This window comes from Hordeum vulgare, chromosome 6H (genome assembly GCF_904849725.1).
Source record: "Hordeum vulgare subsp. vulgare chromosome 6H, MorexV3_pseudomolecules_assembly, whole genome shotgun sequence".
In the NCBI taxonomy this organism is placed as follows: domain Eukaryota; kingdom Viridiplantae; phylum Streptophyta; class Magnoliopsida; order Poales; family Poaceae; genus Hordeum; species Hordeum vulgare.
In genome coordinates this window covers 210015734-210087822 of record NC_058523.1, presented here as the reverse complement: position 1 = coordinate 210087822, position 72089 = coordinate 210015734, and positions in this window count along the sequence as shown.

Genomic DNA, 72089 nt, shown 5'->3' with positions numbered 1-72089 from the left:
GGTGTCTTCAACATACTTTCCGGAAGTAATAAATTTGAGGAAATTGTGCACAAGCAAGGAGGACATCGGAAGAAACAAGGTGTTGTCTATTTCAATGTCAACGGAGATGTTTGGGAAGAAAGTCCATATCCCATTCCCAAGTTTGTTCCCCAAGAGGAGAAGTCCACTCCTTCACAAGGAACAATCTCACAATATGGCCTTCTACCACAAGACCACAAAGTCAAGGGAAAGCTTCAAGATGACATTGACCTATTTGAAGAAGAACCCCAAGCCAAGGTCAAGTGGGTTCCCAAGGATACTACTAGCTCTACCTCAACAAGTGCTACAACAACTCCAAGGATTCCCATCAATTTGGTGTGGAATCCCAAGAGGAAGAACTAGAAGTTCTTGAGGGTTGACTTTGCCAATGAAATTCACTCTTATTCATTTTGGCAAGAACTATATGCAATCAACCTCAACCATATGCATTAGTTCAAGGAGTCACACATTCCCTCAAAGGTAAGCAAGGAACTAGGTAATAAATGCATCTTTGGACATCATCCCATTTGTGATTCACTCCATGTCCATAGATATACTTGCATATGTTCCTTTTTTCTTTGGGACTAACCCATGTAGGTGAGAAAAGTATGAAAACAACCAGGATTGCTCCCAACTCAAGATGATCTTCATCAACTTTGAGTATCCACCACTACTTCGCCTACTTGAAGTCTTCGATGACAAAACCCAAGGTTACTTGATCCCTCTTTGTGGGGATATCATATCAAGGTGGAGCTTTATTCTAATACTTGAGTATAAGCATCTCCTAAGAATATGGACACATTAATGCTTATGTAAAATTGGTAACCCCACTAGTGCTTAACGATCAGTATGACCTATGATCAAGTATTCTTACTTGACTCCTAAGTCGATATACTCATATATAGATGACTTTGTCATCGCCCAAGTGCTTGATTGCTGCTAGGATGGTTGTGCATGTTCACCATGTTTGTATCATCATTCTTATTGTGTGTGCATGTTGGTCTACATGATTTTATCATTCAAGGACATCCAATTGTTGTTATATGGCTTTTGTTTTACCTTTTGCCAATTGGATGGACAAGAATGCCTGGGACCCTTCTCTAGCTATCTATGCTATCTCATCTCAAGTTCTATTCATGCTTCGTCACAAAACTTGAACAAGCACTTGTCGATCCCTCTGTGTGAAGGTGCACTCGGAGTTCAGTATCGTCAAAGGCTGCCTTCCAAAACCTCTTTGAAAAACTTGATGTAACCAACTCCACAAGCTCGGAGCCATCGATTTTCCAAAGTTGATCAGGTGTTCTCATCTCGATACCACCGGAATCGCCAACTCGGTTACACCGAATTTCCCTGTCTACTGACAGTTGAGGAACTCAGTGACACCGATTTTGCCATCTCGGTGACACCGACAGCGCACGGGTATATATACCTGCAGACCAGACCTTTTGATTTTACATCTTCAAAACGGTTCGTTCCTCAAACCCTCGCTGCCCCCCCCCCGAGACCCTAGGTCATCGCCCTTACTCCCCGAGCGCCGCCACCACTAGGACTCACCGTCATCGATGAAATCTGCTCCCTCGTTGTCACCGTAGCCGAACCGCCACTGGTCTAGGGTACGGTTCGATCCCCTTTGTGTTCCCCGTTTGATTCACATGCATTGGATCTTTTATTCTTCTTTCCACTTTGTGCAAACCTTCTGTCCACGAGATAAAATCAGTAGATTAGGAGAAGTAGGAAATTTCGGATCTGATCTGCCGCAGAATGCAACTCGGTGACACCGAGTTTGTAAAATCGGTTCCACCGATTCCTGTTTTAGGGTTCCCGGGAAGCAACTCGGTGAGACCGGGCAGCTATTTTTGGTGCCACCAAAAATGACTGCCAAGTCTCTGTTAAGCGAGTCTGTTTTCTCGGTGACTCCAAAAATGCCAACTCGGTGCCACCGATTTACATCCTGCAGAAGATTATACCCTGAGTTTCAGACTTTAAATTTTCAAAAATATTAGAATTTTGTGATGCTCGTTCAGTCTGTCTTTCCTACATTCACTTCACAGGTTCTGCTATTTGTTGTTGTGCTTGTTTGTCAGTATGTCAGGATCAGATGATAGACAGAATGATTTTAGAGAGCGGAGTGTTGACTTGGAAGCTAGCACTAGTCCGGAGAAGACTGCTTCCGACCCAAGTTCTCCCAGTTCCCATGGCTTGCCCAGGGCAGCCAGCAGGCAAAGAAAGAAGCTAAATTCTGATGAGGAGGATTCAAACTTTGTGCTTGAAGAGACTTCAGCTCCTCCTAAGGCTCCTCCAAGGAAAGTTGTCACGAAGATATCTACCGGTGCTGCTGATCTCACAGCACCTGATTATGCCAAGAAGGGCAAAGCAATTGCCAACGAAGCACGTGCAAAGAAGGCTGGTGTGAAGAGGCCCAGGAAGAGAATTATTAATCTTGTTGGAAGAAATACTTCTATGTTTGAAGACCCAGAAGAAGGTGAGGAAGAAGCTCCTAAGGAGATCCCAGTTCCTCCCAAGAAGAAGAAGGTGATGGGTGATGCAATGAAGTCTGCTCCAAAGCCTGTTGCTAAAGCAAAGAAGGTTGTAGCTTCCAGGAAGACCATCAAAGATATACCTGTACCTGCTAAGAGCAAAGGCCCTGCATCCAGTGCCCCTATTGTAGAGGAAGAATAAGATGAGAATGCTCCAGTTCTCAGGAAGCTCAGACCATACGTACCACTCCACAATAATGCCCATCATGTAGCATAAGATATGAAGAAGAGGAAGGATGCCAGATTAAGGAAGTGGAGAGCTGATGATCCATATGAAGTCGAAAGAGGAACTACTGTTGATCCAAGGTTTCAGACCAAGGAACAACAAGATTTTTATGAGACTGTATTGTATGACAAGAGTCCTGCTGTCAGTGATATAAGGTATGTCGACTGGGCATACGTCAAGTAAAATGAGAATTTCTTTCCACATGTTCAAGACAACTTCAGGCTAGTTGACATAGAAGATTTTGTTGGGAAGGAGATGACCCCATGGAATGACGAGATGATCATGCAATTCTATGCAACAATTCACTTTTATGATGACTCTCTAGTCTGGACGAGTGATGGTCACAAGTACGACGCTACAATTGCTGAATGGGCTGATATCATTGGTGCACCCAAGGAGGAAGATTCAGATGTAGATGTGTATGGAGATGCTAAGAAGAATCACAAATCCATGGCCAATATGTACAAGACCATTCCACATCAGTATTTGGCCACTCACAAGTTTGGCTCAGTATATTTTTTGCAAGCTGGTATTCCCACGACAAACACTATACCGCGATACACTCTCATGCCTAAGTCAGGACATGAGAAGAAGATTAGAGGATATTCGATAAACCTGTTGCACCTACTGGATTCCCATACTATATTTAGAGTGATGGACTTGATAGTTGAGACTATATGAAGGACTGCTGCGGATCGGAAGAGAACATGTGGATATGCACCTTATATTCAGATGCTCATCAATGCCAAGCTAGGCAAGCATGCATATCAACTTGATCGTTCCCATCTACCTCTTCAGCCAGAATTTGAAGACAATGAGGTTGTGATGGATGACAATGATCCCATCTTAGCTGCAGCAAGAATGGCAGCAGAGGCGGCAGAGGCTGAAGTTGCTAGAAATAGGCCATCTCTAGTTCCACAGCTCAGAACTCAAACTGAGCAAATGACATTTCTAGTGAGCACTTTCCAAGGCATGGAGAATACAATTCACGAGATTATGCAAAATCAGAAGAGCCTTGAGAGAGTTGTGCAGACAAAATTCCAAAACATGGATATGAAGGTAACTGTGTTGACTACCATTGTCAGACAGCTTCAACATGAAGTTGACTCTCTGGAGATTCCACGCTCAGAGGATGAAGATGAAGATGATGATGATGATGACGAGGAAGAGTCTCCTTCTCCCACTACCACAAGGTTCGGGACCCAGCCTCAGTCTGTTGCTATTCCTGCTCCGGAGACAAGACACACATCTTCAGCACAAGCTTCAGCACCTTCAGCACCAGCTCCAGCTCAAGCTCCTCCAGTATCAACTCCTCCAGCTCCAAGGACTTCAGCAGACGTCTTCGCCGACGCCGTTCTATTGACTTCATCATCAGCTGCCCAGAGATACGAGTAGTTCTATACTTCAGAACTTTTTGGTAACTTGTTGCCAAAGGGGGAGAAATGTATAGATCATAGACTTCGTGTGAGAGAGAGCTTTTGACTTTATTTTCTCACGTTTGGTTATTAAAAACTTTGTTTGTTGGATGACTTTATAATATCTGTGTGTGATCATACGCTTTATCTTGTGTGATGTTATTATATTTTAGCTATCCGTGTGATGATCATTCACTTATCTTGTTGGTGTCATGTGCATTGCAATTCTTTTTACGCACCACCAAGATGTATGTGACATTGAAGAGTAAGCCATGATCCTAATCAATTGTGCATTTGCATTCAAACACAAATTTTAAATAATGCACAAATTTAGGGGGAGCTCTTGCTTTTCACATACTTCTCAAAGCGTCGACGCAAATCATTGATTATATCTTTTGTCGAAGCTTTGATCTATATGTTGTCATCAATTACCAAAAAGGGGGAGATTGAAGGGACAATTACTCCCTAGGGTGGTTTTGATAATTGCTCACAACATATGCATCATTGTACTAATGTGTTTTCCAAGTATATTTCAGAAAAGTTCAAAAGATGCTATGGCTTAAGGTTTATGTGGAGATGCCCCTGGATGCAAGAAAGGAATAACATTGGCTCAAGCTTCAAGCTAGCAGACTCTTCATTTTATATTTGTGAGAAATCACTTTTGAGTCCATAGGAAAGCCAATACTGTTAGAAGGGGGTGAGGTAGTAAAATGAATTGATTGCTCAAATGCTCAAAGTTAGCCACCAAAACACTCAGTCATTTTTTCCCACATATCCACTCTGTCAAGTTCCACATTCAAAAATTCAGTGTCACCAACATTGCCACTTCGGACCCACCGAGTTTAAACCTAAGACAGAACCCTAGCCATTCCCACCAAATCGGTGCAACCAAAACTGCATTAGTGCTACCGAGTTCAGTGTGACCAACATTCTGTTCCCAAGATACATAAAATCGGAATTTCCGAGTTTGAGTATCGGTGCCACCAAGTTTGGCCATCTGACCGTTAGTCACCTTTTCAGTGCCACCGAGTTCTATATATCGGTCTCACTGAGATACAAAAGTTCACCACTTTAGTGCTAATCGGTACCACCGAGTTGTCCACTTTGGTGTCACCGAGTTTGCTCTTTTGTGTGTAACGGTTGGATTTTGGCTGCTGCCTATATATACCCCTTCACCCACCTCTCATTCATGGGAGAAGCACTCAGAACACACACTTCATTTCCAACTCCATTTTCTGAGAGAGAACCACCTACTCATGTGTTGAGACCAAGATATTCCAATCCTATCATTTGAATCTTGACCTCTAGCCTCCTGTAGGGACTAGATTTTCGGGGATTTCAATTTCCTATCAAATGGCCCTTTAAGTATACCAGTCCCAGGAGTACTGTTAGCTGCCACACCTTTCCTTGATACAATTGTCCAAGCAAAAATACACATTGAGGTACATGACCAAAGTGGTCTAATGAGTACATCAAAAGGGTTTCAGTGGTTGATGGCGGAAGTGTTACTGGGATCTCCAACTCCTTTGGGACTCCATTTCCCACAGGAACAGCTGACCGGGTTAACTCCTATCTCGCTCGCTCTTGAAGCCTACGCTTCAAGCTTCTCGTCAAGCACCTCCTCTCAAAGCTTGCAATCTGGCCAAGACAATAGCCAGGGACAATCCAGTGAATACTTTGAATGTACTCGCAAACATCATGAAGCAAACATGTATCTAGCAAGGTTATTCATACACACATAATGATATCGTAATACTGCATCAACTTAATTTACTACTCAAGCATTAGTAGTGAAGCAATAATCATACTGAAGGTTATTAAGCAATCAATAATAATATTAACATAGGAAAACATGCCGCAGTCGGGCGTCTCAGCGACACCACATAGAGGGCTTATACGAATTTAATAGAGAATATCCTGGAGGTAGAACCGTCCCAGGGATACTCACAACAAAAAAGCATAATGGTTAGTTCAAAGAGAATAATGTTTAAATTCATCCACCATATTTCCTGATTAGCCTCATACTTCGTTAACTACCTCCGAACACCGACACTTGACTAGTCAACCCACGTCCTTGACCGTGGACACGGCTACTCGAATAGTTTTGACTCTGCAGAGGGTTTGCTGTTTACCCATAGCCTGCAGTTTTTGATAGTCACTCCGACTAATTCCACGTACGGCATTTTAGAAGTGGACACTTAGAATCATCACACACCCACTTTACCTCCGCGAAGCCCGGATTCACCCGGACTACGCTGCCAAGGTAAAACCATAAGACGGGGAGGCTCCGACCTCCACTAGCATGGGATCAACAATATTTATATCGTGCGCTTACGGGAAGTTCCCTCCCTCACGATCCCAGACCGGAAACACCCATGCCCCCTGACCGTATGACTAGGATTATACCACGGTCGTGGATACCTTCATCTTGGCCCCTCTACTGGTGTGTGAATGATAATAGGTCTGCAACTAACTATACCAAATCCATTATCCAGGAAACTACAGTTGCACGCAAATAAGGAGACATAGTGATAAGACTCGATCTAGGGTCGACTTAGGAGGTTTAAGAATCACGTGCATGATTAGTTCATACCATGCGTAAATGGAGTCACTAACCACCTATCATGCCTCATTGACAACTCTCATCCACGAGGTATCAATCCCATGGTCGTGTCTCCACAAGACACCGACTCTCACCGAATCCCATCCGGTAGACATGTAGGGTAGGAAGAATGACCACTGTCCATGCATCACAATCATACAAACCTTTACTTCCAAAAATCATGAAACTATATGCATGATTTGCTGCATGAAATAACACCACAAATATAGCATAACTCTATGTTACTTTCACCAAGCAACACACATAACCAAGTTAGAAGTAGGTTCAGGATGCTCGCCTTCCAAGTGTAGAGAGGTGGGGTTCACCACAAACTTTAGCAAGTTTTAACTCCACTCTTCAAAGCCTATTTAAAAATATATGCTAATTAACCCACAATTTAAAAATAGCACATAAAATTGTCTTGGAAAATTTCCAAATAAATACTAAAATAAACTAGGCAGAATTTGAAAGAGGTGAGAAAAAGAATCAACTCATTTGGAGTTTTCTACAAAAAGATATAGCCAGTCAAAGTTCTGGTCAAAATCTGTTTTAGAAAATCAAAAGAAAAGAAAACGCTTCGGGTCAAAAGACGCTAGCGCAGGAGGGAAAACGTACTTGGTGAAGTGCACCTCCACTTGCACGGGCTCGGGCTCGGGCAGAGACGCTGACGCGCGGGTCCACGAGCAGGTTTGACTCGGGTCTCCTTCTTCCTCCTCTGGCCGAAGGGATGAGGGACTCCAGCGAGGCTCACCGGCGACAGTAGCCACCATTCGAGGAACGGAGGGTACCGGCGCGCTCAGGGGACCAAGGCGCATCCATTTCACTGCCTTGGGGCTGTGACGGCTGCCGAAATCGAGCAGCCCTTCCTCCAAGACGGAGGGAGTTTCGGCTCCGACGGGGCACTGGCGAGGAGGAGTCCTAGGCGCACGGCGAGGGTTAGGGTAGCTTCGCTAGGTTTAGGGGGTTCGAGCTGAAGGCTCAGATGGAGGAATTTATAGCCTCGGGGGAGAGGCTTTAGTCGATGCATGGCCTCGGGGCTCCTATTTATAGCCTCGGGGTGTCGATGCAATGGCGAGAGGATAAGCTCGGTGGAGACAGGCTCTGGTGAGGGCACAGGGGCGGGGTCGATGCAACAACGGGTCAAGGGGAGGCTCTGGCTCGACCCAGGGGTGGTCCAAGGTGCAGGTGGCGCACTGGGGGTGTTTGGGCGGCGTTGCGACGCTGCGCTGCTACTGCAGCTTGACGATGGCCGACGCGGCTATGGTGATGCAGGCGCGACAGGGGAGGCAGAGGCTATAGGGGCGCACGAGGAGCTCGTGCGAGATAGCACACGCGCAAAGGCCTCTTCGGGCAACGAGGGGGCGGCAGGGGCTGCGACGCGGCGGCTCGATCTGCTGGCTGCAATACGCGTGCTCTAGAGCATGCTCAGGCATGCCTGCCAGGTGCTCGACACAATGCTATGGCTAGCTAGGGACTAGGGCTGGTGGTGAAACGCTCCATATCGACTAAGGGCCTTACTTCGGGTTTGCTAGACATGCTAGTTTGGTCTGGGGCTCAACTCCACGATACAAACAAAATATCATGCCATTTCTGGTCAGGGACACCAGGTGTTTCACAGAATGCCAATGGCATCTAGGGGCACTTGCTAGCCATGGAAATTTCCAGACATAAGTCTCACTGGATGGGCACAAAGATGGCAGGATTAGATTTAGCAACTCAACAACTTCACAATGCAACTCTAGTAAAAATCCATTTCTGGACAGAAACAAAATGGCAATACAACAGGGGTTAAAACAGTTGCAATGGGGTTGACGTTTGGTACTTAAGGGTTTCATTGGATGGACTACAAGCACAAAAATTCTCAAGAGCATTGGGGAAGGAAGAAAGTGGGGTTGTAGTTCAAAAGGCCAATCTGGTCCAGAACACAACACAAGAAGTGGTGCTCAAATATTTCAAAAGACCAACATATATTTTTGCAGAAAACTCATTCCTATAAACCTCTTGACCTCCACATTTTTTTACAAAATTATTAGAGACTTTAATGAAGAGGTTGTAGTGTAAAGCACGTATTTGGACCAGAACAGAAAAGATGGCAAAAAGCAATATTTTACCAAAATACTTAGCTAGGTTTTTGCATAAAACTTATTTGTATGAACCCCTTGGCTACTACAAATATTGGTAGAATTTTTGGAGACTTAATTTAAGGAGTTGTAGTGCAAATCTACAATTGGACCAGACAGTAAGATTAATTAATTTCCTTAATCCTGTCAAAACACTTGGCTATTCTATTATATAAAGTTGATCCAAAAACATACTAGGTAATAGTCAAGCTTATTGTGGAATTTTTAGAAGAGGTTAATAGGTAGTTGTAGTTCAAAACTGTACCCAAAAATAATAAGAAACCAGTTTTGAATAACACAGTTGGGAGATAATATTTAAGAAAAAGACTTTTCTGAAATAATTAGTGGGGAGGGAATATTTGAGTCAATCCTCAAGTCACACAAAGGTTCTCAAAAGTTTTAGCTCATAGAAGAGTTATTCACAAAAATCAAGGATAGGAGTGGTTTTGAAATCAACAGAAAACCCGCAAACAAAAATTTAACAATATACAGGCCAAATTTATTAAATAGAAATCTTGGCAAAAATTTGGGGTGTTACAAACTCTATCCCCCTTAAGAAAAATCTCATCCTCGAGATTTGTTAGAAACCAACCTCAAGTGGTTTTTTAAACAGAAGCGAGGGAATCACAGTAAAAACTATAATTGGTGCTGCTACATTGCGGTACTCGCGATACACGCAAAAGCTAAGATTTTGCAAAACGAGGTGTTGCTACAAATGGCTACAACAACAAAATCGAAAAAGGAAAATACCAAATTTCCGAATTTGCTTGTCGTACCCGAGTGCATAGTGCTCTCTCTCACTGACAATGTGGGTCCAGGACCCACAGTCAGTCTCTTCTTCTTCCTCCGTCTCTCCTCTTTCCTCTCTCTCTCCCGCGCTTTACGCTGCTTTCTCCACGCGTGGCGTGTAGCTCGTAGGCTTCTAGGGTCGTATCGTGCTAGTGCGCGGCACACTAGCTGCCGGCGCAGCGAGCACTCACGTCGCGGGCCAGTGCTTTGTCGGCACTGCTTGCGGATTCGCTTCCGAACACGGGCGATCGACCGACGAGCGGCGTTGGTAGACTGCGTCCATCGTGCACTGACCTCGGGCTATAAAATGGTTGCGTCGTTCTCTCCTATACTTCACTCTCAACATCACTCTTCATATCTCCTCCTCTTCCTCCTTTCTGCTTGTAGGAGCTCGAAGCGAGGCTCCAATGGCGGAGGAGTACCCGGGGTGGTTGATCATCCAGCTGGTCGGAGGGGTGGCGGCGTTGATCGGTTTCTCAACGTTGATGTGCGCGATGATCCAAGATGATCGTCGTGACACTGCTGCTCGAGTGGCGGCTCTCCGCAAGGGCGATGAACATGAATATTAGGCGCGTGCAAAAATTGCGGGGTGGCTGCTGATGTTTGCTGTGTATCCCTTGCAATGGCGCCAGAAATAGTTGTGCCGACGGCACCAGGAATCCTTCAGCTATGGCTACGCCTTAAGGGACTTCCTAGGCAAGTATGCAAAGGATTTCCCCCGTGGCCTTGGAGCCTTGCGTTGGTGTTCCCTCAAAGCGGAAAGGGTGATGTAGCACAGCGACGGTAAGTATTTCCCTCAGTTTGAGAACCAAGGTATCAATCCGGCGGAAGAGTATCTCAAGATCCTGCACAAACACAAAAGCTTGCACCCAATGCTATGAAGGGGTTGTGAATCCCTTATAGATTGTTTGCCAAGTGAGAACTGAAAGCAACAAAGTAACAAAGCAAAGTAAAAGCAAAGATGTAAACGATGGATGTGAATAGACTCGGGGGCCATAGTGTTTACTAGTGGCTTCTCTCATGAAAGAAAGTAGACGGTGGGTGAACAAATTACTGTCGAGCAATTGATAGAACTGTGCAGAGTCGTGACGATATCTATGCAATGATTATTTCTATAGACATCACGTCCGAAACAAGTAGACCGATACTTTCTGCATCTATTACTATTACTCCACACGTCGACCGCTATCCAGCATGCATCTAGTGTATTAAGTCCATAAGAACAAAGTAACGCCTTAAGCAAGATCACATGATGTAGAGGGATAATCTCAAACCAATGATAAAAAACCCCATCTTTTTACCTTGATGGCAACTGCTTGATGTGTGCCTTGCTGCCCCTACTGTCACTGGGCAAGGTCACCACATGGCAGAACCCAAAACCAAGCACTTATCCCATTGCAAGAATCATAGATATTGTTGGCCAAACAAAACCCAAGACTCGGAGAAACTTACAAGGATATCAAATCATGCATATAAAAAATCAGCAAAGACTTAAATATATATCATAGATAATCTGATCACAAGTCCACAATTCATCGGATCTCAACAAACACACTGCCAAAGAAGATTACATCGGATAGATCTCCATGAAGATCATGGAGAACTTTGTATTGAAGATCCAAGAGAGAGAAGAAGCCATCTAGCTACTAACTACGGACCCGTAGGTCTGAAGTGAACTACTCACGAGTCATTGGAGGGGCGATGATGATGATGAAGAAGCCCTCCACCTCCAAAGTCCCCTCCGGCAGGGTGCCTGGAAGGGTCTCCAGATGAGATCTTGCGGAAACGGAAGTTTGCGGCGGCGGAAAAGTATTTTCAAGGCTCTCCTAATTTTTTGCGGAATATTTGGGAATTTATAGGCCGAAGACCTTGGTCAAGGGGCGGCCAGGGAGGCCACAAGCCTGCCCACCACCGCCTCCCCCTGGTGGCGGAGTGGGGGGCTTGTGGGCTCCCTGGAGCCCACCTGGCTTGGCGCAAAAGCCCCCTGGACTTCTTCCATTTGGGAAAAAAATCATTTCGGTGTTTTTCTTCCGTTTGGACTCCGTTCCAAAATCAGATCTGAAAAGAGTCAAAAACACGGAAAAAACAGGAACTGGCACTTGGCACTGAATTAATAAGTTACTCCCAAAAAGATATAAAAAGGTACATCAAACATACAAAGAAGGCAAGATAACAGCGTGAAACCATAAAAAATTATAGATACGTTTGAGACGTATCAAGCATCCCCAAGCTTAACTCCTGCTCGTCCTCGAGTAGGGAAGTGATAAGAATGAATTTTGGATGCTTTCATGCTACCTAGCATAGGTGTCCTTTGTATTTCCTCTTATGTGACGTGAATGTTCAGATCCATTAGATTCAAAACAATAGTTTGCTATTGACGTGGAAACAATAATAATTCAAGCAAACTAGGAAAGTACTCATGAACTTTCAAAATAACAAGGTCAAAAGAAAGTTATCCCTACAAAAGCATATAATCTGGCCATGCTCTATCATCATTGCACAATGAATTTAAATCATGCACAACCCCGGTATTGCCCAAGTAATTGTTTCACACCTTTACTTTCTCAAACATTTTCAACTCTCACGCAATACATGAGCGTGAGCCATGGTTATAGCACTATAGATGGTGTGGAATGTGGTGGGGGTTGCAAGACAAAAAGGAGAAGATAGTCACATTAACTAGGCATATCAATGAGCTGTGGAGATGCTCATCAATATATATCAATGTGAATGAGTAGAGATTTCCATACAAATGATGCACTAGAGCTACAAGTATGTGAAAGCTCTTAAAGAAAACTAGTGGGTGTGCATCCAACTTGCTTGCTCACGAAGAACTAAGGCAATTTCGAGGAAGCCTATCATTGGAATATACAAGCCAAGTTATATAATGAGAATTTCCCACTAGCTATATGGCGGTGACAAAACGAGAGACTCTCAATCATGAAGATCATGGTGCTCAAAATGCACAAGTGTGGAAAAAGTGGTAGCATTGTCCCTTCTCTCTTTTTCTCTCATTTTTTTTGGTGGGCTCTTTGGCCTATTTTTTTATGGGCTTCTTTGGCCTCTTTTATTTCCTCATATGGGACAATGCTCCAATAATGATGATCATCACACTTTCAACTCAAAACTTAGAGCAACTATGACTCTATATGGAATGCCTTCGGTAGTGTACCGTGGCAATGATCTAGCATGGCATAGACATCAATGGAAACATCATGCTAGATATCTTACGATCGTGCAAAGGCAATGTAGACGTGGTGGCACATATCATGGTGGTAGTTTCATGGCAATATATCTCGCAATGACTTTGAAAAAGCCATAGTAGGTAGGTATGGTGGCTGTTTTGAGGGAGTCTAATGGTGGGTTTTGTGCACCGGCGAGAGTTGCGCGGCACTAAGAATATAGTGATGGTGGAAGGTGAAAGTGCATCTAAACCCTGGACTCAACATTAGTCATGAAGAACTCATATACTTGTTGCAAAAGTTTTATTAGTAATCGAAACGAAGCATTCAACGCATACTCCTAGGGGAAGGGTTGGTAGGTATAAACCATCGCGCGATCCCGACCGCCACGCAAAGGATGACAATCAATAGACTAATCATGCTCAGATTTCATCACATAGCGGTTCACCATACGTGCATGCTACGGGAATCACTAACTTCAACACAAGTATTTCTAGACCCACAACACCTTACTAGCATGACTTCAATATTACCATAACCACAACTCAAAACTAATTGAGATGAATCAAACTTCTCTAACTATTCAATGCACATGAAGGTGGAAGTTTTCGTATCCCTTTGGGTAAATACCCCTTTTGAGACTACTTTCAAAGCATAGATCCACTACCAAGCCACGCACCATTGTGCTCTAAAAGATATAAGTGAAGCACATAGAGCAAAAGTATCTAGCTCAAAAGATATAAGTGAAGCACAAGTGAGCTGAATTGTCTATCAAAAGATATAAGTGAAGCTCGACAAAATCACGGTGTGTGCATGTCTCTCTCCCTAGGTGTGCAGCAAGGATTATTGTGACACAACAAAAATAAAAAGACTCCTATGATACAAGACGCTTCAAGCAAAAACACATAACATGTGGTGAATAAAAATATAGCCCCAAGTAACGTTACCGATGGATTGAAGACGAGAGAGGGGATGCCTTCCCGGGGCATCCCAAGCTTAGGCTTTTACGACATCCTTGAATCTCTTGGGGTGCCTTGGGCATCCCCAAGCTTGAGCTCTTTCCACTCTTTTATCTCTTTGTCCATAAGAGCTTCACCCAAAACTTGAAAACTTCACAACACGAAACTTAAACAGAAACTCGTGATAACATTAGTACAAGAAAGCAAACCACCACTTCCTTAGGTACTGTAGCAAACTTGAATTCTACTTGTGCTGATGTTGGGTTACTTTACTTTCAATCTTCCATGGCTAATACCCCAACATACTATACATAGTTTCATCAAAATAAGCAACCAACACAACAAAAACAGAATCTGTTAATAGCAGACCAGTCTGTAGCAATCTGTATATTTCGTATACCTCTGGTACTTCAAAACTTCTGAAAAATTACGACAGTCTGAAGAATTTGCGTATCAATCAGCAGCAAAAAGAATCAACTCAAAATCTCTTACAGAAAAAAACGGAAAATTCTTTTCGTGAGCAGAAAGTTTCTGTCTTTTCCAGCGTGACCAAACGATCATCCCCAAGACTAATCATAACGGTTTTGCTTGGCACAAACTCAAAAAGAAACACAATAACACAATAATAACGGAATTATGGAAGTGTGGAAACACAAAACATAAAGAAAAATGATAGATTCGTTGGGTTGCCTCCCAACAAGCGTTTTTGTTTAACGCCCTTAGCTAGGCGAAAGTGATGGAATCACGTATAGTCATCTTTGGTGCTGAAACCATAGGTAGCCCTCATCATAGATTCATAAGGCAATCTTATTTTATTTCTAGGAAAGTGCTCTGTGCCCTTCTTTAAGGGAAATAGAAATCTAATATTCCCTTCCTTCATATCGATGATAGCACCAATAGTCCTTAGGAAAGGTCTACCAAGAATAATGGGACATGAGGGATTGCAATCTATGTCAAGTACAATGAAATCCACGGGTACATAGTTCTTATTTGCAACAATAAGAAAATCATCGATCCTCCCCATGGGCTTCTTGACGGTAGAATCCGCAAGATGCAAATTAAGAGAACACTCTTCAATCTCATGAAAACCAAGAATATCACATAAAGACTTTGGAATCACGGAAACACTAGCACCCAAATCACACAAAGCAATGCACTCATAATTTTTGATCTTGATTTTGATAGTAGGTTCCCACTCATCATGAAGTTTTCTAGGTATAGAGACTTCTAGTTCGAGCTTCTCTTCAAGAGATTTCATCATAGCATCTACGATATGTGCGATAAAGGCTTTGCTTTGGCTATAAGCATGTGGAGAGTTTGCAATGGATTGCATCAAAGAAATGCATTCAACCAAGGAGCAATTATCATAATTGAATTCCTTGAAATCCAAAGTGGGAGTTTCATTACTACCCAAAATTTTGACTTCTTCTACTCCACTCTCCACACCTTTATCATCAAGATAAGTGGACTCCGAATCATTGGGGTGTTTTTCAACCAAAGTGGATTCGTATCCAGCCCCTCCATAAGTAGGTTTGACATGCGAAAACAAAGATTCAAGAGGAGACACACCAAGCACTTTAAGATCTTCGTGATTTGCATCACTAGAACGCACCCTTTTAAACCATTCATGTCTAGCGCGAATTTGGGCGGTTCTTTCTTTGCTCTCATTCATGGAGATGCGCATAGATTTCAAAGTTTCATCCAAGTTGATCTTGGGAGGAGCGCATCTAACGTTCAAAGCATCAATATCAAAAGACATCCTATCAACGCTCTTAGCCAAATCGTCTATTTTGAGTAGTTTTTCCTCTATGGACGCATTGAAAATCTTTTGAGAGTTGATGAACTCTTTGATATTACTCTCTAGATCAGAGGGTAATTTGTTGTGATTTCCACAAGTGTTGTCGTAGGAATTTCCATAATTGTTAGAGGAGTTACTAGGAAAAGGCCTAGGAACATAGTTTCCTCTAAAAGCATTGTTGTTGCCAAAATTGTTCCTACCAACAAAATTCACGTCCAAACTAGCGTTGCTACTCTCAATCAAAGAAGATAGTGGCATGTCATTAGGATCTACGGTAGCCTTTCTACTAGCAAAAAAATTCATCAACTCGTCCATCTTAGCACTAGGCGACTTAATCTCTTCTATAACGTGCACCTTTTTGCTAGCAGGAGACCTTTCAGTGTGCCACTGAGTGTAGTTGGTCATGATATTGTCTAGGAGTTTTGTAGCGTCTCCTAACATGATTTCCATGAACGTTCCACCTGAGGCGGAGTCCAAGATATTTCGAGAAGCGAAATTCAAGCCAGCGTAAAATATTTGTATAATCATCCACAAACTCAAGCCATGAGCGGGAAAATTTCTAATCATAAGCTTCATCCTCTCCCAAGATTGTGCAACGTGTTCATGATCAAGTTGCTTGAAATTCATGATATCGTTACGTAAGGATATGACCTTAGCCGGCGGAAAATACTTGGATATGTAAGCATGTTTGCATCTATCCCAAGAATCGATACTATTTTTAGGCAAAGAAGAAAACCAAGTTTTTGCGCAATCTCACAACGAGAAAGGAAAAAGTTTCAACTTAATCACGTCATTATCCACATCTCTTTTCTTTTGCAGATCGCAAAGCTCAATGAAGGTATTGAGATGGGATGCGTAATCTTCACTAGGAAGGCCAGAGAATTTCTCTTTCATAGGAAGATTCAGCAAGGCTGCGTTGATTTCATACGATTCCGCACTAGTGGCGGGAGCAATCGGAGTACTAATAAAATCATTATTATTAGTGCTCGAGAAGTCGCAAAGTTTTGTGTTTTCAGACATGATGTCTTCAACAAACAAACAAGCACACAAGCAAGCAAGAAACCAGCAAAGGAAAACGGCAAGGGCAAAAGAAAACAACGAAGGAGAAAGGCGAATGAAAACGGCAAATCTGAACTGGGGGAGAGGAAAACGAGAGTCAACTGGCAACAAAAGTAAATGCAAGAGAAGAGTTTGTGAGACCTACTTGGATAGATCCTGATTTCGCCTCCCCGGCAACGGTGCCAGAAATACTTCTGATGTTTGCTGTGTATCCCTTGCAATGGCGCCAGAAATAGTTGTGTCGACGGCACCAGGAATCCTTCAGCTACGGCTACGCCTTAAGGGACTTCCCAGGAAAGTATGCAAAGGATTTCCCCCGTGGCCTTGGAGCCTTGCGTTGGTGTTCCCTCGAAGCGGAAAGGGTGAGGTAGCACAACGACGGTGCATATTTCCCTCAGTTTGAGAACCAAGGTATCAATCCGGCGGAAGAGTATCTCAAGATCCTGCACAAACACAAAAGCTTGCACCCAACGCTATGAAGGGGTTGTCAATCCCTTATAGATTGTTTGCCAAGTGAGAACTGAAAGCAACAAAGTAACAAAGCAAAGTAAAAAAGCAAAGATGTAAAGAATGGATGTGAATAGACCTGGGGGCCGTAGTGTTTACTAGTGGCTTCTCTCATGAAAGCAAGTAGACGTGGGTGAAAAATTTACTGTCGAGCAATTGATAGAACTGTGCAGAGTCGTGACGATATCTATGCAATGATTATTTCTATAGGCATCAAGTCCGAAACAAGTAGACCGATACTTTATGCATCTACTACTATTACTCCACACGTCGATCGCTATCCAGCATGCATCTAGTGTATTAAGTCCATAAGAACAGAGTAACGCCTTAAGCAAGATGACATGATGTAGAGCGATAATCTCAAACCAATGATAAAAACCCCATCTTTTTACCCTTGATGGCAACTTCTTGATGCGTGCCTTGCTGCCCCTACTGTCACTGGGAAAGGTCACCACATGGCAGAACCCAAAACCAAGCACTTCTCCCATTGCGAGAATCATAGATCTAGTTGGCCAAACAAAACCCAAGACTCGGAGAGACTTACAAGGATATCAAATCATGCATATAAGAAATCAGCAAAGACTCAAATATATATCATAGATAATCTGATCACAAGTCCACAATTCATCGGATCTCGACAAACACACCGCCAAAGAAGATTACATCGGATAGATCTCCATGAACATCATGGAGAACTTTGTATTGAAGATCCAAGAGAGAGAAGAAGCCATCTAGCTACAAACTACGGACCCGTAGGTCTGAAGTGAACTACTCACGAGTCATTGGAGGGGCGATGATGATGATGAAGAAGCCCTCCACCTCCAAAGTCCCCTCCGGTAGGGTGCCGGGAACGGTCTCCACATGAGATCTCGCGGAAACGGAAGCTTGCGGCGGCGGAAAAGTATTTTCGAGGCTCTCCTGATTTTTTCGGAATATTTGGGAATTTATAGGCCGAAGACCTAGGTCAGGGGGCGGCCAGGGAGGCCACAAGCCTGCCCACCGCCGCCTCCCCCTGGTGGCGGAGTGGGGGCTTGCGGGCTCCCTGGAGCCCAGCTGGCTTGGCCCAAAAGCCCCCTGGACTTCTTCCGTTCGGGAAAAAAAATCGGGGTTTTTCTTCCGTTTGGACTCCGTTCCAAAATCAGATCTGAAAAGAGTCAAAAACACGGAAAAAAACAGGAATTGGCACTTGGCACTGAATTAATAAGTTAGTCCCAAAAAGATATAAAAAGGTACATAAAACATACAAAGAAGGCAAGATAACAGCGTGAGACCATCAAAAATTATAGATACGTTTGAGACGTATCAGCTGCCAGAGTATTGGTAGCACCCTCGCGAAAATAAATTACTCACAGTGCATTCCTCTCGGAGGAACTGTGGAGTTAGCGGGGTAGCTAGCTAGGGTCCTCTGTGTGTAGTTCTGCTCTTAGTGCATTGGCAGAGTGGGTCTGATTGTGAGCTACCTGGCATGTGAATAAAATCTCTGTTGAGCGAACTATCTACTGCAGTAGAAAAATCAATCATGCAAAGGTCATTGCAGGGAAACAGTTGAAGACAAAAAATTTATGTGATCACACAAATTAAAACACATGCATGCAGTAATAACAATACAAGGCACAGTTATCACATTACACAAACATGACTATATTGCAAGGTATTTACAGCGCACGCAAAAGAAAGTTCTAAGGGTCATGGGGAAATATTCCTGGCAGGGGAATATCATCTTCGTCTTCGGGGGCGAGGGGTTGGAGGACTCAAAGAACGCGTCCTGCTGGGATTGTCCTCAGGGGTTCGCCAATGGCAATTTGAGGGTTCTGGATGGCGAGGTTCTGGAGAAACTCCATCACGTGATGTGTCAAACGCTCTTGAGACATGACATATTGCACGAGCCTGACCAACATGCGGTCTCTTTCTGAACGGGTCCCCGGAAAAGATGCTGCTCCTCCGGGTTCTGCAAGGCTTGGAAATAACAGTACCCCCTTTCATTGGCATATGGTACTGCATAACGAAGGCGAGTAACCGCTTCTTAGGCAGCAACCTCTATGGCCATTTCTAGGGTAGGCATAAATTTTCCGCTGAAGCAGATTTCCGTGGGGTCTTGGTTCGGGTCTATTGGGAAAATGTGCACGACTGCCCAATATTTCGAGGTAGTGGGAGTGATCCTCAATTTGAACAGCTCGTACCGGGGTGGAATGGAAGAACCCATGGTACTGCGGATAAAATCCGACAATACTTTAACAAAACTGCTTGGAGTTGCATCCGGGGTTCTGAGGTAACTCCCTTGGGGTAGCATGGCAGAAGGCTGTGAAGGATGTGTACAAGGTGAGTGTTGCTGGGAAGAATCAGGGTTGATCCTTATATAGGTGGGGTTGGGACACAATCCGTAGGTTGACTTGGTCTTGGTGGTTGCCTTTGGTCCAGTGGGTTTTGGTCAAGACCACAGTTAAAGGTTCACGAAGCGTGACACTTTACTGTGATATTCTGTCGTGGTCACGTCCAACTATAGCTATGCCGCCTAAAAGCATATACAGGTGATTACCTGTAGTACTTAAAATTAATAAGACAAAAACAGTTGCCCATACTAGCTCATATATTACATCCAAGAGAATTCCACAACAGGGTCAAGGCCTAGTTTACTTCGTTTTCATTTAGGTGAGCACGTCTTGCGAACGTCGAGTCTGCTAGAACTACGGCGTCACGGCTGCTCGGGGAAGGGGTGGAGCTACAAGGTCGAGGAAGCGGGGGTGTCAATTGCGGGATGCTGTAGCTACCATTCCATTGGAGGAAATCCCCAAAATGCGGCGAAGCTCCACGGGGGAGATAGGCGCATGACTTGGGTCGGCAACTGGGACAGACCGCTGGCGCTCAATAGGTCTCCCAAACAGTACTGCAGGGTTGCTTGCTTTGGGCTCCGCTTCTCTCCTCCTCATACGAGCCAGCTCTGCACGAGTTGCAATTAGGTCGAGGGTGACCTGGTCATACAGTGCCTCTTGTGCTCTCACATAGCGCACAAGGTGCAACAAGGCAGGGTCGGTCTCATGGTCTCCGCTGGCGACCTGAATCGGCCTACCATAATCTTCACGGCTAGGGTAGTAGTAGAACGAGCGGCACTTAACTCCTGGCGACAGGTGCCGGAGTTGAAATATTGCCTCTCGAGCTATCAACTGGATGGCTTCGGGCTCATAGGAAGTTGACCTTCCGGTGAATCGGTGGGGACGCTCTTGGGTGAGACTCCTGACGTAGATGTGTAATGTGGCCCAGAAGTGACGAATGTCACCACTTGTGCGCTCTTGGTACACAACATAGTCCGAAGACTCTTCCATCGCAAAGGCACGACGGGTTAGGCTGGCCAGAATGGCTACGAAACCTCCTTGGTCCGTAGCAGTGGTTTCATTGTGGACAATGGGGCCCGTCATCTTGGGGTGGCTGTGGTCGTGCTGTGTTGTGCGGGACAATCACTCCCTTTGTAGAAAAGGCGAACGAAGTCTGCTCTCACAAGATTGCGAGAAGAACAAAAGGGTCGTGGTCACTGGCGTGTGGCCATATGGCTAGTCTGATAGGTTGGGCACCGCCTTGCCTAAAAGTGTTGGCGAACACTATTCGGCTACTGTTTAGGGCAAACTTGACTAGTGGCTATGGCACTGGTTTGATGGGTGGTCTCCTGGTGCTTATTGACCCAGCTAAGATAGGATTAGCCAACGGTCAGCATGGCTCTGATACCAAGGTTGTAGGGACCGGATTTTCGGGGATTTTAATTTCCCTTCAAATGGCCCTTTAAGTATACCGGCCCCAGGAGTACTATTAGTTGGAACACCTTTCCTTGATACAATTGTCCAATTAAAAATACACATTGAGGTACATGACCAAAGTGTTCTAATGAGTACATCAAAAGGGTTTCTAGTGCTTGACGGCGCAAGCGTTACTGGGATCTCCAACTCCTCTAGGACTAAATTTCCCACAGGAACAGCTGACCGGGTTAACTCCTATCTCGCTCGCTCTTGAAGCCTACACTTCAAGCTTCTTGTCATGCACCTCCTCTCCAAGCTTGCAATCTGGCCAAGACAATAGCCAAGGACAAGCCAGTGAGTACTTTGAATATACTCGCAAACATCATGAAGCAAACATGTAACTTGCAAGGTTATTCGTACACACATAATGATATCGTAATACTACATCAACTGAATTTACTACTCAAGCATTAGTAGTGAAGCAATAATCATACTGAAAGTTATTAAGCAATCAATAATAATTCAATCATAGGAAAACATGCCGCAGTCGGGCGTCTCAGCGACACCACATAAAGGGCTTATATGAATTTAATAGAGAATATCGAGGAGGTAGAACCGTCCCAGGGATACTCACAACAAAAAAAGCATAATGGTTAGTTCAAAGAGAATAATGTTTAAATTCATCCACCATATTTCATGATTAGCCTCATACTCCGTTAACTACCTCCGAAGACCGACATTTGACTAGTCAACCCACGTCCTTGACCGTGGACACGACTACTCGAATAGTTTTGACTCTACAGAGGATGTGCTCTTTACCCATAGCCCGCGGTTTTCGATAGTCACTCCGACTAATTCCTCGTACGACATTTTAGAAGTGGACACTTAGAATCCTAACACTGTTGGGTAACGTAGCATAAATTCAAAATTTTGCTACGCCATATTCAGATCTTCCTATGGAGAGACCAACAATGAGAGAGCGGAGAGTGCACTTCATACCTTTGAAGATCGCTAAGCGGAAGCGTTGCTAGAACGAGGTTGATGCAGTCGTACTTGCGCTGTGATTCCCATCTAGTGTCGTACCACGGCACCTCCGCATTCAACACACGTGGAGCCCGATGACATCTCCCACACCTTGATCCAACAAGGAGGTGGGAGAGGTTGGGGAAGATCTCCGGCAGCACGACGGCGTGGTGTCTATGGAGAGACGAGGTCTCCCGGCAGGGCTTCTCCAAGCACCGTGGGAGAGGAGAAAGAAGAAGAGCAGGGCTGCGCCAAGAGAGATGGAAAACCGTGTCTCCAATGGCCAAAAACCCCACTATATACAGGGGGAGGGAGGGTGGCGCCCCCTTTAGTGTTTCCCCCTTGAAGGGGGGTCAGCCCTAGATGGGGGGAGGGGTTGCGGACAGGAGGGGAGGAGGGGGTGGTGCACCCCCTGGTGGGCTTTAGGCCCACCTGCGCTAGGTTCCCCCTTCCCCCTCTTAGGCGCCATGGGTTGGGTGTGGGGGCGCACCAGCACACCCAGCGGCTGGTTCCCTCTCACACTTGGCCCATGTAGCCTTCTGGTGCTGGTCGCCTCTCCCGGTGGGCCTCCGGAACCCTTCCGGTGGTCCCGACACTTTGCCGGTGGTGCCCGAAACATTTCCGGCATCCAAACCCATCTATCCTATATATTAATCTTTACCTCCGGACCATTACGGAGCTCCTCATGACGTCCGGGATCTCATCGGGGACTCCTAATTACCTTCGGTAACCTCGTACAACAATTCCCTATAACCCTAGCGTCATCGAACCTTAAGTGTGTAGACCCTATGGGTTTGGGAGACACACAAATATGACCGAGACATCTCTCCAGCCAATAACCATCAGCGGGTTTGGATATCCATGGTGGCTCCCACATATTCCACGATGATCTTATCGGATGAACCATGATGTCAAGGATTCAATCAATCACGTATACAATTTCGTTTGTCTGTCGGTATAGAACTTGCCCGAGATTCGATCGTCGGTATACCTATACCTTGTTCAATCTCGTTACTGGTAAGTCTCTTTGCTCGTTCCGTAGCACGTCATCTTGTGACTAACTTCTTAGTCACATTGAGCTCATGATGATGTTCTATCGAGTGGGCCTAGAGATACCTCTCCGTCACATGGAGTGACAAATCTCGATCTCAATTCGTACCAACCCAACAGACACTTTCGGAGATACCTGTAGTGCACCTTTATAGTCACCCAGTTACGTTGTGACGTTTGATACACCCAAAGAACTACTACAGTATCCGGGAGTTGCACAATATCACGGTCGAAGGAAAAGACACTTGACATTAGAAAAGCTTTAGCATACGAACAACACGATCTAGTTCTATGCTTAGGATTGGCTCTTGTCCATCACATCATTCTCCTAATGATGTGATCCCGTTATCAATGACATCTAATGTCCATGATCAGGAAACCATGATCATCTATTGATCAACGAGCTAGCCAACTAGAGGCTTGCTAGGGACACATCGTGATCTATTTATTCACACATGTATTAATGTTTCCTGTTATTACAATTATAGCATGAGCAATAGACGATTATCATGAACAAGGAAATATGATAATAACCATTTTATTATTTCCTTTAGGGCATATTTCCAACAGTCTCCCACTTGCACTAGAGTCAATAATCTAGTTACATTGTGATGTATCGAACACCCATAGCATTGTGGTGTTGATCATGTTTTGCTCGAGAGAGAGGTTTAGTCAACGGGTCTGCAATGTTCAGATCCGTGTGTACTTTACAAATATCTATTACTCCTCTCTCGACGTGGTTCTAGATGGAGTTGTAGCGGCGTTGGATGTGCTTCGTCTTCCGGTGAAATCTGGGCTCCTTGGCTATGGCAATGGCTCCAGTGTTATCACACAAGAGTGTCATCGGACCTGACTTGCTTGGAACCACTCCAAGGTCGGTGATGAACTCCTTCATCCAAATCCCTTCATGAGCCGCTTCCGAAGCAGCTATGTACTCCGCTTCACATGTAGATGCTACCACGACGTCTTGCTTGCTGCTACACAAGCTCACTGCCCCACCATTCAAAACATACACGTATCCGGTTTGTGACTTAGAGTCATCCGGATCTGTGTCGAAGCTAGCATCAGCGTAACCCTTTACGACGAGCTCTTCGTCACCTCCATAAACGACAAAAACATCTCCTTAGTCCTTTTCAGGTACTTCGGAATATTCTTGACCGTTGTCCAGTGTTCCATAACGGTATCACTTTGGTACCTCCCTACCAAACTTATGGCAAGTTTTATATCAGGTCTGGTACACAGCATGGCATACATTAGAGAGCCCATGGCTGAAGCGTAGGGGACAGTACTCATCTTCTCTCTATCTGCTGCCGTGGTCGGTGACTAAGTCTTACTCAATCTCATACCTTGCAAAACTGGTAAGAACCCCTTCTTTGAGTTTTCCATATTGAACTTCTTCAATATCTTTTCAAGGTATGTACTTTGTGAAAGACCTATGAGGCGTCTCGATCTATCTCTATAGATCTTGATGCCTAATATGTATGCAGCTTCTCCAAGGTCCTTCATTGAAAAACTTTTGTTCAAGTAGGCCTTTATGCTCTCCAAGAACTCTACATTATTCCCCGTCAATAGTATGTCATCCACATACAGTATGAGGAAAGCTACAAAGCTCCCACTCACTTTCTTGTACAGACAGGCTTCTCCATAAACCTGTATGAACCCAAACGCTTTAATCACCTCATTAAAGTGAATGTTCCAACTCCGAGATGCTTGCACCAGCCCATAGATGGAGCGCTGGAGCTTGCATACCTTGTTAGCACTCTTAGGATCGACAAAACCTTCTAGTTGCATCATATACAACTCTTCCTTAAGATACCCATTAAATAACGCTGTTTTGACGTCCATTTGCCAAATTTCATAATCATGAAAAGCGGCAATTGCTAACATGATTCGGACAGACTTTAGCTTCGCTACGGCAGAGAAAGTCTTATCGTAGTCAACTCCTGGAATTTGTCGAAAACCCTTTGCGACAAGTCGAACTTTGTAAACGGTCACATTACCGTTTGCGTCAGTCTTCTTCTTGAAGATCCATTTATTTTCTATGGCTCGCCGATTATCGGGCAAGTCCACCAAAGTCCTACTTTGTTCTCATACATGGATCCTATCTCGGATTTCATAGACTCAATCCATTTGTTCGAATCCGGGCCCGCCATTGCTTCTTCAGAGTTCGAAGGTTCACCGTTGTCTAACAACATGATTTCCATCACAGGGTTGCCATACCACTCTGGTGCGGAACGTGCCCTTGTGGACCTTCGTGGTTCAATAGCAACTTGATCCGTAGCTTCATGATCATCATCATTAACTTCCGCTCCAGTTGGCGTAGGCACCACAGGAACAATTTCCCGCTCTGCGCTACTCTCCGGTTCTAGAGGGGGTGTAATTACCTCATCAAGTTCTACTTTCCTCCCACTTACTTCTTTCGATAGAAACACTTTCTCTAGAAAGGATCTGTTCTTGGCAACAAAGGTTTTACCTTCGGATCTAAGATAGAAGGTATACCCAATAGTTTCCTTAGGGTATCCTATGAATACGCATTTCTCCGCTTTGGGTTCGAGCTTTTCTGGTTGAAGTTTCTTCACATAAGCATCACAGCCCCAAACTTGTAGAAACGATAGCTTAGGTTTCTTGCCAAACCATACTTCATATGGTGTCGTCTCAACAGATTTAGACGGTGCCCTATTTAAAGTGAATGTTGCAGTTTCCAATGCGTATCCCCAAAATGATAGCGGTAAGTCGGTAAGAGACATCATAGATCGTACCATATCTAATAAAGTGAGATTACGATGTTCATACACTCCGTTACATTGCGGTGTGCTAGGCGGCTCCAGTTGTGAAACAATTCCACACTTCCTTAGGTGTGTGCCAAACTCGTGACTCAAATATTCTCCTCCACGATCATATCGTAGACACTTTATTTTTTTGTCACGTTGATTCTCAACCTCATTCTGAAATTCCTTGAACTTTTCAAGTGTTTCAGATTTGTGCTTCATCAAGTAGATATACCCATACCTACTCAAATCATCGGTGAGAGTGAGAACATAACGATATCCACCGCGACCTTCAACGTTCATTGGACCACACACATTAGTATGTATTATTTCCATTGTTCAAGAAATCGGTAACTGGTAGCTGCTCGGTCAGCTTGGGAGTAGCGATTAATCGGTGAATCGGCCTATTAACTCGATTAATCGGTCGACCATTAATCGGTAGATTAAACAGAAAGTTGCCAACTTATATCTAATTTTTTTATGTATCATAGCATAATTCCATGCACCTACCTATGTAATATACCAAAATATTCTATTGTAGGCATATAAAAATAGATAAGAGGTAAAATTAATAATCGTTATACATCTAAATATATAAAATCTCAAATTTTAAATTGAGCAATTAAACATTTAAACTTATCCATATACTTTCTAACATACATCACATAATATACTACAAATAACAGCCAAAACCAACAGTTCCATCCATCCATCTACAAAATTGTAATTCATAATCTACTAATATATGAATGCTGGATTCTCAAGTAAGGTATGGGGGGGGAGATGGTAGTACCTTGCCTGCTGGTGACGCCATTTAGGAAGAGATTGGGGAGCATCCCATGGGAGAGGATGGGGATTGTCCAAGGGGGTCGGGTCGAGGCAAGCGACCAAAATGGCAAAGCAACTAGATCTTCCAGGTGTAGTGTGGAGACTGGCACTGGTGAGAACACGACTAGCCACCAGCCAGGTTAGGAGGGGATGAAAGGAGCATGAGGAAGCGCGAGGAGGGCCAAACCCTAGGTAATAGTAGAAAGAGGGGGTGGGAGGCATTATGTGCCAAAATTTTGGGATTCGTTTGTCCACCAGTTAATAGACCAGTAGTGATTAATCGGTCTGGCAACTAATTAATCGGTATGACAACTCATTAATCGGTCTAACTGGCCAATTAATCGGCATGGAAAGTTAACACGATGAATAGGTGTTATTCGATTCGGTGACCCTAAGAGTAGCGATTAACTGGCAAGTTAACTGGTTAATCGGACGAATTCTTGAACAATGATTATTTCCAATAAGTCAGTTACTCTCTCCATTATTCCCGAAAATGGAGTCTTAGTCATCTTGCCCATGAGGCACGGCTCGCATGTGTCAAATGATTCAAAGTCAAGAGACTCTAACAGTCCATCAGTATGGAGCTTTTTCATGCGCTTAACGGCAATATGACCAAGGAGGCAGTGCCACAAGTATGTGGGACTATCATTATCAACTGTGCATCTTTTGGTATTCACACTATGAATATGTGTAACATCGATCGAGATTCATCAAGAATAAACCATTCACCAACGAAGCATGACCATAAAACATATCACTCATATAAGTAGAACAACCATTATTCTCCGACTTATATGAGTAGCCTTCTCACATTAAGCAAGACCTTGATACAATGTTCATGCTCAAAGCTGGAACTAAATAACAATTATTAAGGATTAAAACTAATCCGGAAGGTAGATGTAGAGGCAGCGTGCCGACGGCGATCACATCGACCTTGGAGCCATTCCCGATGCGCATCGTCACCTCGTCCTTGGCCAGTCTCCGCTTATTCCGCAGTTCCTGCTTTGAGTTGCAAATGTGAGCAACAGCACCAGTATCAAATACCCAGGAGCTACTACGAGCATTGGTAAGGTACACATCAATAACATGTATATCATATATACCTTTGACGTTGTCGGCCTTCTTGTTCGCTAAGTACTTGGGGCAGTTCCGCTTCCAGTGACCTTTTCCCTTGCAATAGAAGTACTCAGTCTCAGGCTTGGGTCCATTCTTTTTCTTCTTCCCGGCATCTCGCTTATCGGGCGCGGCAACGGCTTTGCCATCTTTCTTGAAGTTCTTCTTACCCTTGCCCTTCTTGAAACTGGTGGTCTTGTTGACCATCAACACTTGATGCTCTTTCTTAACTTCTACTTCTGCAGATTTGAGCATCGAGTACAACTCGGGAATGGTCTTCTCCATCCCTTGCATGTTGTAGTTCAGCACAAAACCCTTGTAGCTTGGTGGGAGAGACTGGAGGATTCTGTCAATTACAGCGTCATCCTTAAGTTTGACTCCAAGCTGAGTCAGACGTCCGTGCAACCCAGACATTCTGAGAATATGCTCACTAAGAGAACTGTTCTCCTCCATCTTGCATCTAAAGAACTTGTCGAGACTTCATACCTCTCGACCCGGGCATGAGCTTGAAAAACTAGCTTCAGCTCCTGGAACATCTCATCTGCTCCGTGTTGCTCAAAATGCCTTTGGAGCCCCGGTTCTAAACTGTATAACATGCCACACCTAACCAGAGAGTAGTCATCACTTCGTGCTTGTCAGACATTCTGAACATCTTGGGTTGCCGCAGGAACAGGGGGGTCACCTAGCAGCGCATCAAGGACATAAGCCTTCTTGGATGCAATGAGGATGAGCTTCAAGTTGCGGACCCAGTCCGCATAGTTGCTACCATCATCTTTCAGCTTGTTCTTCTCTAGGAACGCGTTGAAGTTGAGGTTGACAGGTGCGTTGGCCATTGGATCTACAATATTTGTAAAGACAACTTTTAGACTAAGTTCATGATAATTAAGTTCATTTAATCAAATTAAGTATGAACTCCCACTTAAATCGACACCCCTCTAGTCATCTAAGTGATACATGATCCATGTCGACTAACCCATGTCGATCATCACATGAGACGGACTAGTCATCATGGTGAGCAACTTCATGCTGATCGTATTCAACCATACGAATCATGTTCGACCTTTCGGTCTCTTGTATTGGAGGTCATGTCTGTACACGCTAAGCTCACTGAGTCAACCTAAGTGTTTCGCGTGTGTAAATCTGGCTTACACCCGTTGTATGCGAACGTTAGAATCTATCACACCCAATCATCATGTGGTGCTTCGAGACAACGATCCTTCGCAAAGGTGCACACTTAGGGGAATACGTTCTCGAAATTTTATGAGGGATCATCTTATTATGCTACCGTCGTTCTAAGAAACAACATGAAAAACATGATAAGCATCACATGCAATCATATAGTGACATGATATGGCCATTATCATATTTGCTCCTTCGATCTCCGTCTTCGGGCATCGCATGATCATCATTGTCACCGGCGTGACACCATGATCTCCATCATCATGATCTCCATCATCGTGTCTCCGTGAATTTGTCACGCCAACTACTACTACTACTACTATAGCTAACCGTTAGCAATGAAGTAAGAGTAGTAAACACATGGCGTTGCATCTCATACAATAAATTAAGACAACTCCTATGGCTCCTACCGGTTGTCATACTCATCGACATGCAAGTCGTGAATCCTATTACAATAACATGATCATCTCATACATCACACATGTAACATTACAACCTTTGGCCATATCACATCACATGTCAAACCCTGCAAAAACAAGATAGACGTCCTCTAATTGTTGTTGCAAGTTTTACGTGGCTGATTTGGGTTTATAGCAAGAACACCGTCTTACCTACATGATAGCCACAATGATTATATGCCAAAGATATTTACCCTTTGTAAGGACCCTTTTCATCAAGTCCAATCCGACTAGAGTGGGAGAGACAGACACCCGCTAGCCACCTTATGCACCTAGTGCATGTTGGTCGGTGGAACCTGTCTCACGTAAGCGTACGTGAAAGGTCGGTCCGGGCCGCTTCATCCCACAATACCGCCGGAAAAGAATAAGACTAGTAGCCGAAAGCAATTTACAAAATCAACGCCCACAACATTTTGTGTTCTACTCGTGCATAGAATCTACGCATAGAAAACCTGGTTATGATACCACTGTTGGGTAACGTAGCATAAATTCAAAATTTTCCTACGCCATATTCAGATATTCCTATGGAGAGACTAGTAACGAGAGAGGGGAGAGTGCATCTTCATACCTTTGAAGATCGCTAAGCGGAAGAGTTGCAAGAACGCAGTTGATGGAGTCGTACTCGCGGGGATTCAGATCGCGGTGTGATTCCGATCTAGTGCCGAACCACGGCACCTCCACGTTCAATACACGTGCAGCCCGGTGACGTCTCCTGCACCTTGATCCAGCAAGGAGCACTACTGAAATTCAGAAATTTGTCGTCTGCCATGGCGGACGGCAAAGGGGGGAACCACGGACGGCAAAGCCTTTGACGTCGGTCAGCAGACGGCACAAAAATCCGGTGAAGAGGCTCTTTGTCGTCTGGTTTTTTAAAGAGGACGGCAAAGAATCTTTGCCATGAGGGGCAGACGGCAAATTAAATGGGACGACACATACTGCAACGTCCTCGTTAAGTGTTAACGGCAGGCCTCCTCTCTTTGTCGTCTGCCATCGCCCCTTTGCCATGTGGGGGCAGACGGCAAAGAGGGGAGAGAGAGGGGGTTGATTCCCTCCTTTTCCATGTGGTGGCACACGGCAAAGGGGGGAACCAGCCCCCTCTCTCTCCCCTCTTTGTCGTCTGCCATCCCCCCTTTGCCATGTGGGGGCAGACGACAAAGAGGGGAGAGAGAGGGGGCTGATTCCCCCCTTTGCCATGTGGTGGCATACGGCAAAGGGGGAAACCAGCCCCCTCTCTCTCCCCTCTTTGCCGTCTCCCATCCCCCCTTTGCCATGTGGGGGCAAACGGCAAAGGGGGGAACCAGCCCCAATTTAATTTATTTTTTATTATATCCAGCATTTTTAACAATAATCAGGATATATATATATATTAGACATAAATAAATTTCTTTCCGTACTCATAACCATATTAAAATAACTCTCATCCATAGTGCATACATATTATGCAAGTTGCATCCATACCAAACCATATATTACACCAGTTTCATCCACATGCATACAAACTTCCATATATATCCATATACTACAATAGTTTCAATACAAGCCATGGTACAAGAAATCATCTTCAAGCATTCCATCAATATAATACAAGCTTCCCGTGAAGTGAATGTAATCTACAAAATGACAAATAAGAAAGTTAGAAGAATAATACTAGATGAAGAAGTGTATATAGGTTATTTCGGAGAGAAATTAGCTAAGTCTAGGCCATTTAGGACCTAACTAAGCTAATTATGTCATTTAGGTGGAACCCTAGCTAACTATAGGTCGTTTCGGAGCTAACTTGGGTAAAATAGGTCATTCCAGAGCAAACTATGCTTATTAAGCCATTTTGGATCTAGCTAGGCTAATTATAGGCCATTTAATACCTAAGTTAGGGGGAATAGGTCAACTTGGAGCTACGTAAGCCTTATTATGTCATTTAGGAGAGAACTTAGCTAACTATAGGTCATTTTTTTATTAAATAGGTCATTTTGGAGCTAACTAAGCTAATTATGTCATTTCGTAGGATAATTAGCCAATTTAGCCTTTCTTGGATGAGTCTAAGCTACGTAGTAGAAGAGAAAGAGAAGAAGAAGTAAAAGAAGGAGGAGGAGGAGGAGGAGAAGGAGAAGGAAGAGAAGAAGAAGAAGAAAAGAAGGAGAACGACAAGGAGGAAGAAGGAGGAAGAAGAAGGAAAAGGAGGAGCTCCTTCTCCTTCTTCTCCTTCTTCTTATCCTCCTCCTTCTCTTCTTCTTCTTCTCTTCTTCTTCATCTTCGTTCCTTTCATTTTTCTTCTTTCTTCTCCTCTTGTCCCCTTCTTCGGGCTAAATTGGCTAAGATGCCTTTTTGGAGCTAATTATGTCATTCTCGGGATAATTAGCGAAGTATAGGTCATGTTTTATTAAATAGACCATTTAGGAGCTAACTAAGCTAATTATGTCATTTAGGTGGAACCCTAGCTAACTATAGGTCGTTTCGGAGCTAACTTGGGTCAAATAGGTCATTCCGGAGCAAACTATGCTTATTAAGCCATTTTGGATCTAGCTAGGCTAATTATAGGCCATTTAATACCTAAGTTAGGGGGAATAGGTCATCTTGCAGCTACGTAAGCCTTATTATGTCATTTAGGAGAGAACTTAGCTAACTATAGGTCATTTTTTATTTAATCGGTCATTTTGGAGCTAACTAAGCTAATTATGTCATTTCGTAGGATAATTAGCCAATTTAGCCTTTCTTGGATGAGTCTAAGCTACGTAGAAGAAGAGAAAGAGAAGAAGAAGTAAAATAAGGAGGAGGAGGAGGAGGAGGAGGAGGAGGAGAAGGAGAAGGAAGAGAAGAAGAAGAAGAAAAGAAGGAGAAGGAGAAGGAGGAAGAAGGAGGAAGAAGAAGGAGAAGGTTGAGCTCCTTCTCCTTATTCTCATCCTTCTTCTCTTTCTTCTTATCCTCCTCCTTCTATTCTTCTTCTTCTCTTCTTCTTCATTTTCCTTCCTTTCATTTTTCCTCTTTCTTCTCCTCTTGTCCCCTTCTTCGGGCTAAATTGGCTAGGAATGCCTTTTTGGAGCTAATTATGTCATTTCGAGGATAATTTGCTAAGTATAGGTCATGTTTTATTAAATAGACCATTTTGGAGCTAACTAAGCTAATTATGTCATTTAGGTGGAACCCTAGCTAACTATAGGTCGTTTCGGAGCTAACTTGGGTAAAATAGGTCATTCCGGAGCAAACTATGCTTATTAAGCCATTTTGGATCTAGCTAGGCTAATTATAGGCCATTTAATACCTAAGTTAGGGGGAATAGGTCATCTTGCAGCTACGTAAGACTTATTATGTCATTTAGGAGAGAACTTAGCTAACTATAGGTCATTTTTTATTAAATAGGTCATTTTGGAGCTAACTGAGCTAATTATGTCATTTCGTAGAATAATTAGCCAATTTAGACTTTCTTGGATGAGTCTAAGCTACATAGAAGAAGAGAAAGAGAAGAAGAAGTAACAGAAGGAGGAGCAGGAGGAGGAGGACGAGGAGGAGAAGGAAGAGGAGAAGGAGAAGAAAAGAAGAAGGAGAAGGAGAAGGAGGAAGGAGGAAGAAGAAGGAGAAGGAGGAGCTCCTTCTCCTTCTTCTCCTCCTTCTTCTCCTTCTTCTGATCCTCCTCCTTCTCTTCTTCTTCTTCTTCTCTTCTTCTTCATCTTCCTTCCTTCCATTTTTCCTCTTTCTTCTCCTCTTGTCCCCTTCTTCGGGCTAAATTGGCTAAGAATGCCTTTTTGGAGCTAATTATGTCATTTCGAAGATAATTAGCTACGTATAGGTCATGTTTTATTAAATAGACCATTTTGGAGCTAACTAAGCTAATTATGTCATTTAGGTGGAACCCTAGCTAACTATAGGTCGTTTCGCATCTAACTTGGCTAAAATAGGTCATTCCAGAGCAAACTATGCTTATTAAGCCATTTTGGATCTAGCTAGGCTAATTATAGGCCATTTAATACCCAAGTTAGGGGGAATAGGTCATCTTGCAGCTACGTAAGCCTTATTATGTCGTTTAGGAGAGAACTTAGCTAACTATAGGTCATTTTTTATTAACTATGTCAATTTGGAGCTAACTAAGCTAATTATGCCATTTCGTAGGATAATTAGCAAATTTAGCCTTTCTTGGATGAGTCTAAGCGACGTAGAAGAAGAGAAAGAGAAGAAGAAGTAAAAGAAGGAGAAGGAGAAGGAGGAGGAGGAGGAGGAGGAGAAGGAAGAGGAGAAGAAGAAGAAAAGAAGAAGGAGAAGGAGAAGGAGGAAGAAGGAGGAAGAAGAAGGAGAAGGAGGAGCTCCTTCTCCTTCTTCTCCTCCTTCTTATCCTTCTTCTTATCCTCCTCCTTCTCTTCTTCTTCTTCTCTTCTTCTTCATCTTCCTTCCTTTCATTTTTCCTCTTTCTTCTCCTCTTGTCCCCTTCTTCGGGCTAAATTGGCTAAGAATGCCTTTTGGGAGCTAATTATGTCATTTCGAGGATAATTAGCTAAGTATAGGTCATGTTTTATTAAATAGACCATTTTGGAGCTAACTAAGCTAATTATGTCATTTAGGTGGAACCCTAGCTAACTATAGGTCGTTTCGGAGCTAACTTGGGTAAAATAGGTCATTCCGGAGCAAACTATGCTTATTAAGCCATTTTGGATCTAGCTAGGCTAATTATAGGCCATTTAATACCTAAGTTAGGGCGAATAGGTCATCTTGCAGCTACGTAAGCCTTATTATGTCATTTAGGAGAAAACTTAGCTAACTATAGGTCATTTTTTATTAAATAGGTCATTTTGGAGCTAACTAAGCTAATTATGTCATTTCGTAGGATAATTAGCCAATTTAGCCTTTCTTGGATGAGTCTAAGCTACGTAGAAGAAGAGAAAGAGAAGAAGAAGTAAAAGAAGGAGGAGGAGAAGTAGAAGGAAGAGAAGAAGAAGAAGAAAAGTAGAAGGAGAAGGAGAAGGAGGAAGAAGGAGGAAGAAGAAGGAGAAGGAGGAGCTCCTTCTCCTTCTTCTCATCCTTCTTCTCCGTCTTCTTATCCTCCTCCTTCTATTCTTCTTCTTCTCTTCTTCTTGATCTTCCTTCCTTTCATTTTTCCTCTTTCTTCTCCTCTTGTCCCCTACTTCGGGCTAAATTGGCTAAGAATGCCTTTTTGGAGCTAATTATGTCATTTCGAGGATAATTAGCTAAGTATAGGTCATGTTTTATTAAATAGACCATTTTGGAGCTAACTAAGCTAATTATGTCATTTAGGTGGAACCCTAGCTAACTATAGGTCGTTTCGGAGCTAACTTGGGTAAAATAGGTCATTCCGGAGAAAACTATACTTATTAAGCGATTTTGGATCTAGCTAGGCTAATTGTAGGCCATTTAATACCTAAGTTATGGGGAATAGGTCATCTTGCAGCTGCGTAAGCCTTATTATGTCATTTAGGAGAGAACTTAGCTAACTATAGGTCATTTTTTATTAAATAGGTCATTTTGGAGCTAACTAAGCTAATTATGTCATTTCGTAGGATAATTAGCCAATTTAGCCTTTCTTGGATGAGTCTAAGCTACGTAGAAGAAGAGAAAGAGAAGAAGAAGTAAAAGAAGGAGGACGAGGAGGAGGAGAAGTAGAAGGAAGAGGAGAAGAAGAAGAAAAGAAGAAGGAGAAGGAGAAGGAGGAAGAATGAGGAAGAAGAAGGAGAAGGAGGAGCTCCTTCTCCTTCTTCTCCTCCTTTTTCTCCTTCTTATCCTCCTCCTTCTCTTCTTCTTCTTCTCTTCTTCTTCATCTTCCTTCCTTTCATTTTTCCTCTTTCTTCTCCTCTTGTCCCCTTCTTTGGGCTAAATTGGCTAAGAATGCCTTTTTGGAGCTAATTATGTCATTTCGAGGATAATTAGCTAAGTATAGGTCATGTTTTATTAAATAGACCATTTTGGAGCTAACCAAGCTAATTATGTCATTTAGGTGGAACCCTAGCTAACTATAGGTCGTTTCGGAGTTAACTTGGGTAAAATAGGTCATTCCGGAGCAAACTATGCTTATTAAGACATTTTGGATCTTGGATGAGTCTAAGCTTCATAGTAGAAGAGAAAGAGAAGAAGAAGTAAAAGAAGAAGGAGGAGGAGGAGGAGAAGGAGAAGGAAGAGGAGAAGAAGAAGAAAAGAAGGAGAACGACAAGGAGTAAGAAGGAGGAAGAAGAAGGAAAAGGAGGAGCTCCTTCTCCTTCTTCTCCTCCTTCTTCTCCTTCTTATCCTCCTCCTTCTCTTCTTCTTCTTCTCTTCTTCTTCTTCTTCCTTCCTTTCATTTTTCCTCTTTCTTCTCCTCTTGTCCCCTTCTTTGGGCTAAATTGGCTAAGAATGCCTTTTTGGAGCTAATTATGTCATTTCTAGGATAATTAGCTAAGTATAGGTCATGTTTTATTAAATAGACCATTTTGGAGCTAACTAAGCTAATTATGTCATTTCGTAGGATAATTAGACAATTTAGCCTTTCTTGGATGAGTCTAAGCTACGTAGAAGAAGAGAAAGAGAAGAAGAAGTAAAAGAAGGAGGAGGAGGAGGAGGAGGAGAAGGAGAAGGAAGAGGAGAAGAAGAACAAAAGAAGAAGGAGGAAGAAGAAGGAGAAGGAGGAGCTCCTTCTCCTTCTTCTCCTCCTTCTTCTCCTTCTTCTTATCCTCCTCCTTCTCTTCTTCTTCTTCTTCCTTCCTTTCATTTTTCCTCTTTCTTCTCGTCTTGTCCCCTTCTTCGGGATAAATTGGCTAAGAATGCCTTTTTGGAGCTAATTATGTCATTTCGAGGATAATTAGCTAAGTATAGGTCATGTTTTATTAAATAGACCATTTTGGAGCTAACTAAGCTAATTATGTCATTTAGATAGAAGTCTAGCTATTTTTTATTAAAACACTAGAAATAACGTACCATTATCGTCATCACGACGGTGAAGCACGGTGGCTCTGGCTTGTTTCACCTGGAGAAGGCTGCCCTGGAGAAGGCTCCACTTAGAAGGGTCGTGCGATGCGTTTCGGGAGATATTCTGCACCAAACATCGTTTGCAATGTGTCGTTAGCATGAGGACACTCTTAAGATCACTGCACTGGAATGAAACTCACCGTCCCCGCCACGTTAATGACTGGCATCGGCAGGTTTGCAGGCAGTACATGGCCTTTGGGTAGAAAGTGTCCAAATATCATCATCATCGCGTCGTAGCATTCTTTGCCTAGGTTGAATTGAGCCTTCAGAGCCATTACTTGCGCGATGGCATCCAGCTGACAAAGCTCAGTCCGCTCGTGGAGAGGACGTTTTGAAGACTCCAACATTACATAGAAGGCCTTTGCAGATTCCTCCATCTCATCGTCCGAATCCCGAGCATCATCAAAGTCTTGCACCATGTCTTCAATCCCGGTACCATGCTCGTCGGTGCGACGACGAATCACCTCAGTTCTGGCACGTTGGTCAGACTCACCATGAAAAGTCCACATCGTATAATTAGGCGTAAAACCCCACTTCTGCAGGTGTTTACCCACTTCAAACTCTGTCTGCTTTTTCCAGTTGTCACAGTTGGTACAGGGGCACCATGTTTTTTGCTGGCCATTTGCAAATGCGGCTCTCACACGCCCCCTGGTTTTTGTTAACCATTCATGGGTCATGTCTTTCTGACTAGGGTGACCAGTGTACATCCAAGCACAATCACTCATGTTGCCTAGCTACCTATGGGGGCACAAGAAATAAATATATAATTCATCATCTATATTCATACGCTAATCAAGTTTGTCAGTTTTATTACGTCCATGCAACCTACATTCTAATAGGTAAAGATAGGTCCTAATCTCACCCGAGTATGTGTAGATTGGGTTCGTTTTCCCATGCTCTGCTCCAGATGCGATGCAGAATTTCGGCAGCACCTCCCCGCTGTTCTCCTGATACACGTCTCGGCAATAAGCAGAGAGGGTGTGTACCCGGAGAACAACAGGGGAGGCACTGACGAGATTCCGCATCGTATCCGGAGCACAGCATACGGGAAAACAAACCCAATCTACACATACTTGGGCTGTCCATGGATAATGTTGGACAATTTGAAAGGATGGCGGTTATAAATATGCAAAGAAATGCATATTTATAGATGTCGCCCTTTCGAACAGGAGACGCATACGCATGACTGAAGAAACCTATAGCTAGCAAGTTTCATCGGCACGAAGACCGGGACAGAGCAAATTAAGGGGGTAGGAGGAGAAGTCATTTGTGCACACTAACAAACGCAAGGACGGAGCTCGTCCAACGCACGTGGAGGTCGTCGAACAACTGCACATTGAAATTCACACGATCAACACAAATATGATGTTTTTATAATTAACATAATCGGAAAATATGTGATATAACTCATAATTTACAAAAATATGACCCCGTGGGCCTCTAGAAGGCCGAAAAGCACCTTCTCGTTCAACACAAGGCAGAAGAGGTGTCGGGGGTCGGGGCTTAGTGGCGTCGGGAGTCAGTGTCATCGAGGGTCGGTGGTGTCGGGTGTCGGTGGTCGGGAGTCGGGTTAAATGTGTCGATGGTCGCAGGTCAGTGTCGTCAGGGGTCGAGGGTCACTAGCGTTGGGGGTTGGGGTCTTTTCGATCAACAAGAGGCCAAAGAGGTGTCGGGGGGGCGGGGTTGGGGGTTAGTGGCGTCGGGGGTCGGGGGTAGGAGGTCGGGGGACGGGGGTCGAGGGTTAGTGGCGTCGGGGGTCGGGGGTCGGGGGTAGGAGGTCGGGGGACGGGGGTCGAGGGTCAGTGGCGTCGGGGGTCGGGGGTCGGGGGTCAGTGGTGTCGGGCGCCGGGGGTTGGGAGTCGGTGGTCGGGGGTCGGGGTTAGTGGTGTCGGGCGTCGGGAGTTGGGGTCGATGGTCAGTGGTGTCGGGCATCAGGGCTCGGGGGTCGGGAGTCGGGCGTCAGTGGCGTCGGGTGTCGGGGGTCGAGGGTCGGGGGTTGGTGGCGTCGGGCGTCGAGGGTTGGTGGCGTCGGGCGTCAGGGGTCGGGACTCGGGGGTCAGTGGTGTCGGGTGTCGGGGGTCGGCAGTCGGGTGTCAGTGGCGTCGGGGGTCGGGGGTTGGTGGCGTCGGGCCTCGGTGGTTGGTGGCGTCGGGCGTCGGGGGTCGTGGGCGGGGGGTGGGGGGTCGGGGTCCTTTTCTTTCTTCTTCTCCTCTCTCCTCTTTTTCTTCTTCTTCTTCTTCTTCTTCTTCTTCTTCTTCTTCTTCTTTCTCCTCCTCCTCCTCTTCTTCTTCTTCTTTTCTCTCCTCTTCTTCTTCTTCTTTTTCTTCTTCTTCTCCTTTCTCCTCCTCCTCCTCCTCCTCTTCTAACAGTAACCTAATTAACACTAAACTAATAGTAACCTAATTAACCTAAACTAACAATAACCTAATTAACATTAAACTAATAGTAACCTAATTAACGTAAACTAACATTAACCTAATTAACACTGAGAGTAACCTAAACTAACAGATGCGATGAATTGAAAAATAGAAAAAAAAAGAAAATGAACTCACCAGGGAAGGTGTGGTGGTGGGGGAGGAGGGCCGCGGGGAGGGGGTGGCCGCAGGGAGGGGTCGCCGCGGGGAGGGGTGTGGCCGCAGGGAGGGGTGTGGCCGCGAGGAGGGGTGTGGCCGCGGGGAGGGGGTGCCCGCAGGGAGGGGTTGTTGGGGAAACCGACACTTGACAGTCATATTTGAGCAAAGGGGGTTACTCGTAACGATGAAACCAGTCTCTCGTACGCGTACGAGTAATGTCGGTCCAAGCCGCTTCAATCCAACAATACCGCGGAATCAAGAAAAGACTAAGGAGGGCAGCAAAGCGCACATCACCGCCCACAAAAACTTTTGTGTTCTACTCGAGAAGACATCTACGCATGAACCTAGCTCATGCTGCCACTGTTGGGGAATGTCGCATGGGAAACAAAAAATTTCCTACGCGCACGAAGACCTATCATGGTGATGTCCATCTACCAGAGGGGATGAGTGATCTACGTACCCTTGTAGACCGTACAGCAGAAGCATTAGAGAACGCGGTTTATGTAGTGGAACGTCCTCACGTCCCTCGATCCGCCCCGCGAACAATCCCGCGATCAGTCCAACGATCTAGTACCGAACGGACGGCACCTCCGCGTTCAGCACACGTACAGCTCGACGATGATCTCGGCCTTCTTGATCCAGGAAGAGGGACGAAGAGGTAGAAGAGTTCTCCGGCAGCGTGACGGCGCTCCGGAGGTTGGTGATGACCTTGTCTCAGCAGGGCTCCGCCCGAGCTCCGCAGAAACGCGATCTATAGGAAAAACTGTGGAGGTATGTGGTCGGGCTGCCGTGGAAAAGTCGTCTCAAATCAGCCCTAAAACCTCCGTATATATAGGTGGGAGGGAGGGGACCTTGCCTTGGGGGTCCAAGGGGGTCGGCCGAGTCCAAGGGGGAGGACTCTCGCCCCCCCCCAAACCGAGTTGGACTAGGTTTGGTGGGAGGGAGTCCCCCTTCCTTCCCACCTCCTCCCTTTTTTTTCTTTCTCTCTTGATTTTCTTCTCCTTGGCCCATAGAGCCTTTTGGGCTGTCCCACCAGCCCACTAAGGGCTGGTGTGCCACCCTCAAGGCCTATGGGCATCCCCGGGGTGGGTTGCCCCCCCCCCCTCGGTGAACTCCCGGAACCCATTCGTCATTCCCGGTACATTCCCGGTAACTCCGAAAACCTTCCGGTAATCAAATGAGGTCATCCTATATATCAATCTTCGTTTCCGGACCATTCCGGAAACCCTCGTGACGTTCGTGATCTCATCCGGGACTCCGAACAACATTCGGTAACCAACCATATAACTCTAATACGCATAAAACAACGTCGAACCTTAAGTGTGCAGACCCTGCGGGTTCGAGAACTATGTAGACATGACCCGAGAGACTCGTCGGTCAATATCCAATAGCGGGACCTGGATGCCCATATTGGATCCTACATATTCTACGAAGATATTATCGTTTGAACCTCAGTGCCAAGGATTCATATAATCCCGTATGTCATTCCCTTTGTCCTTCGGTATGTTACTTGCCCGAGATTCGATCGTCAGTATCCGTATACCTATTTCAATCTCCTTTACTGGCAAGTCTCTTTACTCGTTCCGTAATACAAGATCCCGCAACTTACACTAAGTTACATTGCTTGCAAGGCTTGTGTGTGATGTTGTATTACCGAGTGGGCCCCGAGATACCTCTCCGTTCACACGGAGTGACAAATCCCAGTCTTGATCCATACTAACTCAACTAACACCTTCGGAGATACCTGTAGAGCATCTTTATAGTCACCCAGTTACGTTGCGACGTTTGATACACACAAAGCATTCCTCCGGTGTCAGTGAGTTATATGATCTCATGGTCATAGGAATAAATACTTGACACGCAGAAAACAGTAGCAACAAAATGACACGATCAACATGCTACGTCTATTAGTTTGGGTCCAGTCCATCACGTGATTCTCCTAATGACGTGATCCAGTTATCAATCAACAACACCTTGTTCATAATCAGAAGACACTAACTATCTTTGATCAACTGGCTAGCCAACTAGAGGCTTGCTAGGGACGGTGTTTTGTCTATGTATCCACACATGTAAATGAGTCTTCATTCAATACAATTATAGCATGGATAATAAACGATTATCTTGATACAGGAATTATAATAATAACTATATTTATTATTGCCTAGGGCATAATTCCAACAGGGGTCGCCGTGGGGAGGGGTGTGGCCGCGGGGAGGGGGTGGCCGCGGGGAGGGGCCGGGGTGGCCGCGGGGAGGGGGTCAGGGCTGGGAGCGAGGCGCGGTGGCAGCGGGGGCGAGTGACAGTGAGCGCGAGGGGGAGAGAGAGTGTGGGGGGAAAGAGAGACAGTGAGCGCGAGGGGGAGAAGACGACCGTTACACGGTCAGCCCCTTTGCCGTCCGCCCCCCGACGGCAAAGGGTCCCACGGCAGACGGCAAAGGCCGACACATGGCAAAGTTAGCCTTCCGTCGGACACGGCACGCATGGGACCCACCCGTGCTCTTTGCCGTCTGCCCTTGGTCCCTTTGCCGTCCACTGGCAGACAGCAAAGGGCCGACACATGGCAAATAGTATTTTTGCCATCAGTCAGCCCTTTGCCGTCCGCCTTGTGTCAACTGACGGCAAAGAGGTTCTTTGCCATCAGCCAGCAGACGGCAAATACATGGCTGACGGCAAAGAACTGGATTCTAATAGTGGAGGTGGGAGAGGTTGGGGAAGATCTCCGGCAGCACGACGGCGTGGTCTTGATGGAGAGACGAGGTCTGCCGGTAGGGCTTCGCCAAGCACCGTGGGAGAGGAGGAAGAAGAAGAGCAGGGTTGCGCCGAGAGAGAAGGAAAACCGTGTCTCCAATGGCCAAAACCCCCGCTATATATAGGGGGAAGGGAGGGTGGCGCCCCCTTTAGGGTTTCCCATTTGAGGGGGGGCGGCAGCCCTAGATGGGGGGAGGGGTGGCGGCCAGGAGGGGAGGAGGGGGTGGCGCACCCCCTGGTGGGCCTTAGGCCCACCTGCGCTAGGGTTCCCCCCCCCCCTTCCCCCTCTTAGCCGCCATGGGCTGGGTGTGGGGGCGCACCAGCCCACCCAGGGGCTGGTTCCCTCTCACACTTGGCCCATGTAGCCTTCTGGGGCTGGTACCTCTTCCGGTGGGCCTCCGGAACTCTTCCGGTGGTCCCGGCACTTTGCCGGTGGTGCCCGAAACATTTTCGGCGTCCAAACCCATCCATCCTATATATCAATCTTTACCTTCGGACCATTCCGGAGCTCCTCGTGACGTCCAGGATCTCATTCGGGACTCCGAACTACCTTCGGTAACCTCGTACAGCAATTCCCTATAACCCTAGCGTCATCGAACCTTAAGTGTGTAGACCCTACGGGTTCGGGAGGCATGCAGACATGACCGAGACATCTCTCCGGCCAATAACCATCAGCGGGGTCTGGATACCCATGGTGGCTCCCACATGTTCCACGATGATCTCATCGGATGAACCATGATGTCAACGATTCAATCAATCCCGTATACAATTCCCTCTGTGTGTCGGTATAGAACTTGCCCAAGATTCGATCGTCGGTATACCTATACCTTGTTCAATCTCGTTACTGGTAAGTCTCTTTACTCGTTCCGTAGCACTTCATCTTGTGACTAACTCCTTAGTCACATTGAGCTCATGATGATGTTCTACCGAGTGGGCCCAGAGATATCTCTCCGTCACACAGAGTGACAAATCCCGATCTCGATTCGTACCAACCCAACAGAAACTTTCGGAGATACCCGTAGTGCACCTTTGTAGTCACCCAGTTATGTTGTGATGTTTGATACACCCAAATCACTCCTATGGTATCCGGGAGTTGCACAATCTCACGGTCGAAGGAAAAGACACTTGACATTAGAACAACTTTAGCATACGAACAACACGATCTAGTGATACGCTTAGGATTGGGTCTTGTCCATCACATCATTCTCCTAATGATGTGATCCCGTTATCAATGACATCTAATGTCCATGATCAGGAAATCATGATCATCTATTAATCAACGAGCTAGCCAACTAGAGGCTTGCTAGGGACACATTGTGATCTATTTATTCACACATGTATTACTGTTTCCTGTTAATACAATTATAGCATGAACAATAGACGATTATCATGAACAAGGAAATATGATAATAACCATTTTATTATTGCCTCTAGGGCATATTTCCAACACACACACCCGCTTTACATCCGCGAAGCCCGGATTCACCCGGACTACGCTACGAAGGTAAAACCATAAGACGGGGACGCTCTGACCTCGACTAGCATGGGATAAACAATATTTATATCACACGCTTACGGGAAGTGACCTCCCTTCTGATCCCAGACCGGGAACACCCATGCCCCCTGACCGTATGACTGGGATTATACCACGGCCGTGGATACCTTCATCTCGGCCCCTCTACTGGTGTGTGAATGATAATAGGTCTGCAACTGACTATACCGAATTCATTATCCAGGAAACTACGGTAGCACGGAAATAAGGAGACATACTGACAAGACTCGATCTAGGGTCGACTTAGGAGGTTTAAGAATCACGTGCATCATTAGTACATACCATGCATAAACAGAGTCACTAACCACCTATCATGCCTCATTGACCACTCTCGTCCACGAGGTGTCAATCCCACGGTCGTGTCTCCACAAGACACCGACTCTCATCGAATCCCATCCGATAGACATGTAGGGTAGGAAGAATGACCACTGTCCATGCATCACAATAATAGAAACCTTTACTTCCAAAAATCATGAAACTATATGCATGATTTGCCACATTAAATAACACCACAAATATAGCATAACTCTATGTTACTTTCACCAAGCAACACACATAACCAAGTTAGAAGTAGGTTCAGGATGCTTGCCTTCCAAGTGTAGAGAGGTGGGGTTCACCACAAACTTTAGCAAGTTTTAACTCCACTATTCAAAGCCTATTTAAAAATATATGCTAATTAACTCACAACTTAAAAATAGCACATAAAATTGTCTTGGAAAATTATCAAATAAATACTAAAATAAACTAGGCAGAATTTGAAAGAGGTGAGAAAAGAATCAAATCATTTGGAGTTTTCTACAAAAAGATATGGCGAGTCAAAGTTCTAGTCAAAATCTGTTTTAGCAAATGAAAAGAAAAGAAAACGCTTTGGGTCAAAAGACGCTAGCGCGGGAGGGAAAACGTACTTGGCGAAGTGCGCCTCCACTTGTGCAGGCTCGGGCTGGGGTAGAGATGCTGACGTGCGGGTCCCACGGGCACATTTGACTTGGGTCTCCTTCTTCCTCCTTTGGCCGAAGGGAGGAGGGACTCCGGCGAGGCTCACCGGCGACAGGAGCCACCATTCGAGAAACGGAGGGTACCGGCATGCTCAGAGGACTAAGGCGCATCCATTTCACTGCCTTGGGGCTGCGGCGGCTGCCGGAATCGAGTATCCCTTCCTCCACGGCGGAGCAAGCTTCGGCTCCGACGGGGCACTGGCCACGACGGGTCCTAGGCGCATGGCGAGGGTTGGGGTAGCTTCACTAGGTCTAGGAGGTTCGAGCTGAAGGCTCAGGAAGAGGAAAAGCTCACTGGTAGGGTCGAATCGAGCCGAGGGGCTACGGTGGCCGAAGGTCACCGGAGTTGGGGACGAAGGGGCCCTGGCTTAAATTGGGGCTTTGAATGCTCGCTGAGGCTTCGGGGGAGAGGCTTGAGTCGACGCACGGCCTCGGGGCTCCTATTTATAGCCTCGTGGTGTCGGTGCCATGGCGAGAGGATAAGATCGCCGGAGACAGACTCTGGTGAGGGCACAGGGACGGGCCGACGCAGCGATGGGTCAAGGGGAGGCTCTAGCTCGACGCAGGGGTGGTCCATGGTGTAGGTGGCGCGCTGGGGGCGTTTGGGCGGCGCTGTGACGCTGCGCTGCTACTGCAGCTAGACGATGGCCGGCGCGGCTGCGGTGATGCAGGCGCGGCAGGGGCAGCAGAGGCTATAGGGGTGCACGAGGAGCTTGTGCGAGATAGCACACGCGCTAAGGCCTCTTCGGGCAACGAGGGGGCGGCAGGGGCTGCGACGCGGTGGCTCGATCTGCTGGCTGCAATACGCATACTCTAGAGCACGCTCAGGCATGCCTGATAGGTGCTCGACGCAATGCTACGGCTAGTTAGGGACTAGGGCTGGTGGTGAAACGCTCTAGATCGACTAAGGGCCTTACTTTGGGTCTGCTAGACATGCTAGTTTGGTCTGGGGCTCAACTCCACCACACAAACAAAATATCATGCCATTTCTGGTCAGGGACACCAGGTGTTTGATAGAATGCCAATGGCATCTAGGGGCACTTGCTAGCCATAGAAATTTCCAGACATAAGTCTCACTGGATGGGCACAAAGTTGGCAAGACTAGATTTAGCAACTCAACAACTTCACAATGCCACTCTAGTAAAAATCCATTTCTGGACAGAAACAAAATGGTAATGCAACAGGGGTTAAAATAACTCCAATGGGGTTGAGGTTTGGTACTTAAGAGTTTCATTGGATGGACTACAAGCACAAAAATTCTCAAGAGCATTGGGGAAGGAAAAAATGGGGTTGTAGTTCAAAAGGCCAATCTGGTCCAGAACACAAAACAAGAAGTGGTGCTCTAATATTTCAAAATACCAACATATATTTTTGCAGAAAACTCATTCCTATAAACCTCTTGACCTCCACAAATTTTTACAAAATTGTTAGAAACTTTAATGAAGAGGTTGTAGTGTAAAGCACCTATTTGGACCAGAACAGAAAAGATGGCAAAAAGCAATCTTTTACCAAAATACTTAGCTAGGTTTTTGCATAAAACTTATTTGTATGAACCCCTTGGCAACTTCACAATTTGGTAGGATTTTTGGAGACTTAATTTAAGGGGTTGTAGTGCAAATCTACAATTGGACCAGAAAGTAAGATTAATTAATTTCCTTAATCCTGTCAAAACACTTGCCTATTTTATTATATAAAGTTGATCTAGAAACATAGTAGGTAATAGTCAAGCTTATTGTGGAATTTTTAGAAGAGGTTAATAGGTAGCTGCAGTTCAAAACTGGATCCAATAATAATAAGAAACCATTTTTGAATAATAGAGTTGGGAGATAATATTTTAGAAAAAATATTTTCTCACATAATCAGTGGGGAGGGAATATTTGAGTCAATCCTCAAGTCACACAAAGGTTCTCAAAAGTTTTAGCTCATAGAAGAGTTGTTCACAAAAATCAAGAATAGGAGAGGTTTAGAAATCAACAGAAAACCCAGAAAGAAAAAATTTAACAATATTCAGGCCAAATTTACTAAATAGAAATCTTGGCAAAAATTTGGGGTGTTACACCTCCCGAGACTGCTTTCTACCAAATCAACCGCTCCTACCCATGCATATTCCGTGAGAGAGAGATTTGTGTTCAGGAGACTATCTTTAGAAGCACAAGAGCAAGAGTTTGTTGATCTACCCCATCTATTACCTTGGGGAGGGTGGTGCCTCCTCGATTGGTTAGGTGTCGCTTGGGAGCCTCCTACTTCATGTTTGTGGAGTTGAACCAAGATGTTTTTAAGGGCAAGGAGATCGCCTACTTCATGAAGATCTACCGTGAGTAAGGCTAGTCCTCCGTGGACGAAAGCCATGGTGGGATCGACAAGGCCGCTACTTTGTGGACCCTCCGTGGGTGGAGCCCTCCGTGGACTCTCGCAGCCATTACCCTTCGTGGGTTGAAGTCTCCACTAACATGGACGTACGATAGCGCCACCAATCGGAACCATGCCAAAAATCGCCATGTCAACCTCATGCGTTTGATCTCCCTACCTTACTCCTCTACTTTACACTTGTATGTTTTACTTTCCACTGCTATACTATTAGAACTTCATGTGTAGGGTGTACTTGACTTGTTATAACTGTCGTAGCTGCCTCTCAAGTAAAATTGGGAAAAGGCAAAAAAATTATCTTGTCAAGTAGTCTAATCATCACCCTCTAGACATACTTTCGATCCTACAATATCCGCACATGTATTTGTGTTTCCATTTAATACAATTCTAGCATGGATAATTAACGATTATCTTGAAAGAGGGAATATAATAATAACTATTTTATTATTACCTCTAGGGCATATTTCCAACAAAGCATCATACATAGGCATTTTGGTTTCTTGCAAACAGATAATAGAACAACCATTGTCATTGATTGCATTCAACAAAGCTAACTGTTTTGTAGTAGCATTAAGATCACGGATATTCCAACATAACACGTTCCAATTCTGCAAAAGTACAGTACGAGAAAAGAAAATTAAATAAATTGAACCCGAAGGCCCAGACTGTTCCTTGGTGAGCTCCGCCGTGGAGAGTTCTTCTTCAGGGATGGCGTAGAGCTGAACTCCGATGGCTTGCATGGTAGCAATTGGAGTATGTGGGGGCACTACGTCACCTTGAGGGTGTTGGTCTTTAGAGACTGACATAGCAAGCACCACGCGAGCCTTGACCTTTGATTTATAAGTAAGACCATTAGTTACCAAAGGAGACTTAAAACCATCATATTTGTTTGAGTGGTTGCTCCCGCGAAGATTGGTTAGATCAACAGGAGAAGCCATCTTCACCTTCTTCTGCCTAGAGTTCGTGTTCGTCATTGTCACGGTGGCTTGAGGTGGCACAGTTAGAGGAACATGTGAAAGGATCGATATGGTTGGCTAGAGGGGGGGTAAATAGACAACGACCACTTTTTAATTAATCTTAGCAAGTTAAGGTAAACACTATACGGGTTCACAAATAATATGACAATGAGGTGAACCCTATAGAAGCTAACAACGAGAGCTATTAAGACAAGTAAGATATAGTCACAAGCATAAGCAAATACAAAGTAAAGGATAGAGATAACCACAAGTGGAACCGATGGAGACGAGGATGTGTTACCGAAGTTCCTTCCCTTTGACAGGAAGTACGTCTCCGTTGGAGCGGTGTGGAGGCACAATGCTCCCCAAAAAGCCACTAAGGCCACCGTATTCTCCTCACTCCCTCGCACGATGCAAGGTACCGTGATTCCACTATAGGTGCCCTTGAAGGCGGCGACCGAACCTTTACAAACAAGGTTGGGGCAACTCCACACAAAGCTTGGAGGCTCCCAACTAAACCACGAAGCTTCACCACAATGGAATATGGCTTCGAGGTGACCTCAACCGTCTAGGATGCTCAAACACCCGAGAGTAACAAGATCCGCAAGGGATTGGTGGGGGAATCAACTTTTCTCTTGGTGGAAGTGTGGATCTAGGCCTTCTCAACCAATCCCTAAAGAATCAACAAGTTTGATTGGCTAGGGAGAGAGATCGGGCACTTTTGAGCTTGGGGAGCAGCAATGGAGCTTAGAGAGGTTAGAGATAGGGTTCCTCGGCTAGAAGAACCCTTTATATAGTGGGGGAAAATCAGACCGTTTTCCCACTCTCTGCCCGAGCTCCAGCGGTACTACCGCTAAGCAGGAGCGGTACTACCGCCGCCTGGCGGTACTACTGCTGGATGCAGCGGTACTACCGCTGGGCCTCCAGCGGTACTACCGCTGACACCAGCGGTACTACCGCTGGCCCCTTGGTAGTGCACAAACACTACTACCGCCGAGAAAGTCTTCGCAAAAGGGTCCGTCCACGAACTACCGCTAGGTAGGTGGAACAAAACACCTGGAGCGGTACTACCGCTAACCAGGGGCGGTACTACCGCCAGCTAGCGGTACTACTGCTGGCTGCAGCGGTACTACCACTAGCGGTCCAGCGGTACTACCGCTGGGGACCATTTTGCAGAGAAGCTAAAAACAAATAGGCGAGGGCCGCTCCAAATATAAAGGAAAGGGAGAATGTGAAGTGTGCGTGTGTAAAGATAGATTCCACCCAAGCCTTTCCACTACGGATCCCCTCTTAATAGTACGGCTTTCCTATGACTCAAATAAAGAGAATCGTAGAGAGCGCCGTGCTTCCGTTCCATGAGAGAGGAGACGTGTCGTCTTGTGCCGTTGACGTGTGTTATCTGAAACCTTAACACACACGGTTAGTCTTGTACGGTACTGTCATCAATCACCAAAATTACTTAGGCATAAACTATGCCCCAACAATCTCCCCCTTTTTGGTGGATTGATCACAATACCGGATTTGCACAGAGAATAATATGAGAACAAAAAGATAGAGATATATGACAATACGGGGCATATGACTCACCGCATATGATGGAAATAAATCTCACATAAGTTCATGTCTCACAAAAGATAGCAAACAAGAAGCAAACCAAGTTCGAAGCAAACCACACGAAATAAAGCAAAGCAATGCAAAGTTCGAATATGAAAGAAAATCCTAGACTCTCTCCCCCTTTGGCACAAGACACCAAAAAGGGGCACACCTAATGCCACAGGTAGCTACTCCTCATCTTCAGCATCACCAGACTCATCTGTCCCCTCCTGATCGGTCTGCTCCTCCTCTTCTGCCTCATCGCCAGACCACTGGTACCCTTGAGCCTGCATCCACGTAGCCTCAGGAGTGATGTCGTCCTCTGAGCCGCTGGAGATGTCCACATCCAGGGTCCTGATAACACGCTTATGCCTCTGGCGGCTCTCCTTCTGAGCCACGTGTGTCTGGTACTGACCCTTGGCCTGCATACAGAAAAGAGTCTTCATCTTGTCCTGTAGTTTGATAGCCCAAGAGGGCATGGCAGACGAGCGGGACTGAGAGGCGGTTCCCCTATCAGCAGCAGTCTCTGTATCAGTATCCATGTGCTGAGAGGAAGTAGATGGGTTGGCCCATTTGTCCTTGACGTGAAGCCTGATCGGGTCATGCACAATGTAGTCAGACTGAGCGTAGAGCAGCTCCTCCGGAAAAGCCTCTTGCCACTTATGGCGAATGTATGCGAACAGGTAAGGCCCGTAGATGGGAACCTTACGCATGATGATGCAGTTCCAGAGCTCCGTGAACATCACATCAGAAATATCCAGCTGAGCAGACTCCTGAGACATAGCCTCCTCACAAAGCAGCAGCATCTCAGCTAAGGAGCCATGGACCTCATCGAAGTTACCACTGTGAGGGAAGAGGGTGTTGCGAAAGATCCGATGCATGATGTCCAGGTGCTTGGGAAGCACCCCCTTCCTCAGATATAGTTTCTGCAGTCTGTCCTTTGCGGGGGCCCTATCGGCGGGGGCTGCAGCATGAGGACGCAGCCCAAGAGGAGTGTCAGCACCCTGGAAGTCAATGTGAAGGAATTGCATGAACTCATGCCAGGTATCGGTCATCTTCTTTGACCCAGTCATCCGCACCATGGAACGCTCTGCATCAGGAGAGAAATGGATTGTGACATAAAACTAAGCAACTGCAGTGGGATCAAAATCCGTCTTGAAGGTGATGATGTCCTTGATGCCCAGTTTGTCAACCAGAGAGAGGGCATCACCAAAATAGTCCATGTTCCGCTGAAGATGTGCCAGGTCAATCCACTGAACAGAGACATAGTTCTTCTTGAAATGAGCTATAACATCACGGTAGATCCTGCACTGGTCCCTTGCCCAGACATGGTCAACATCCTTGATCACATCCCTCTCGTTGAGATAGTGGTTCTTGGTGCGAAACTGCAGACAGTCCTTGGGGGACATTGTGCGGATATTGACCTTCTTATCCTTGTGAGCGACCTTCTTGAAGGACTTCTTCTTTGGTGGCAGACCTGAGGTGGCAGACCCCTCGGGCGCCTCTTGGTTGCGATACTGTTTGGACTGCGTGTCCCGTGGGGGGTACGAACGGCGAGAAGAGCCACCTGTGACACAGAACACATAGCGAAAAAGAGGCGACAAGAAGAGTCAAGGCAATGAATCTTGAAAACGCAAAACAAGTAAACACTCATTGCTAAGCACAAAACACAGAAAATACATAGTGAATGCACATGGCGGTAGTACCGCCACCCCTGGCGGTAGTACCGTTGGGGCCTAGCGGTAGTACCGCTACCCCTGGCGATAGTACCGCTGGGGGTCATAGCGGTAGTACCGCTACCCCTGGCAGTAGTACCGCTGGGGGTTTGACTTTCAGATCTGACAGATAAAAAACGTTTTCGAGGGCATGGGATGAATATGAACACTAAGACCTACACCCCAGCCCTACTGTCATGAGGAACACTTAGTAACACGAAATAAGTACATGCCAAGGCAAGAGAGAGCACGTTTTAGATCTAATCCAAAAGTTCAAGCGCTAGATCTAAAACGAGTAAATCCTAGGGCATGGCAACAAAATCAACAACAAACCATAGGACCTATACTCCCCTCAAATATCTCCTTCATGCCATCCAAGAACTAGGCATAAGATCAAAGATATGGATCCAATCCCCAATGCTCCTAACCCTAGAACACGAACATCAACCAAATAGAAGAAGAGAGGAGCTTTACCGGGATTCATGGCTCTTGGAGGAGGAAGAAGAGGTGAAGCAACCCTTCCAAACCAACGGGGAGAAGGAGCTCCACGAAGTGAGATCCAACCAGGGAGTTTTCGGGCTAGGGGAGGGAGGAGCCGCGAGGAAGAAGAAACAAGATGAGAAAATTGGGCTCCCCCTCCTTTATATAGCCCAAGGGGTACGGGCCAGCGGTAGTACCGCTCGGGTGCAGCAGTAGTACCGCTGGGGTCCTGGCGGTAGTACCGCTCCCCCTGGCGGTAGTACCGCTCCCCCCTTGAAACCCTAGAAATTGTCTAGCCGGGCGTATTAGATGTGAATCCTGGCGGTAGTACCGCTACACCTGGCGGTAGTACCGCTGGGGTCCTGGCGGTACTACCGCCACCCCTGGCGGTAGTACCGCTGTAAATGTTGCAACACGGCTAAGGAAAAGGGATGAACTTGGGCACCTGACAAGTGAGTAAAAAAGAGATAGCATCCAAGAAAATGTACTGACTTGTCATTGTATATCCTTTCTTCTATACGCAAGAAAGGATGGAGGGGCGGTGGCCGAGGCCACCTATGTTTGAGATAATGGTATGACACCGTGAAGAATTATCCTTGGGTTCATGGCCAATGCTCGTCTTTGAAGCACAAGTGCCATTTGACAATGGCTAAAGTGAAAGACTAGATTGATTTACGCATAATGGGGGGAGGGAGAGTTCATTGAGAGAACAACACTCCCCCTATGTCCATGCCTACATCTAGACCAAGATGGAATGCAAAGTGAGGTGCAATGAGCCTAGTTTCAATCCACATTACTTGAATCAATGATATTTAGCTCATGCCTTAACTCCCGGAACCTTGCTTCATCTAGAGGCTTAGTGAAAATATCTACAAGTTGCTCTTCAGTGTGGATGAAGTGAACCTCAATATCACCTAGCTTGATATGTTCACGAATGAAGTGATGACGAATATCAATATGTTTGGTTTTGCTATGTTGCACTGGGTTGAGGGAAATCTTGATGGCGCTTTGATTGTCACATAGAAGAGGCACTTTGTCACAAGTGACACCATAATCCTTTAAAGTTTGCCTCATCCATAGCAATTGTGCACAACAACTTGCAGCTGCCACGTACTCAGCTTCGGTGGATGATAAGGAGACGCAGTTCTGCTTCTTTGAAGACCAACTTACCAAAGAGCGACCAAGGAATTGGCATCCTCCAGACATTGACTTCCTCTCCACACAATCTCCAGCCCAATTTGAGTCAGAATAGCCAACAAGATTGAAGTTTGCTCCTTTGGGATACCAGACGCCAAAGTTTGGGGTATGAGCCAAATATCGAAAGATTCGTTTGACAGCCATGTAATGACTTTCTTTTGGTGCGGATTGAAAGCGTGCACATATCCCTACACTCAACATAATATCCGGTCTAGATGCACAGAGGTAAAGGAGGGATCCAATCATGCAGCGGTATACCTTTTGATCCACTGCTTTACCATTGGGATCACTGTCAAGCTTGCATCTGGTTGGCATGGGGAACTTGACCGGTTTGACATCTTCGAGCTCGAACCGTTTGAGCATGTATTGTGTGTACTTGGCTTGTTTGATGAATGTCCCTTCTAGACCTTGACTAATCTCGAACCCGAGGAAGAAATTCAACTCTCCCATCATGGACATCTCAAACTTCTCAGTCATTAGTGTAGCAAATTCTTCATTGAATGAAATGTTAGGAGAGCCAAAGATAATATCATCAACATATAGTTGGCATATGAACAAATCCCCTTTAACCCTCTTAGTAAAAAGAGTGGGATCAATCTTTCCAATTTCAAACCCACGATCTTGTAACAACTCAGTAAGATACTCATACCACGCGCGTGGGGCTTGTTTAAGGCCATAGAGTGCCTTATTGAGTTTGTACACATGATTGGGGAGCTTGGGATGTTTGAATCCCGGGGGTTGTTTGACATAGACCAACTCATTCAAAGGAAATTTAGAAATGCACTTTTCACATCCATTTGTTGTAATTTGAAGTTATGATGAGAAGCAAATGCAAGTAACATGCGAATAGATTCTAGACGAGCAACACGGGCAAAGGTTTCACTGTAGTCGATACCCTCGACTTGGGAGTAGCCTTGAGCCACCAATCTTGCCTTGTTTAGAATCACAATTCCATTGGCATCTTGCTTGTTCTTGAATATCCATTTGGTCCCGATGACATTATGTTCCTCCGTTGGCCGAGGCACTAAATCCCAGACTTGGTTGCGCTCGAAGTTGTTAAGTTCTTCGTGCATGGCCATAAGCCAATCCTCATCATCGAGCGCTTCCTGTACCTGTTGAGGTTCACAATACGAGACAAACGCGTGATGCTCACAATAATTCCAAAGCTGTTGACGGGTGGATACTCCCCTTTTTAAACTGCCAAGAACATTCTTCATAAGATGTGACTTGACTCTCAGCTTGTTCGCATTCTTGGCTGCTCGACGCTCCAAGAGTTCTTCATTAGATAACGGGGGAGCATCGACTTGTTTCTTTTGTTTGCCCTTGCGTCTTGAGCCGGTTGTTGGAGCTCCAGACGGGAATTGTGAGACAGTCTCCTGATCATCTTGTCCTTCGACTTGAGCAGGTTCACTAGTTTGATCTTGTATTAGTGGTTGCTCTTGATCTTGATCTTGTGCTTCTACTTGTTCTGGATCTCGGGGTTGCACTTGATCTTGATCATGAGTAGGTTCGGGGTCTTGGGGTAGTGCTTGAATATCATGGGGCACATCACCATTGTTAGGCAATTGATCTTGACCGAGAGCTTGATCAACTTGTTGAGAGTCTTCTCTTTGTTCATCGGAAGCGTGTGGGGCTTGTGGGGGTGATGGCTCCACTTGAGTAGAGCATTGTCCTTCTCCTTCGGCCACAAGGGGTTCCTCAATGGGGAGTATTTGACCAATCCCCATTCTTCTTATGGCTTCGGGAGGAATTTCATCACCTATATCACAAAGACCACTTTGCTCCACTTGGGAGCCATTATTTTCGTCAAACTCTACGTTACACGTCTCCTCAATTAGTCCGGTGGACTTGCTGAGGACACGGTAAGCATGAGAGTTTGTAGCATAACCAACAAAGATACCCTCATGTGCTCTAGAATCAAATTTAGCTAACCGAGCTCCCTTTTTGAGAATGAAACACTTACAACCGAATACCCGGAAGTACTTGAGATTGGGTTTGTTTCCAGTTAGAATCTCATACGGAGTCTTGTTCAAGCCTTTGCGGATGTAGAGCCGACTGCACGCATGACATGCTGTGTTGATGGCCTCTGCCCAGAAGTTGTATGGAGATTTGAATTCTGCCATCATTGTTCTTGCAGCGTCTATCAAGGTCCGGTTCTTCCTTTCTGCCACGCCATTTTGCTGAGGGGTATATGGTGCAGAATATTGGTGCTTTATTCCCTCATCACCTAGAAACTCATCTAGGGTGTAGTTCTTGAACTTGGTGCCGTTGTCACTCCTAATCATCAAGATCTTTGCTTCATGTTGACGTTGCGCTTCATTAGAAAAGTTGATGACCGTTTGTTGAGTTTCACTCTTCCTTTTAAAGAAATATACCCAGGTATATCTTGAGTAGTCGTCAACAATCACTAAGCAATATTTTCTGCCTCCAAGACTATCAAATGTTGGAGGACCAAACAGATCCATATGGAGAAGTTCCAATGGCCTCTTAGTGTAGATAAGAGTCGTTGGACGATGAGCAGTTTCATGAATCTTTCCTTCAATGCAAGCACTGCAAACACGATCTTTAGCAAAGCTCACATTTGTTAGTCCACGAACATGGTCCCCTGTGAGAAGACTTTGCAAAGATCTCATATTGACATGAGCTAAACGGCGATAGCCCACGTCAACTTTAGCCATTAAACATGTCGCAGTCTTAGTGGGTCTCTTTGAGAAGTTCACCACATAGAGACCATTTTCGACATGTCCAACATAGGCTACTTTAAGAGTCTTGCTCCTTAGGAGGACCACAGTGTCAATATTAAAGAATGTGGAAAAACCCATGATTGCAAGTTGACGAACCGAAAGTAAATTGTAGGCAAGTGACTCAACAAGCATGACCTTCTCAATAGATAAATCTTGAGAGACGACCACCTTACCAAATCCCAATACCTTTGACGAGGATGCATCGGCAAATTGGACATGGGTGGGCATAGATGGAGAAGGATGCACATCCACCACTAAGTCCTTGCTTCCGATCATATGATTTGTTGCTCCACTATCGAGCAACCATGACACCCCACCGGAAGCAAACTCCTGCAATAGATCAAGGCTTGGTTTTAGGTACCCATTTTTAATGGGTCCTTTCATGTTAGAGACAAGGGTCTTAGGAACCCAGATAGCCCATTCAATATCTTCATCGTAGGAACCAACAAATCTGGCATAGACATGCCCATCACTAGCACAACATAAAACATAAGAAGAGTTGAGTTTGCCGGCTGTGTTAGTAGGAACGGTTTTGCCCTTCTTGGGGATCCCATAGTCCACCTTGTTCCTGTTCACCTTCTGAGTCCCCTCACCCTCTTTGACAAAGATGTCCATGAGGGTGAGAGATCGTTTGTTCTTGTTCTTCCTTTTACCTTTTGACTTGGAGGTAAGTCCAAGTCCTTCCTTTCCTACAACACCCTTTTGAGTGCTCAAGAGATCGTTCATACTCTTCTCACCTTGTCTGCATGCCACAAGGCCCTTCTCAAGTTTCTCCTTTAACTTGGCATTTTCCTCCACAAGATGAACATGCTCACAACAGGGGTTAGTTGCACAAGTATTATCAATTAACACAAAGGGAGGACAAATAGAGATCTCCTTGGTAAGCTTTGCTTGGAGTTGATCATGAGACTCTTTCAGAGAGAAATGAACACCTTTCAAGGCTTTCTGGGCCTTGTCAAGTATGTCAAACTCTTCTTTGAGTCTGTCATGGCCAACCTCAAGAGCATACTTTTCAGATTTAAGCATGCGAGTAAGAACAACATCATGATCTAGTTTCTTTTGCATTTTAGCACAGTCATCGTTATATGACTCCTCAAGAGCCAAACGAAGAGTGCGCTCTTCTTCTAGAGCACTAGATAATTCGGCAATTTCATCGGCATAGTCACGACTATGTCCCTGAAGCTCGGAGATGGTCTCCTCATGAGACTCAATGAGGTCAGTGGCCTCACCCAGTTGTTCCAAGAGAGCAACAAAGTGCTTCTTGGGTTCTCCCTTAATAGTGCATAGAAACTTATCAAGATCATGCTCATTAAGTTCTCCAACATCACTATCTTCAACACAATTTAACAATGAAGGAGCAGAAGCAATGTTGGTCTTAATGATGGGAGTTACCTGATTTGTACCTTTTGCCATGACGCACTTGGTGATGTGGTTCTCGTTGGGGGCGTTGAAGAGAGACACCTTCTGGGAAGAGGTAGTGGCAATAGCAACAGTCGTCGTTGCCACTGTATCATCATCATCACCATCATCATCGGAAGGATACTCCTCCAGGGCCACCATCCCTTTTGGGTGAGGTTTCTTCACAAAGTTGTTCTTGATAGGAAATGATTTGATTTTGTCTTTGCGAATGAGCTTGCCTCCGTTGTCTTCCCTTTTCTCATAGGGACATTCTACCACGAAGTGACTCACGTTGCCACAGTTATAACATGTCCTTACTCGTTGTTTGGGTTTGAATCCACTCGAGTTCTTCTTGGCGAAGGTGGGTCTTGAGTTCCTTTTATTTCCCCAGAATTGCCTTGATGCAAGATCCATGTGCTCATGATAAGCATACTTTGTGTCTTCAGGGAAGCTCTCCTCTTCCTCATCTTCTTCTTCTTCTTCAAGCATTGCTCTTGCTTTCAACGCAAGGTTGGGTGAAGTAGTCTTTGATCGAACACGAGCAAGTGCATTGTCGGTTGTTTCGTTCATGATTGACATTGCAATGAACTCATCCAACACTTCACTGGAAGACAAGGAGTGGAAGTCTGGCCGCTGACGAATGACAGATGACATGGCTTTATTGAAAGGCATGATGGCTTTGAGAAACTTGCGCTTGACCCATGTATCATCCACATCCTTACTCCCATGATCCTTTAGTGCCACAGCAATAGCAGTCACCCTCCGATAGAGATCACGAGGGTCCTCGTCTTCCTTCATCACAAACTCATCGACCTTATCAAGTATCACTTCATAGTTGGATCGTTGAATACTTGAGCTTCCCTTGTACAGCACCATAATATGCTCCCAACAATCCTTGGCCAATCTGAAGGGACGTAAGTGGGGAAGATCTTCAGGTGGCACAGCAGACTGGAGAATAAACAACGCAGAGTGATTATATTGATTGTCTGCATCTTCTCTTGGAGTGAGGTTGCTTGGGTCATGGGGATAATATCCTTGCTCGATAATTCTCCACAAGTTTGTTGAGTTGTGATTCAAATGACACTTAATAGAAAATACCCAGTTAGCAAAGTCACCTTTCACAAGTTTAGGAGGAGGGCCAACAGGATTAAGACGAGGTGCGAGAACGGGTCCTCCATAGGCCATGGGAGGTGGAACTGAGTCATATGTTCCAGTCCCATCCTTTTCGTGAGGTGAAGCAGGTCGCATACCTTTAGCCGCTTCCTTAGAGGAGTTGGCCTCCGAATCGGAAATGGTGGGTTTAACCACTAAAGCCGGTTCGGGTGAACTTTTAAGACCCTCAATTAATTCTTTAAGCATGGTTTTGACTTCGCTCGTCAAGGACGTCTTGAGGGCTGCCATAGCCGTATTCAAGTCGTCCCTTGTGACCGAAGTCAAGTCCATGTCCTCGGGTTGCCCATGGTTAACTTCCTCTCCGCCTTCCATACTCTTCAGGTGGTTAAACCCTTAATAAAGAAACCTAGCTCTGATACCAATTGAAAGGATCGATATGGTTGGCTAGAGGGGGGTGAATAGACAACGACCACTTTTTAATTAATCTTAGCAAGTTAAGGTAAACACTATACGGGTTCACAAATAATATGACAATGAGGTGAACCCTATAGAAGCTAACAACGAGAGCTATTAAGACAAGTAAGATATAGTCACAAGCATAAGCAAATACAAAGTAAAGGATAGAGATAACCACAAGTGGAACCGATGGAGACGAGGATGTGTTACCGAAGTTCCTTCCCTTTGACAGGAAGTACGTCTCCGTTGGAGCTGTGTGGAGGCACAATGCTCCCCAAAAAGCCACTAAGGCCACCGTATTCTCCTCACGCCCTCGCACGATGCAAGGTACCGTGATTCCACTATAGGTGCCCTTGAAGGTGGCGACCGAACCTTTACAAACAAGGTTGGGGCAACTCCACACAAAGCTTGGAGGCTCCCAACTAAACCACGAAGCTTCACCACAATGGAATATGGCTTCGAGGTGACCTCAACCGTCTAGGATGCTCAAACACCCGAGAGTAACAAGATCCGCAAGGGATTGGTGGGGGAATCAACTTTTCTCTTGGTGGAAGTGTGGATCTAGGCCTTCTCAACCAATCCCTAAAGAATCAACAAGTTTGATTGGCTAGGGAGAGAGATCGGGCACTTTTGAGCTTGGGGAGCAGCAATGGAGCTTAGAGAGGTTAGAGATAGGGTTCCTCAGCTAGAAGAACCCTTTATATAGTGGGGGAAATCAGACCGTTTTCCCACTCTCTGCCCGAGCTCCAGCGGTACTACCGCTAAGCAGGAGCGGTACTACCGCCGCCTGGCGGTACTACTGCTGGATGCAGCGGTACTACCGCTGGGCCTCCAGCGGTACTACCGCTGGCCCCTTGGTAGTGCACAAACACTACTACCGCCGAGAAAGTCTTCGCAAAAGGGTCCGTCCACGAACTACCGCTAGGTAGGTGGAACAAAACACCTGGAGCGGTACTACCGCTGACCAGGGGCGGTACTACCGCCAGCTAGCGGTACTACTGCTGGCTGCAGCGGTACTACCGCTAGCGGTCCAGCGGTACTACCGCTGGGGACCATTTTGCAGAGAAGCTAAAAACAAATAGGCGAGGGCCGCTCCAAAGATAAAGGAAAGGGAGAATGTGAAGTGTGCGTGTGTAAAGATAGATTCCACCCAAGCCTTTCCACTACGGATCCCCTCTTAATAGTACGGCTTTCCTATGACTCAAATAAAGAGAATCGTAGAGAGCGTCGTGCTTCCGTTCCATGAGAGAGGAGACGTGTCGTCTTGTGCCGTTGACGTGTGTTATCTGAAACCTTAGCACACACGGTTAGTCCTGTACGGTACTGTCATCAATCACCAAAATTACTTAGGCAGAAACTATGCCCCAACAACATGTGACATGATAGCTCATGGCATATGGGAATTTTTAGTGGCTGAAACTAACAAGACTGCTAAATCCTCAACGAGGTGGCTTTGAAAGTTTAGTTGATCATGGGAGACCTAGTGCAGCGAGTTCTCTGGTTGGGGGCTCATTGGATCCATGATGGTGATCATAGGGGCAACAAGTGGTGTGTGGTCGAGTCATCCTTCATCTCTTCAATAACCATTGTGGATTCTACTTTGTCACTAGCAGATTGTGAAGTAATCTGAGTAAAAAAGTAGTCCTTCAGCACCTTCTGAAACCTGAATTTCCACTTGCAGGTTGTCATGTATGAATCCATATCCATTGATCCAAGGCCCCATATCAGCAATCAGCGGTCTATTGGCCCCAAATAGAAATTAATTCAGCTCTTGTCTTGGTATTGGATCAAAAAGCAGAAGAGTCATCAAAGCTTCACACTATTTTGAGAGCCCAAATCGTATGACCCGGCTGTGTAGTTCAACACAAATATTGAGGGTTTCTTCAGTAACATGGGGGTTCAACTGATGAGAGTGGAGATCCAGTAGGGTAAAAGCAACATCACAGTGATTGGAACTCTATCCATCCTCAGAAGTTGTAATAGCATCATTCCATGCCTCGGAAGCACTATCAGATATGTTGTTTTCAGGCACGAGTCCATCCTGAACTTGCATTCCTTGCACAGCAAGTCAAGCTTGAAAATTGTAAAGGTGTGCTCGCATAGGAGGAGTAGGAGGTTCAGGCCGCGCACCCCAGCCAACAGCTTTCCCTTGAGGGTTATTGACTGCATTACCAGGTGGAGCACCATTAGGAGCATCGTTTTGGACTAACACTACTGGAATCGGAGATTTTTGCCATCTACTGCTTCTTTTCCGTCTGCTGGCTGATGGCAAAGACCCCCTTTGCCATCAGCTACCAAAAACCAGACGGCAAAGAGCTGGCTGATGGCAAAGATACTATTTGCCATCACCCAGCTCTTTGTCGTCTGCCAACTAGCGGCAAAGAGCATAGGCGGCCCACCCCGCAACCCCTCTCTCCCCACTAACGTCCTCTTTCTTTGTCGTTTTCTTTTCTCCTCTGTGCCATCGGGGGGGCAGACGGCAAAGAGGATGCGCCCTAACGGCCGTCGCCCCCCACCCCCACGCGCCTCTCTCCCCGAACGGTCGTCGTGCCCCACCCATCCCTCTCTCTCAAACCCAAGACCACCACCGCCGTCGCGCCCTCCTCCTCCCTGCGTCGTCGTGCCCTCGTCCTCCATGCGCCACCACCGCGCTCTCCTCCTCCGTGCGCCCCCTCCTCCACCACGCCCCCTCCTCCTCCCCAGTACATCCTCCTCCACCACAGCCGGCGGAGCTCGCCCTTCTCCACCACCGGCCCCTCCGCCACCACCGCCCTCTCCTTCACCGCCGCGCCCTCCTCCTCCCCACGACCCCCTCCTTCACCACCGCGCCGCCCCTCCTCCACCGCATCGGCCCCTTTCTCCCAACGCATCGCCTCCTCCCTGCGCTCCCTCCTCCTCTTGGCGCCACCCCCTCCTCGCGGCTCCCCTCCCCGTGGCTTCCCCCCTCCTTCGGTCGCCCCGGCCGTCCCCAACTCCGATGAGTGCCCCCACCCCTGTTTTTCTATTTTTTTTCTTTAAATTACAGAGTTAATTTAGATAGTTAGTTTATTTACTATTTTTCTGTTAAATTAGATAGTTAGTTTATTTTCTGTTTTTTCTTTTGAATTAAATAGTTAGTTTTTCTGTTTTCTTGTTAAATTAGATAGTTGGTTTATTAGGCAGAAAAAAGTAGATAGAAAATAAAAAATAGATAGAAAATAAAAAAACTCAAAAGAAAATAAGAGAAGAAAAAAAGAAGAAGAAGAAAAAAGAAGAAGAAGAAGAAGAAGAAGAAGAAGAAGAAGAAAGAGGAGAGGAGGAGAAAGTGAAAAGAAAGAAATAAGAAAAAGAAGAAGAAGAAAAAGAGGAGAGAGGAGAAGAAGAAAGAAGAGGAAAAAGGAAACGAAGGAAGAAGAAGAAGAAGAAAAATAAGAAAAGTAAAAAGGAAAAGAACGAAGAAGAAGAAGAAGAAGAAGAAGAAGAAGAGAGAAGAAGATGATGATGATGCTGATAATGATGATGATGAAGAAGAAGAAGAAAAGGAAGAAGAAGAAAAGGAAGAAGAGGAAAAAAACAAGATGAAGAGGAAGAAAATGACAACCTGACACCACGACACGATGCCCCGACACCCCGATATGACGCCCCGACACCCCCACACGACAGCCCAACAAGACATCACGACACCCCGGCACGAAACTTCGCGCATCTATTAATACGCCGCCCCCGACGACACTGACCCCCAACCCCTGACACCTCTTCGTCCTCTTGTGGACCGAAAAGGTGATCTTCGGCCTCCACAGGCCGCCGACCGTGGACCTCATTAGGAGAATGCTCGGAGAGGAGAGGAGAAGCAAAGAAGAGAGGTCTCCGGAACCGGAAGAGTTGGCGTGCTAACCCTTCGACTGTGCGTCGCCATACCTAAGTGTGTCGGGGACAAGCGAGTTAGGGGGTTCCTCAACGTTGATGGAATCCTAAATGACATATATATAGGTCATATATTTGTGTTAGGTCATATATTTTTCGATTTTATTGGTGAACAAAAAATATTTGTGTTGATCGAGTGGATTTACATGTGCAGTTGTCTCGTCGCTGTGAGGTCTGTTGTGCGAAGACCTCCCCGTGCGTTCTACGAGCTCTGCCACTGCATTCGTGGGTGAGTACAAATGGCATGTCCTCCTCACCCCTTCATTTGCTTTGCGTTGGTGTTCGGATGAAACTTGCTAGATATATGTAAATTAATTTATCAGTATGCGTGACCAGTATGCGTCTCCTGTTCGAAAGGGTTACAGTTATAAATATGCATGCATTTGCATATATTTATAACCGTGATTCTTCCGAATTTTCCAATGTAACATCTCTACATTGGATTCGTTTTCCCATATGCCTTGTTCCGGATCCGATGCATAATTTCGTCAGTGCCTCCCTGTTGTTCTCCGGATAAACATCCTCTCTGTTTATTGCGAAGACTGATACGTCCATTTTGCATCATGCTTTCATGTTGATATTTATCGCTTTCGGGCTGTTATTACACTTCATGGTACAATACTAATGCCTTTTCTCTCTTATTTTGCAAGGTTTACATGAAGAGGGAGAATGCCGGCAGCTGGAATTCTGGCCTGAAAAGGGAGCAAGTTTGAGATACCTATTCTGCGCAACTCCAAAAGCCGTGAAAATCAACGAGGATTTTTTTTGGGATTTAAAAAAAATATTGGGCCGAAGAAGTACGAGAGGGGCGCCAGCAGGAGGCCACAAGCCTGCTAGGTGCGGCCTCCCCCCCTAGCCGCGCCTAGGGGGCTTGTGGGCTCCCACTTGGCCCTCTGGCTCCCCCCTTTTGCTACAACAAGGGTTTCGTTCCAGAAAAAATCAAGAGGAAGCTTTTCGGAGGATTCGCCGCCGGCACGAGGCGAAACTTGAGCAGAACCAATCTAGAGCTCCGGCAGGACAATCCTGCCGGGGAAACTTCCCTCCCGGAGGGGGAAATCATCGCCATTGTCATCACCATCACTCCTATCATCGGAGGGGACTCATCACCATTAACATCTTCATCAGCACCATCTCATCTCCAAACCCTAGTTCATCTCTTGCAACCAATCTCCGTGTCGCGACTCCGATTTGTACTTGTAAGGTTGCTAGTAGTGTTAATTACTCTTTGTAGTTGATGCTAGTTGGATTACTTTGTGGAAGATTATATGTTCAGATCTTTGATGCTACTCATTACCTCTGTGGTCATGAATATGATTATGCTTTGTGAGTAGTCACTTTTGTTCCTGAGGACATGGGATAAGTCTTGCTATAAGTAGTCATGTGAATTTGGTATTCGTTCGATATTTTGATGTGTTGTATGTTGTTTTTCCTCTAGTGGTGTTATGTGAACGTCGACTACATAACACTTACCATTATTTGGACCTAGAGGAAGGCATTGGGAAGTAGTAAGTAGATGATGTGTTGCTAGAGTGACAGAAGCTTGAACCCTAGTTTATGTGTTGCTTCGTAAGGGGCTGATTTGGATCCACTAGTTTAATGCTATGGTTAGACTTTGTCTTAATTCTTCTTTCGTAGTTGCAGATGCTTGCGAGAGAGGTTAACATAAGTGGGATGCTTGTCCAAGTAAGGGCAGTACACCCAAGCGTTGGTCCACCCACATATCAAACTATCAAAGTAATGAACGCAAATCATATGAACATGATGAAAACTAGCTTGAGAGTAATTCCCATGTGTCCTCGGGAGCGTTTTACCTCCTATAAGACTTTGTCTAGGCTTGTCCCTTGCTACAAAAGGGATTGGGCCACCTTGCTGCGCCGTTGTTACTTTTGTTACTTGCTACTTGCTACGAATCATCTCACCACACAACTACTTGTTACCGATAATTTCAGTGCTTGCAGATATTACCTTGCTGAAAACCACTTGTCAGATCCTTCTGCTCCTCGTTGGGTTCGACACTCTTACTTATCGAAAGACCTACGATAGATCCCCTATACTTGTGGGTCACAAATACTCTTTTCTGGCGCCGTTGCCGGGGAGTGAAGCGCCTTTGGTAAGTGGAAATTGGTAAGGAAACATTTATATAGTGTGCTGAAATTTATTGTCACTTGTCACTATGGAAACTAATCCTTTGAGGGGCTTGTTCACGGTATCTTCACCTCGAACGGAAGCACAAGGAGTTGCTCCTCAACTAGATGCACCTACTGAAAATATTTGCTATGAATTTCCTTCGGGTATGCTTGAGAAACTGCTGCTAATCCTTTTATAGGAGATTGAACATCACATCCAGACTTGCATCTAATCTATCTAGATGAAGTTTGTGGTTTATTTAAGCTTGCAGGTTTGCCCGAGGATGAGGTCAAGAAGAAGGTATTTCCCTTATCTTTGAGGGATAAGGCGTTGAGATGGTATAGGCTATGTGATAATACTGGATCATGGAACTACAATCGGTTGAAATTGGAATTTCATCAAAAGTTTTATCCTATGCATCTAGTACATCGTGATCGGAATTATATTTATAATTTTTGGCCTCGTGACAGAGAAAGCATCGCTCAAGCTTGGGGGGGCTTAAATCAATGTTATATTCATGCCCCAATCATGAGCTCTTGAGAGAAATTATCATTCAGAACTTCTATGCTCGGCTTTCTCATGATGATCGCACCATGCTTGACACTTCTTGTACTGGTTCTTTTATGAAGAGAGATATTGACTTCAAATGGAATTTATTGGAAAGATTTAAATGCAACTCTGAAGATTGGGAGCTTGATGAAGGTAAGGAGTCAGGTATGAATTTCAAGTTTGATTGTGTTAAATCCTTTGTCGAAACAAATTTTTTTTGTGATTTTAGCGCTAAGTATGGACTTGACTCTGAGATAGTAGCTTCATTGTGTGAGTCATTTGCTGCTCATATTGATCTCCCCAAAGAGAAGTGGTTTAAATATCATCCTCCCTTAGAATTCAATGTAGTTAAACCCAATCCAGTTGAAGAGAAATTCATTGCCTATAGTGCTCCTATTGTTCCTGTGCTTACATTGAGAAACCACCTTTCCCTGTTAGGATAAAGAATCATCCTAAAGCTTCAACTGTGATACATAGGGGCTACATTAGAACACCTACACCCCCTGAGCAAATTAGAGTTGAACCTAGCATTGCTATTATCAAAGATCTCCTGTTTGACAATGTTGATGGCCATGATATTCACTTCTGTGAAGATGCTACTAGAATTTCTAAACCACATGCTAGAGACAAACATAGGCATGGTGTTGGCATGCCTGTTGTTTCTGTTAAGATAGGAGATCATTGTTATCATGGTTTATGTGACATGGGTGCTAGTGTTAGTGCAATACCTCAATCCTTGTATTATGAAATTAAAGACGAGATTGCACATGTCGAGATAGAACCAATTGATGTCACTATTCAGCTTGCCAATAGAGATACTATCTTCCCTGTGGGAATATTTAGGGATGTTGAAGTCTTGTGTGGTAAAACAAAGTATCCTGTTGCTTTCCTCGTTCTTGCTACCACCCAAGGTAGCTTTTGTCCCATCATATTTGGCAGACCTTTTCTCAATACAGTCAATGCTCATATTGACTGTGAGAAGCAAACTGTCACTGTTGGCTTTGAAGGTGTGTCACATGAGTTCAATTTCTCCAAGTTTGGTAGACAACCTCATGAAAAAGAGTTGCCTAGTAAGGATGAAACTATTGACCTAGCTTCTATTGTTGTGCCTCCTACTGATCCCTTAGAGCAATACTTCCTTGAGCATGAAAATGATATGCATATGGATGAGAGAGATGAGATAGATAGAGTTGTCTTAGAACAATATCCTATCCTTAAGAATAATTTGTCTGCTGAACTGCTTGGGGATCCACCCCCACCAAAGGGTGGTCCTGTCTTCGAGCTTAAACAGTTGCCTGATACTCTTTAAGTATGATTATCTCGATGAAAAAGAAATATATCATGTCATAATTAGTGCTAGCCTCTGAGAGCATGAAGAAAAGCAGTTACTAAAAACTCGGAGGAAGCACCGTGCTGCTATTGGATATACTCTTGATGATCTTAAGGGCATTAGTCCCACTCTATGCCAGCACAAGATTAAAACCGATCCTGATTTCAAACCAGTTGTTGATCATCAACGGAGATTAAATCCTAAGATGAAAGAGGTAGTAAGAAAAGAAATACTAAAGCTCCTGGAAGTAGGTATTATCTATCATGTTTCTCATAGTGATTGGGTGAGTCCGGTGCATTGCGTCCCTAAGAAGGGAGGTATTACCGTTGTCCCTAATGATAAGGGTGAATTGATCCCACAGAGGATTATTACTGGCTATAGGATGGTGATCGATTTTAGGAAATTGAATAAGGCCACTAGGAAAGATCAGTACCCTTTGCCTTTTATCGACCAAATGCTAGAAAGACTATCTAAACACACACACTTCTACTTTCTAGACCGTTATTCTGGTTTCTCCCAAATACCAGTTGCACAATCTGATCAGGAGAAAACCACTTTCACCTGCCCTTTCGGTACCTTTGCTTACAGATGTATGCCTTTAGCTTATGTAATGCACCTGCCACCTTTCAAAGATGTATGCTGGCTATATTCTCTGAATTTTGTGAAAAGATTGTTGAGGTTTTCATGGATGACTTCTCCGTTTACGGGTCTTCTTTTGATGATTGCCTCAGCAACCTTGATCGAGTCTTGCAGAGATGTAAAGATACCAATCCTATCTTGAATTGGGAAAAGTGCCACTTTATGGTTAATGAAGGCATCGTCTTAGGACATAAAATTTCTGAAAGAGGTATTGAAGTCGATAAGGCTAAGGCTGATGCAATCGTGAAAATGCCATACCCCACAGATATCAAAGGTATAAGAAGTTTCCTTGGTCATGTTGGTTTCTATAGGAGGTTCATTAAAGACTTCTCTAAGATTTCTAGGCCTCTTACCAATCTCTTGCAAAAGGATATTCCTTTTGTTTTTGACGATGATTGTGAGGAAGCCTTCGAAATACTTAAGAAGGCCTTGATAACTACGCCTATTATTCAACCACCAGATTGGAAATTACCTTTTGAAATCATGTGTGATGCCAGTGATTATGCTGTTGGTGTTGTTCTAGGACAAAGAGTTGATAAGAAGTTGAATGTTATTCACTATGCTAGTAAAACTCTAGACAATGCCCAAAGAAACTATGCTACTACAGAAAAGGAATTTTTAGCAGTCGTGTTTGCATGTGAAAAGTTGAGATCTTACATAGTTGATTCCAAAGTCACTATTCACACTGACCATGCTGCTATTAAGTACCTCATGGAGAAGAAAGACGCTAAACCTAGACTTATCAGATGGGTTCTATTGCTACAAGAATTTGATTTGCACGTTGTCGACAGGAAGGGTGCTGATAACCCCGTAGCAGATAACTTGTCTAGGTTGGAGAACATTCTTGATGACCCACAACCTATTGATGATAGCTTTCCCGATGAGCAGTTGAGTGTCATCAATACTTCACGTAGTACATCGTGGTATGCTGATTATGCAAACTATATCGTTGCCAAATATATACCACCTAGTTTCACATACCAGCAAAAGAAGAAATTCTTCTTTGACTTGAGACATTACTTTTGGGATGATCCTCACCTTTATAAGGAAGGAGTAGATGGTGTTATTAGACGTTGTGTACCTGAACATGAACAGGGACAGATCCTACAGAAGTGTCACTCCGAGGCCTACGGAGGACACCATGCGGGAGATAGAACTGCACATAAGGTATTGCAATCAGGTTTCTATTGGCCCACTCTCTTCAAGGATGCCTGTAAGTTTGTCTTGTCTTGTGACGAATGTCAAAGAATAGGTAATATCAGTAATCGTCAGGAAATGCATATGAACTATTCACTTGTCATTGAACCATTTGATGTCTGGGCTTTGATTATATGGGACCTTTCCCAAAATCCAACGGGTATACTCATATCCTAGTTGATGTTGATTACGTCACTAAGTGGGTAGAAGATATCCCAACCAGTAGTGTTGATCACAACACTTCTATCAGGATGCTTAAAGAAGTTATTTTCCCTAGATTTGGAGTCCCTAGATATCTAATGACCGACGGTGGTTCACATTTCATTCATGGTGCTTTCCGTAAAACGCTTGCTAAGTACGATGTCAACCATAGAATTGTGTCTCCCTATCACCCTCAGTCCAGTGGTCAAGTAGAGCTAAGCAATAGAGAGATTAAACTGATTCTGCAAAAGACTGTCAATAGGTCTAGAAAGAATTGGTCTAAGAAGCTCAATGATGCACTGTGGCCTTATAGAACTGCCTATAAGAATCCCATGGGCATGTCTCCGTACAAAAAGGTGTACGGTAAAGCATGTCATTTACCTCTTGAGATAGAGCATAAATCTTATTGGGCAATCAAAGAGCTCAACTTTGATTTCAAACTTGCTGGTGAGAAGAGGTTATTTGATATTAGCTCGCTTGATGAATGGAGAACTGAGGCATATGAGAATGCCAAGTTGTTCAAAGAAAAGGTTAGGAGGTGTCATGATAAAAGGATACAAAAGCGTGAGTTCAATGTAGGTGATTGTGTCTTGCTATATAATTCTGATTTAAGATTTTTTGCAAGCAAGCTTCTCTCTAAATGGGAAGGTCCTTACATTGTTGAGGAAGTATATCGTTCCGGTGCTATCAAGATCAACAACACGGAAGGTAATTGACCGAGAGTGGTAAATGGGCACAGAATCAAGCATTATATCTCACGTACTCCCATAAATGTTGAAAGCAATATTATCAATACCATAACTCCGGAGGAGTACCTAAGGGATATTTATCAGCCTGTTTCAGACTCCGAAAACGAAGAGGTATGTGATTCGGTAAGTAAACAGACTCCAAAACTTTTCTAATAGGAATTTTTCTCCGTTTTGGAATTTTTGAAAAAATAGAAAATTTTGAAGTAGTCCGGAAAGCGCACGAGCAGACGACAAGCCTGCCAGGCGCGGGCCACCCCCCTGGCCGCGCCTGGGGGGCTTGTGGCCACCTCGTGTGCCTCCCGGACTCTGTTTTCTTGCGGAGTACTCCTTCTGGTCTGGAAAAAATCATTATATATTCTCTCGAAAGGTCTGACCCTCGTATCACGCAAATTTCCTCTATTTTTGTTTCGAGCCTGTTTTCTGCCGCGGATTTAGAGCAAGGATGCCGTCTCAGGAATATGTTAGGGAGAACAATTTCCCTCAAGTCTAAGAAGAAGTAGATGTTGATCTGAAAAGAGTGCAAGTCATGGATGCCAAGGGCAAAACTTAGGAGAAGAACCAGGCGTGGGAGGAAGTACAATCTGTGTTCAATAAGGAAGAAGTTGAAGAAGTGGATTTCCTCCAACCCTACCTCCACCTACTGTCTCCATCCTTGATTGAACTATTGAGGTTTTTTGAAACAACTCGTGCTCACAATACTTATCTCTCTCGTGAAGTTGTTTTGCTGGAGAAACATATCACAGATCTCCTAGGTATAAATCAAAGATTGATGGCCCTCTTGGAATCAAAGGACAAAACAACTCCATCACCATCACCTCCAAAGGAAGACAACTAAGAATGGGTATGGGCAATCCCCTTGGCTTGTGCCAAGCTTGGGGGAGTTGCCCCGGTATAGTCTCACCATCACATCTTTTGCCTTTACCTTTGTTTTATTTCGTTCCTTTTCGGTTTTATTTTTCTCTAGTAGATTAAAGTCCTTAGTGTTTTACGCTTGAGTTTTGCTTTGTGTCATCCCCGATGTATTCGAGCTCGTGAGCCATATAATAAAGAGTGTCTTAGTTAAGGGCCTTGCCTCATGCCATGATCAAGAGAATGAGAAAAGAACAAAAGCATGAAAGATCATGTAATGATCTTATGGCAAGTGATGTCTTCACATATAAAAAGAATGTTGATTGAAACTTGTTCAGGGTAGACAAACGTAGACCTTGGTCATTGTTGCAATTAATAGGAAGTGATAAAGAAGGAGAGGTTCACATATAAATATATCATCTTTGACACCATATATGATTGTGAACACTCACTAAACTATTACATGCTTAGAAGTAGATGTTGGACAAGGAAGACAACATAATGAATTGTGTTTGCTTGGTTCCGAACAATGTTATATGAATAGAGATCCCTTAGCATGTGACAATTGCTTCCACCTCATATTAGCCAAAACTCCTGCACCAAGTAGAGATACTACTTGTGCATCCATAAACCTTCAACCCAGTTTTCCCATGAGAGTCCACCATACCTACCTATGGATTGAATAAGATCCCTCAAGTAAGTTGTCATCGGTGCAAGCAATAAAAATTGCTCTCTAATATGTATGATCTATTAGTGTGTGGAAAATAAGATTTGTACGAACCTGTGATGAGGAAGACATAAAAGCGACACATTGCATAATAAAGTTCTTTATAACAGGAGGCAATATAAAGTGACGTTCCTTCATACTAAGAGGTCGCACATCCAAACCTCAAAAGCGCATGACAACCTCTGCTTCCCTCTGCGAAGGGCCTATCTTTTACCTTTACATTTTGCCCTTGAAAGAGTCATGGTGATCCACACCAATTCCTTATTTTGCCTTTTTCTTGGCTAACGTCATATGCTTGGGAAAGATCTGTGTTCATATGTCAACTTGGGAGTAAGTATTCATGAATTATTGTTGTTGACATTACCCTTGAGGTAAATAGTTGGGAGGCGAAACTATAAGCCCCTATCTTTCTATGTGTCCGACTGAAACTTTGATCTCATGAGTACCATATGAGTTGTAGCAACTGTAGAAAGCAAAAGGATGATTGAGTATGTGGATTTGCTTTACAAGCTCTTACTTGACTCTTTTTGATGTTATCAAAAATTGCAATTGCTTCAATGACTAAAGTCTATCGGTTGTTAATTCTCGGTAAGGTTCTTGATCCATGCTTTACTTTGTGAAGGAATTGTCACTTTAGCATAAGAGTTCATATGATGATATTGTTGTTCTGAGTATGATCATGATGCTGCATGTCCGTATTTTGTTTTGTCGACACCTCTCTCTCTAAACATGTGGGCATATTTATTGATCTCGGTTTTCGCTTGAGGACAAGCGAGGTCTAAGCTTGGGGGAGTTGATACGTCCATTTTGCATCATGCTTTCATATTGATATTTATCGCTTTTTGGGCTGTTATTACACTTCACGGTACAATACTTATGCCTTTTCTCTCTTATTTTGGAAGGTTTACATGAAGAGGGAGAATGCCGACAGCTGGAATTCTGGCCTGAAAAAGGAGCAAGTTTGAGATACCTATTCTGCGCAACTCCAAAAGCCGTGAAAATCAACGAGGATTTTTTTTGGGATTTATAAAAAATATTGGGCTGAAGAAGTACCAGAGGGGCGCCAGCAGGAGGCCACAAGCCTGCTAGGCGCGGCCTCCCCCCTCGCCGCGCCTAGGGGGCTTGTGGGCTCCCACTTGGCCCTCTGGCTCCCCCCCCCCTTTTGCTACAAGAAGGGTTTCATTCCAGAAATAATCAAGAGGAGGCTTTTCGGAGGATTCACCGCCGCCACGAGACGGCACTTGAGCAGAACCAATCTAGAGCTCCGGCAGGACGATCCTGTCGGGGAAACTTCCCTCCCGGAGGGGGAAATCGTCGCCATCGTGATCACCAACACTCCTCTCATCGGAGGGGACTCATCATCATTAACATATTCATCAGCACCATCTCATCTCCAAACCCTAGTTCATCTCTTGTAACCAATCTCCGTCTCGCGACTCCGATTGGTACTTGTAAGGTTGCTAGTAGTGGTAATTACTCTTTGTAGTTGATGCTAGTTGGATTACTTGGTGGAAGATTATATGTTCAGATCTTTGATGCTACTCATTACCTCTCTGGTCATGAATATGATTATGCTTTGTGAGTAGTTACTTTTGTTCCTCGGGACATGGGATAAGTCTTGCTATAAGTAGTGATG